At 39.2% G+C, this 72,089-nt stretch overlaps 1 protein-coding gene across 3 annotated transcripts; it reads left to right on the plus strand.

The window, feature by feature from the left end:
• Positions 1–3,943: 3,943 nt before the first annotated feature.
• Positions 3,944–47,158, plus strand: LOC126484046 (single-strand selective monofunctional uracil DNA glycosylase). 3 transcript variants are annotated; one of them, XR_007587803.1, is made up of 5 exons: positions 3,944–4,549; positions 4,686–4,949; positions 37,879–38,031; positions 44,609–44,706; positions 46,591–47,158. XR_007587803.1 is itself a non-coding variant. In XM_050107390.1 (4 exons), the coding sequence occupies exons 1-4, from the start codon at positions 4,223–4,225 to the stop codon at positions 46,702–46,704; spliced, it is 858 nt and encodes a 285-aa protein (XP_049963347.1). In that variant the 5' UTR covers positions 3,944–4,222; the 3' UTR covers positions 46,705–47,158. The 3 variants fall into 3 exon arrangements, 2 of the variants coding, with proteins under 2 accessions (XP_049963347.1, XP_049963359.1); XM_050107390.1 differs by lacking the exon at positions 44,609–44,706; XM_050107402.1 differs by lacking the exons at positions 37,879–38,031; positions 44,609–44,706.
• The last annotated feature ends 24,931 nt before the right edge of the window (positions 47,159–72,089 follow it).

Consider the following 72,089-nt stretch of genomic DNA (forward strand, 5'->3'; position numbering starts at 1 on the left):
TAGATTAGATTAGATTTACTTTCATTCCAACTGATCCGTAGTGAGGAGGTCCTCCAGGATGTAGAACATGTCAGAAAAACAACAACACATGACAAATATTTACAACTAAAACAAGTAAGCTAATGTACCATTCCACAAGTCCGAAGTGGAATGATTGTAATTTTTAATGAACGCTATGAAAGAGTCATTTTACAAATACTAATGCACAAAATAAAAAAGTTTTTTTATTTATTTATAAGGTAATAAACGTGTAATACAACTACTATAATACTTATTTACAATGAACACATTACTGCACTGAAATGGTTCAGAAGTTAGATTATACTTACACACACACACACACACACACACATATATATATATATATATATATATATATATATATATATATATATATATATATATTTACTATGAACACATTACTGCACTGAAATTGTGCAGAAGTTATAATATCACACACACAAATCAGTTAGCTCTACTGAGAAATTCATCAATGGAGGGAAGGAGGTAGCCACCAATAAATCCTTTAGGCTTCTCTTAAAATGAATTTCATTGGTTGTTAAGCTTTTTATGGCTGCTGGCAAGTTATTGAAAATGTGTGTTCCTGAATAATGCACACCTCTTTGTACAAGACTAAGTGACTTTAAATCCTTGTGAAGAATATTCTTATTTCTAGTATTGATTCCATGAATTTAGCTGTTGGTTTGAAAAAGTGATATATTTTTAATGACAAATTTCATTAAGGAATAAATATATTGGGAAGCAGTAGTTAGTATCCCTAGTTCCCTAAACAGGCTTCTGCAGGATGTTATCGAGTTCACACCACATACAACTCTTACTGCACGTTTTTGTGGATGGAAAACTTTAGCTTGGCTTGATGAATTACCCCAAAAAATAATCCCATATGACATTATAGAATGAAAGTAAGCATAGTATGCCAGCATTTTCATTTTTATATCCCCTATGTCTGACACAATTTGCATTACTAATAGAGATTTGTTAAGATGCTTCAGCAGTTCTGTGGTGTACTCCTCCCAGTTGAGTTTATTATCAAGCTGTAATCCCAAGAATTTAGCACTGTCCTCTTCTTCTATCTGTGTATCATCATATGTTAGGCATATACTCGTGGGACACCCCTTACAAGTTCTGAACTGCATGTAGTGTGTTTTTTTTTTTTTTTAAGTTCAATGACAGAGAATTGCCTAGGAACCAGTGATTAATGTCCACAAATATTTTATTAGCTGATCTTACTAAGACTAGACTTGATTTGCTATTTATTGCAATGTTTTTATCATTGGCAAACAAAACGAACTTGTCATCTGGTAATGTTACTGATGAAAGGTCATTGATATACACAAGAAAAATGGAACCTTGTGGGACCCCACATGTAATTAGTTCCCAGTTGGATGATGCCTGATAGCTTGATACATGTCTATTTCCTAATAACACCCTTTGTTTCCTGCCAGAGATATAAGATTTAAACCATTTTGTAGCATTTCCTGTAACACCGTAATATTCTAGTTTACTTAAAAGGATGTTGTGATTTACACAGTAAAATGCCTTTGGCAGATCACAAAATATACCAGATGCTTGCAATTTTTTGTCTAATGAATTAAGTACATTTTCACATTAAGTGTAGATAGCCTTCTCAGTATCAGAACCCTTTAGAAATCCAAAGTGTGACTTTTACAGTATGTTATTTGAAATAAGATGGTTAAAAAGCCGATTGTACATTACTTTTTCTAAAATTTTTGAGAATGCTATTTCTTTATCTCCCTTCTTAAACAGTGGCTTATATTCAGCATATTTCAACCATTCAGGAAATATTCCACAGATAAATGACTAGCTACACTGATAGCTTAATATGTTACTTAGCTCAGAATCACATTTTTAATTAACTTTGTTGATATTTCATCATACACACTAGTATTTCTGTTGGGGTAGTGAGGGTCAAATTCATATTATGGAAGTTACTTGAAATGTCTAGTCTGAGGTATTCCATAGCAGCATCTACCGAACCTGACAACCCCATCTTTTCAGTAACAATTATAAAATGTTTGTTAAAAAGTTGTGTAACACTATACACATCTGTCACCAATGTATCATTTACTCTTAATGCTATTTGTTCCTCTTCATGTCTGGTTCTACCGTCTCCTCCTTCACTATATCCTATATTGTCTTTATTTTGTTATCTGATATGACTATCTTTTCCTTGTAATATATTTGCCTTGATGTCTGTATTACAGTCTTTAATATTTTGCAGTCTTTCTTGTAATGTGCTGTAGCATCAACATTGGAACTGTTTCAGATTGACAGATACAGTTTTCTTTTTGTTTTATAAGATACCCCTATTCCTTAAGTAATCCATGACTACTTTGTAGACTTTGCTGTAACCTTGGTAAGTTTTGGGGGAAAACAGCGTTCGAATATGGTAAGCACTTTATTAGCAAAAGTGTTATATTTTTCATTCATGCCATGAGCACTGTAAACATCAGTCCAGTGAATGTCTCTGAGGAGTGTCCTAAAATAATCAATTTTTGGCTTATTGATTATGCTCTTGAGCTCAGATTTAACAGATTTAATATCCTGTTCAGTATTAACATTTAACAGAAGGAACTGCATGTCATGGTGTGAGAGGCCATTGACTATTGGTTTTGTAATATAATTTTGTTCATTGAACTTCTCTATAAAGATATTATCAATGGCTGTTTGTGAGCAATTGGCTACCCTAGTGGGGAACTTCCTCATAATCCAGACTGTATATAATTTAAATGAATTTCTAGGGCAATAAGATTTGCATAAGATCTTTTTTATTATAAATGTTTTAATTTGTATGACAGTGTGTGTAATAATGTATAACTTGTATATGTATTGTCTGCAGTACTGTTGTTTTTCTTGAAACCTTGAATTTAATATTGTTTATCTTGTATTTATATTGTTTACAATACTGTTTTTCTTCTTTTTGCCTGTATACTATTGTATTCATCCGAGTTGTTCTACGTTAAGTACAGATTTGTATAGAATGTAATTTAAGAGGACTAAATAAAAATCACATCAAATAAAATAAAATAAAATACTTTACAAGAATATTTAAAAGATTTTTCCAGATGTTCCAAATATTTTTACTGTTTCTTAATTGTTTTTTGTTAAGAGATGTTATAGAATCAGTCGTGTAAGCAAGATTTGTTGAGTGTATTAAGCATTCTTTTAGAGCTCTCACTTGTCTTTAGTCTGTCAGTATCGGTAGATGAAGTATTTGGGAATCTTAGTGCGCTCTGAAAGAGACTCCTGTAGCTGCTGGATAAGTGAAAAATAGTATCATGCTCTCGACAGACTTTTAATTCGCATTAATACAATAATAACAAGGAGATTACCAATTTTCATAATATTACTTAGCAGTAATTTTAAAGTGGAGAAAGACTAATGGACTAATAAGATCTACAAAACAGTCAACGCTGTATGATAAGCAACTTCCATAAGATTTAGTGATCTGTGACTTTAACGTAGTTCCTAAATTACATTATAAACTATCTTAAAAATAAAAACTAATGTTGATTGGCGGTATTTCTCAAACACACGTTCTCTCACAATAAGTACTGCCCATTCACAATATGTATTGCATCACTGATTCAGGGCATTTTTCCTGACAAATTAAAGTATGTTTTGCTAAAGCTTTTTGGAACATATGAAGAGATGTGAACAATGACTGACGTGTTTCATTGTTGACACCCTTTTCTAAATCCTTTGAGAAAGTAATATCCGATCTGTGTAATAACAAAAATAATATTGAATGCAAATCATATTTTATAATTTCAAAAAGGCGACGAGTAATGTTATTTATATATTCACTAACCAATTTCAAACACTTTACCGGTAGTAAAAGTCGGTAATCTTTATGGTTGTAGGAAATGATAACCAAAGATTACTTACTGTCAGCAATATCTTTATATTTCCCCGAATTGCGCTGTCAATTGCAGTGTTTGTTTTGGAGGTGGTGCAGATGGTTTCACGGAAGTGGATTCAATGTTAAACAGTAGTGACGGTGCTTTCGTGGTTTTAAGAGAAAGTTTGAGGACGTACATGTTTCCGCGGTACTCTCGTGAGCTAAACATTGAACGGTTGGCTGAATAAGTCTAACAAGAATTGTGCTTTATACAGATTCCTATACTCTGTTAATTCGCAAAAGATTTTCTGCCGCTCGCTGCCTCTACGTATCCTTGACATGCACGACTGCGGCAGGTCAAGAGCGGAGACCGAAAATTTGTTTTTACCAGTAATTCACGAAAAACTCGAGTTTCAACAAACGGCGAAGAATAATGAACTTATCCATTCATACAGCACAGTGCCAGAGAAGATACTGAGTATACACCAGGAATTAGCTAATAGGCTATCAGAATTACCATTCTCGGCACCAATCGAATACATTTATAATCCTCTGGACTACGCTTTTGATGTCCATGCTCAATTTGTAAATAAATTCTGCCACTCAGAAAAGCAAATTTTATTTCTTGGTATGAATCCTGGACCATGGGGTATGTCGCAAACTGGGGTGAGTCGTTCGACCCACCCCCTTTCCCCATCCTCCTCTTAATGGGAGAGATGACACTTTTCAAGTACTGAAGACGTTCTATTTATAAAGTGTTACATTGAACATTAAGATTAGTTCATTTCGTTTAACTTTTCAGGTACCATTTGGTGAAGTGACGATAGTGAGAGACTGGTTAGGTATTAGTGGGGAAGTTAGATGCCCGTCTAAACAATGCCCTAAAAGACCTGTGCTGGGTTTCAGCTGTAAGAGAAGAGAACTTAGTGGTTGGAAGTTCTGGAACTTCTTCAAAAGCATATGTTTGAATCCACTCAGGTTCTTCAGACATGCTTTTGTTTATAATTACTGTCCATTGGCATTTATGACAGCAACAGGAAAGAATGTAACGCCAGCAGAAATGAAGGTTTGTTCTACCATTTCTATCTTCAACAAAGCAAGTGTTTATCTAAAAATTAAATTATTTCATAGATAATTGAAACTGACAAATGTTTAATGTTTGTAATAGAGTGAGACCTCGTAGATTAGTAGAGCTCTTTGAAAAGTACATGTTTTTTCCATTTACAAGCAGATGCAGACAGCCATTCTGCAAGGTAGTAGATAAGCTAATCTAAAGTAGATTAAATTCCTACCTGTTTTGTATATAAAGCTGTCATCAATCCAAAGAATGGTTTAAGTGCTACAGTGTTTTACTCAGCTTGGTCCTATTACAAATGGCATTCCCCTGCTTTCTTTCATACCGACTGAGGTGGCACACTGCTTACTGCAGCGGACTCACATTTTGGAGGATGACAGTTCAAATCCACCTCTGGCCATTAAGCTTTAGGTTTTCCGTGATTTCCCTAAATCCTCCAGGTAAATTTTGGAATGGTTCTTTCAAAGGGCACAGCTGATTTCCTTCACCATCCTTAACACAATCCGATCTTGTGCTCAGTCTCTAATGGCCCTGATGTTGGTGGAACATTAAAAATCAATCTTCCTTTGCTTTCTTTCAGTCTTTGAATTTCCTGGGAAGTACTGGAGTCCCTGTAACACGGTGTCAGAATGGTCCCTTTCTGGCATTTAGTAAGGGCTGTATGAGGAAACATCAGGGGAAATAGCAAATATTTGGGGGGGGGGGGGGGGGGGGGACTGTTTTTCCAGTGGCCTGCAAAGATTTTCTTCTTCCTTTTCTGTCCACACAAAAAACAAACCCATGTTACATAGCAGTTACTAAAGCCAAAGTACTCTCGTGTTTAGCAACATTAAGCATGTAACTTGGCTGAATCACAATCGCTTCTATGAATGCAGAATAATTCTATGACGAATAAAATGTCTCTACTCCAGATATCAGCAGAAGGCAAAGGCTCACTCTTAGAGGTGCATGTACTTGAAAATTATCAGAATTGTCAAAAGATACTTAGCAGATTAGAACAGTGTTCATATTATAATCAAATCACATTAGCATTATGTTAAACATTTAGGAGTACTGCCATTGCTACAAATGAAACTTTGAAGTTCTCTACTTCTACTTTTATTCTGCTATATCCTATAATATCAAATTCCAGGACAGCTTTGTGTGTTTCCAAAATGTATTCTGAACTAAATAATGAGCCATCACAAAGATCTATTGTGTCAATTCATGAAAGTGACATAAGATGCATTTCAGGGGTAGGATTCTAATACTGTCTACATAACAAATCTACCTGCAGATTTGTAGTTAACAGCATTTCCCTGTTCAAAAGAAGTTGCGGCCTTAGCTCATTGAACACAGGGCAGTAATGTAATAAAATGTGCGTGTGGCTAGGGCCTCCAGTTGGGTCGACCAGTCACCTCGTGCAAGTCTTTTAGAACCTGATACCAATAGCTTAAAAAAGGTGCATTTCATTTTTGAGGTTGTAATTGCGACAAGGTTTCTTGATAAATCTTTGTAATTTGTACAAGAGTTTCACACATCAGTTTCGACCATTTGCTATTATATAGTACTCAGTGTTTGAGATTTGATGTACAGTTCATACTAAAATTCCATGACACTATGTTACGACTACATGTACATGTGGTTGGCACTGTTTTTGTTCAGTGAAGACTAGGTACTGGTTCACTGTGGTGCCAGTGGTCCCACAGAGCTAATAAGGGGGTCATTCCATGTCAATTCAACCAATCTGAGAAAATGTTCTAGCTGTTGGTCTCAGATTTGGCTGAAATGCAGCACACCAATGCTACCAAGTGTGGAACATTCATGTACACAATTCCCCTGCCAATTAGTTCCAGAATTATGGCTTGTGAAAGAAGGTGGTGTGACCCGGAAATGGCAACCTGCATCTGGCAATCTATCTTCAGACCCACTTCAGCTCTTAGTAACTTTGGAACTATTCCGCACAGTCCAGTGAAATTTTTACAACCCAGTAACATCCACTTAGAAAACACACTCTATGAATCAGAACACCAACAACATATTTCTGAGGGAAAATAAAAAATTCCAAAAAAATGTAATACGTTAAAAGGTACATATTATAGGTGCCCTCTATGCCAAATATAATTCACTCAAAAAGGGTATAATTTTTTTGTGGTACGCTTAATGTGACCTAAACCCACACAGAGCTCATCTTGCCCATATCAGTCACAAAAACTGAGTTACATGCACACAAAAATACAAAAATTTGAAAAATTTCCTGAAAAACATGGATTTTCTAAGTGTGGTAGCGCAAAAGGGACAAGTGATATCCAAACCAAATTTCAAACACTGCATAAGTGACCATAATATAATATAATATATGGCAAAATTTCAACTTGTTATTGCAAGGCATTTGTGTACAATAAAAGTTGACAGAGATGTATTTGGTTACGTTTCTTTTAACACGATTTAGCAAGTAATAGTGATGATGCAGACAGCTTGTTTCAGATAAAGCTGCAGCAATTGTTGGGAACCATTAGGCAACAGAAAGTTAAACAATGGTAGTTTTCAGGGACAGAATGAGTCATTGTTAGGAAGGAACAACAAAGGAAACAAGCAACAATTACAGGTTAGTCATGTTTTTAAGATTCTAGTTCAGACTGGTCAGTACTGTTGTGGAAGTCAGTATGGAGGCAGAAGAGTGTACTATTGGTGCTTTTGTTCAAACAAGTTGCAGTATTGGTAGAGCTCAAGTGTCTGAATGTCATAAAACAACATATGGAACCAAATGTGGCATTCGCTTTGTACTATATGATCTGGATGAATCGGACCAAGATTTGTTGCTATGGAGATCTGGGATACACCCTGCGGGCACAAGAAGTACAGTTCCAGGAAACTTTAGTGTTTGTTATCATCATATGAAAGTGTTTCTGGATAAATATTCTTTCCTACTAAGAAGTTGATTTGATCCATTTTGGAATCATAAGGAGACAGTGAAGTGTAACCTCAGAGAAATTGATATAAAATCAGTATTGAAAGTGAATCAGTTCATGGGACTTAACATGAAACCAGGACAAAAGTTATGTTCCAAGTGTGTTATACTGCTAAAAAATGAAGAATATTCTGATAATTTACATGATAGTGACGAAGAGTATCAGTCACCTACAACCACAGCAGATGAGCAATTAAATACTTCAGTGACTGCTCATGGTTTGTCTCCCATGAAGACACAAAGTTGGGAAATGAGACAGGCCCAGCTATGGTAGAAGAAAACTACAAGAAGCTCAAATGGAATTAAAACACAAAATAGCTGACACACTAATGGTGGAAGAGGAAGAACTATCTGCTCCAAAGGAACAGAAATCATGCCAGGAATGCTCTGATTTGCACAAAATTGTGCATGATTTGAAAGAAAAATGTGCCATATCCACACGCCAGAAAAAAGTAGCTATTCTTACCCTTGCACTTTCCAGCTGGTCTATTGACTACACTGCAAATGAATTCAATGTTTCTACATATATGGTAAAGCAAGCTAGGAAAATAAAAGCAACCCAAGGAGTGCTTCCACAACTTCAGCAGACTCAGGGTAAGCAATTGAGTTCAGAAATAAAAGTGGTAGTGTCAGAGTTTTATGAAAATAATGGCTACAGCCGAATAATGCCTGAAAAAAAAGACTATGTAAGCTAAAATGACTGTTGCTATGAAACATATCAGAACTATATGTAGAATTGAAGAAAAAGTATCCGAATACCAAAGTAGGTTTATCATCTTTTTTCAATCTTCGGCCAAAATGGGTTGTGCCTGTAAGTGCAAGGGGCACCCACAATGTTTGTGTATGTGAGACCCATCAAAATGCTAAGCTGATGTTTGCTGCTATAAAGGATTCTGGTCAGGATTACAAAGGTGCAATGAAGCTGCTAGTGTGTGACATCAGTTCCTACCAGTGCATGATACACAGGTGTGAAAAGTGTCCTGGTAAGGCAAATCTTGCGAAACACATGAATAACAAACTGTATGGTGAACTCCTTATGGATGATGATGAACTTGTTTCTTATAAACAATGGACACACATGGGTCACACAAATCTTGAAACAAAGCAAAGTACAGTGGAAGATTTTGTTGAAATGTGTTGTCAAAAAACTGACAAATTGACCACACACAGCTTCACAGCAACAGCACTGTCGGCTTATCTCCAGTTTTGTAGGGATAATTTGAAACAAGATAAAATTATAGTAATAATAGACTTTTCTGAAAATTATGCATTTATAGTTCAAGATGACATCCAAGGATATCATTGGGACAACAGTCGAGCAACTCTCCAGCCATTTGCGATTTAATATAGAGGTGCATCAGGTGATGTCTGTCATGAACCTGTGAGTTTTTAGTGACTATTTAATTCATGATGCCATTGCAGTTCATGCTCACATTCACACTGTCATGGCATATGTGAAAAACAAGCTGCCTCACATACATTTTGCGAAATACTTCAGTGATGGGGCAGCTAGTCAGCACAAAAACTGTAAAAATCTCAAAAATTTATGCATGCATTACCATGATTTTCAGATTCACGCAGAATGGAATTTTTTACAAGTCATGGAAAAATGTATGTGGTGGTATTGGTGCTACCATGAAGCGCATGACATCACGAGCTAGTCTGCAGCACCCTGCAGAAGGTCACATTCTAACACCTCTTCAATTATTTACCTGGGTACAGAAAAATATCTCTGGCATACAATCATTCTATGTTTCAAAAGATGAGGTGAAATCAGTTGAAGAGTTGCTAAAAAGCAGACTAGAACACGTTAAAACTGTTGCAGGCACAAGGAGTCATCATCACTTCTCTCCAGTGGACTCTGACAATGTGCAGATGAGCAGACTGTCCAGTTATAACTATAGGTTCATGCACAACATCTGTCTTCACAGTGTGTCTGATTCAGGATTCAGAAGCAAAAGCAGCAACATACAACCAGGTTGCTATGTTATTGCTATTTTATTTTATGATGACAAATGGTACTTAGGATGTGTTGCAGAGTGCTGTGAAGCAGAAGGTGGTGTATTTGTGAACTTCATGGGACCAGCAAGATCATTTCATTGGCCGCGTTTGGCAGACAGGTGTTGGATTCCTTTTGAACATATTCTTATGACAGTTCCAGTTCCTACCACAGTGTCAGCAAGACAGTACAATTTGCCACTCAATGTACAGAGTGCAGTAGCTTAAGTGTGGTAGAACTTCTGTTCAAAGGGCAATCGACTGGTTTTTAGCAGTTAAGGTGCAGTAAACATTAATGATAGGTTGTGTTAATCTGTCTATATGTTGTTGCTTAGTGATTAAACAGTTGTGGGAGAGGATAAGAAGAGGCAGAACAATATGTTTTTACAAAATTGTGTTGTGGAACAATGGCCACATCACCAAATACATCTGTCAACTTCAATTGTACACAAATGTCTTGCAATAACATGCTGAACTTTTGAGATATATATCATTATGGTTACTTATACAGTGTGTGAAATTTGGCTTGGATACCACTTGTCCCTTTTGTGCTACCACACTTCAAAAATCCATGTTTTTCAGGTAATTTTTCAATTTTTTGTATTTTTGTGAGCATGTAAGTCAGTTTTTGTGACTGATGTGGGCATGATGAGTTCTGTGTGTGTTTAGGCCACATTAAGCTTACCACAAAAAATTTATACCCTTTTTGAGTGAATTATATTTGGCATAGAGGGCACCTACAATATGTACCTTTCAACATATTACATTTTTTAAACAACAATTTGGATTTTTTTCTTTTCAGAAATATGTTGGTGTTTTGATTCATGGAGTGTGTTCTCTAACTGGATATTACTGGGTTGTAAAAATTTCACTGGACTGTGTGGAATAGTTCCAAAGTTATTAAGATCTGACGTTGGGTCTGAAGATAGATTGCCAGATGCGGGTTGCAATTTTCGCATCATGCCACCTTCTTTCACAGGTCATAATTCTGGAACTAATTGGCAGGGGAAACTAATACTTTGTACACGAGTGTGTTCCACACACGGTAGAATTAATGTACTGGATTTCAGTCAAATCTGAGACTATGAGCTGGAGCCCCTGGTTGAACTGACATGGAATGACCAAAGGGACAGTCAACTGAAAACAAGACAGACAAAATAAAGGTGAATAAACTGTTTGTTGTTTCAAAATTAATTGCCGTAACTGGTAATAGATGTATCCTACTGTGACAGTCAATGCCTTTGTGGAAAAATGTTTGCATTTGCCAATGTAATCATGATTGTATCCAGGTGTGCACCTCTTTATCTGAAGCAAATCAACGGTCACAAATATCTCTGTTCTGGGCGCCATAAAATATGGAAACCGCTTGGGAAGAGGCAGGACTGTATGGAGGATGTGCAATGGCTTGCCAGCAAAACTTCTGCACCATTCTCAAAACAGTCTTGACAACATGCAGGCCCACCCCCTGAGGCTGTGTAAGGGCTTGCCAGTGAACCATCTGCAGCATGGACAGGCCCCATGTTGCCAAGGCTGTTCAGAGTTCACTGCAGAGGTTTCGCTGAGAAGACCTTACTCATCCTCCTTACAGTCCTGATCTCTCCCCATGAAGTTTCCATATTTTTGGAGACCAGAAGAAAGACATTCATGGCTGTTGAATTGCTTAGGATGAAGACATGCACTCCTGGATATAATTATGGTTGCGTAGGCAACAGCAAACATTTTTCCATGACAGCGTTCACTCTCTTGTCTCAAAATGGAATAAGTGTATTAACAGTTACGGTGATTACTTTTGAAGTATGATTCAGTTTACTTAATTTTTCCCATCTGTCTCATTTTCATTTGACGGCCCCTTATAGAAAAGGAGGGAAATGGTATATGTCGGCAGTACTGCTTACATTATGATTATGTTCATTCCTCAATTTTTATAACATTCAAGAATCTGGGAGAGAGTATAATCATTTCTTCTTGGGCTTCTAATCATGAATACAAGCTTCAAATAGAAACTCTTTCAATCCTTGTATAACAGAATTCGTAACTCAGTCTCCAATGTGACGGAAACAGTGTCAAAAGACTGCAAGCCCTTGCCACACCTCAGTTTACTAGACTCACTCCGATTTATGGGATTCTGCAAAACTGAACATGTATTTCTCTTAGTTCTTGTGGAACATCATAGGATTTACTTTTAAAAAAGGCTATATAGACAGTGTGAACCACTGGTGAAGAGTAATGCAACTGGTTCAGAGAGAGTTTTGCAACACTCACAAATTCAAATGTAATTGCAGTTCAAAATAGGAATCAATAAGTTTTTAGAATTGTATCAGAGATAAGCAAATTTGAATGTGGACAAGTAGTTGGTGCTCATGTGGTGGGTGCTTCCGTAACCAAGGTAGCCAACGTGTTTGCTGTTTCAACAGGCACCGTATTGAAGATTTTTACCATGTACAGGGAAAGCAGAAAAATATCCATTAAGTCACAAAGCAGATCAAAATTATGTACTGAATGTTCATGATGATGGTCACTGAAGAGGATTGTGATGAAAAATAAGAGGACAGCAGCTCCAAAAGTCACTGCAGAAATGACTGTCACACGCACAAAACACACTGCGCAGGGAATGATGGGTAAGCTGGAATTCAAAAATCCGTCATCAGTTATGCAAAGGGCCTTAACAGAAAAACATGGTGCCAAAGTCCTAAAACATAACTGTGCAGATGTTCCTATGTGTGTATGATTAAGAGTGAATGTGTTATTACTTATTACAATAAAAACTGATGACTTATCTTCGCCTACCCCCTTGTTGTAATTAAAAAATAATAAATCATGTGAAACAGTGATTCAAAGTTTAGCTGTTCCACTACCTTAGATTTCCTCATGGTACTTTGTAAAGTTCTACCCACAATACTCCCCCCAGGGGGCTCACGGTTATTTCGTGAGTACGTGGGTGGCGAGCACGGGGCCCCGAGCTATTGCAGCCTTCTGTCTTTCCAGGGCTGCATTTCCACTCCTTTCCTCTCCTAGCTCCTTCCCCTTCGCCTCACCTCTCCCTCTCTTGGTTTCCTTGTTTATGTTGGCCCCACTATCCTCCTGGTTCTGTTGGTTTTGCAATTTGGTTTTGTTGCATAATCATATCATTCTTTTGTCATTCCCTGGTCCCCTTCTGGGGTTTGACCTCGATTACTAAATTTCTTTTCTGTAGTGTGAGCCATTTAGGGAAGAGCACCTTACCTAGTGTCTCCGACGTGTGCCATCCTAGTTCATTCCACCGTTTCTTTCACGTCGTTGTCTGATGCTAGGGTGCATAGCCAGCACAGTAGCCAGCCAGAGTGGTGGGGTCACTATGTACTCTTTTGGTTTGAGACCCCAGAACACACAGGGATCACACTTCTGATACCTGACCTGTGGCCACCTCATGTAAGCCTAGGAGTGGCTGCTTGTCGTCCTGGTGTATCGGAATTCCCAGCAATGGCCGCCATGCCTGACGTTCCTTTCTGTGGCTGGGTGGCACCCATGGGGAGAGCCCCTGATCGGAGTGGGTGGTATCAGGGTGGATGTTATGCAAATGAAATGCATACGGGTCCAGAACTCTGGCCATTCTTCTGCAGCCGTCTCTATGCGTGGAACTGATGCTTTTAGTGCTGCTTCTCCTGCCCCTTCGGCCTGCCCTTCCATGGCTACCCCCTGGGAGGAGGGTCAGGCTCATCGGCTAGGGGCGAAACCTTTCCCCTACTATTTGGTTTGCACCAGGACTGATGGGGATACTTTCACCAGTACCAAACCTTTATTTTTTGTGGAACACATTGAAGAAAAGTTTGGCGAAGTGCACTCTCTGAGCAAGATGCGGTCGGGTTCATTGTTGATCAAAACTGCTTCAGCTGCCCAGTCTGCAGCCCTTCGTGCCTGTAACCATCTTGGCAAAATTCCTGTGTCCATTACCCCCCCGCCCCAAGCAGTCTCTAAATATGGTTCAAGGTGTAATTTTTCACAGGGACCTCATCCTTCAAACTGATGAGGAACTTCGGTACAATCTTGGATGGCGGGGTGTTCACTTTGTTCGGCATGTTCAGAAGGGTCTGAAGGACAATCACATTGATACTGGTGCCTTTATCCTGGCCTTTGAAGGGGATACGCTCACTGAGAAAGTAAAGATTATGGTTTATCGATGTGATGTGAAGCCGTACATCCCACCACCTATGCGGTGTTTTAAGTGCTTGGGTTTTGGACACGTCTTCCTGCTGTTCGCAGGCCCCTCTCTGTGGTGACTGTGGACGTCCACTCCATGAGGGGAGTTCCTGTGTTCTCCCTCCTGTGTGTGTTAATTGTCATGGCAATCAATCTCCACATTCACCAGATTGCCCAGTTTATAAGGAAGAAAGGAGGTACAGGAGTATAAGTCCCTTGATCGTTTAACCTACACTGAGGCTCGTAAGAAATATGCACATCTTCACCCTGTGTCCGTGATGTCTAGTTATGCTTTAGTTACATCTTCACCCCTTCCTCCCTCTTCCTGATCCCAGTCCTGAACCCCTCTCCTCCCCCCCCCCCCCCTCCCCTGCAGCTCCCACACCCTCTCCTCCGGGCGCCGCTCCCCCTCCCCAGCTGGAGAAGTGTCCCACTTCTTCAGCGTCTGCCAGTCAAGGTCTGCTGCCAAACGACGAGCGCGTGAACCACGGTCTGTGGGCCCCCAGGTCGCCCGATCTCTTTCTGTTCCCGATCTTGCTGCAGCTGGCTCCTTTATGCCACACAGCTCTCCTTGATCTCAAACAGAAAAGAAGAAGAAACATAAGTCCCGGGACAAGGAGCCTCTGGTGTCACCAGAGGTCCCATCCCCGCCTTCGCAACCTGATCCTGACATATTGTTCAGGGATGTTGCCCCCTACTTGTCGGTGACGGGTGGTGACCCGGCGGCATGACTGGCTTTAGCTTGTTCAACCCCCATTTGAATCATCATTCTGTGGTTATCCTATGGAATTGTAATGGATATTACCGTCACCTTCTGGAGTTGAAACCCCTTGTTTCGTCTTACTTTGCAGCTTGTGTGTTTCTACAAGAATCTCATTTTACTGATGATCACTCACCAAACCTCTGTGGGTTCCGTGTTTTCTGTCGAAATCGGGTCACCCCCCTGCGGGCCTCTGGTGGCGTTTGTAGATAGGTCCATACGGACGTTGCTAACATGTGGATTCCTCTTCAAACTACATTGGAAGCGGCTGCTGTTAGGGTCCACCTGGACTCTGAGGTCATGATTTGCAAACTTTATCTCCCTCCTCCCCCCCATGAACCATGGACCTTGCGATTGGTGGGGAGGCTTGCGTGCCTCAGCGATACAGATGGCCGTACCGTAGGTGCAACCACAATGGAGGGGTATCTGTTGAGAGGCCAGCCAAACATGTGGTTCCTGAAGAGGGGCAGCAGCCTTTTCAGTAGTTGCAGGGGCAACAGTCTGGATGATTGACTGATCTGGCCTTGTAACATTAACCAAAACGGCCTTGCTGTGCTGGTACTGCGAACGGCTGAAAGCAAGGGGAAACTAAAGCCGTAATTTTTCCCGAGGACATGCAGCTTTACTGTATGGTTAAATGATGATGGCGTCCTCTTGGGTAAAATATTCCGGAGGTAAAATAGTCCCCCATTCGGATCTCCGGGCGGGGACTACTCAAGAGGACGTCGTTATCAGGAGAAAGAAAACTGGCATTCTACGGATCGGAGCGTGGAATGTCAGATCCCTTAATCGGGCAGGCAGGTTAGAAAATTTAAAAAGGGAAATGGATAGGTTAAAGTTAGATATAGTGGGAATTAGTGAAGTTCGGTGGCAGGAGGAGCAAGACTTTTGGTCAGGTGATTACAGGGTTATAAACACAAAATCAAATAGGGGTAATGCAGGAGTAGGTTTAATAATGAATAAAAAAATAGGAGTGCGGGTTAGCTACTACAAACAGCATAGTGAACGCATTATTGTGGCCAAGATAGACACAAAGCCCATGCCTACTACAGTGGTACAAGTTTATATGCCAACTAGCTCTGCAGATGATGAAGAAATTGATGAAATGTATGACGAGATAAAAGAAATTATTCAGGTAGTGAAGGGAGACGAAAATTTAATAGTCATGGGTGACTGGAATTCGTCAGTAGGAAAAGGGAGAGAAGGAAACATAGTAGGTGAATATGGATTGGGGGGGAAGAAATGAAAGAGGAAGCCGCCTTGTAGAATTTTGCACAGAGCATAACTTAATCATAGCTAACACTTGGTTCGAGAATCATGAAAGAAAGTTGTATACCTGGAAGAATCCTGGAGATACTAAAAGGTATCAGATAGATTACATAATGGTAAGACAGAGATTTAGGAACCAGGTTTTAAATTGTAAGACATTTCCAGGGGCAGATGTGGATTCTGACCACAATCTATTGGTTTTGAGCTGCAGATTGAAACTGAAGAAACTGCAAAAAGGCGGGAATTTAAGGAGATGGGACCTGGATAAACTGAAAGAACCAGAGGTGGTACTGAGTTTCAGGGAGAGCATAAGGGAACAATTGACAGGAATGGGGGAAAGAAATACAGTAGAAGAAGAATGGGTAGCTCTGAGGGATGAAGTAGTGAAGGCAGCAGAGGATCAAGTAGGTAAAAAGACGAGGGCTAATAGAAATCATTGGGTAACAGAAGAAATATTGAATTTAATTGATGAAAGGAGAAAATGCAGTAAATGAATCAGGCAAAAAGGAATACAAACGTCTCAAAAATGAGATCGACAAGAAGTGCAAAATGGCTAAGCAGGGATGGCTAGAGGACAAATGTAAGGATGTAGAGGCTTGTCTCACTAGGGGTAAGATAGATACTGCCTACAGGAAAATTAAAGAGACCTTTGGAGAGAAGAGACGCACTCGTATGAATATCAAGAGCTCAGATGGCAACCCAGTTCTAAGCAAAGAAGGGAAGGCAGAAAGGTGGAAGGAGTATATAGAGGGTTTATACAAGGGCGATGTACTTGAGGACAATATTATGGAAATGGAAGAGGATGTAGATGAAGATGAAATGGGAGATATGATACTGCGTGAGGAGTTTGACAGAGCACTGAAAGACCTGAGTCGAAACAAGGCCCCCGGAGTAGACAATATTCCATTAGAACTACTGACAGACTCGGGAGAGCCAGTCCTGGCAAAACTCTACCATCTGGTGAGCAAGATATATGAGACAGGCGAAATACCCTCAGACTTCAAGAAGAATATAATAATTCCAATCCCAAAGAAATTAGGTGTTGACAGATGTGAAAATTACCGAACTATCAGTGTAATAAGTCACAGCTGCAAAATACTAACGCGAATTCTTTACAGACGAATGAAAAAACTGGTGGAAGCGGACCTCGGGGAAGATCAGTTTGGATTCCGTAGAAATGTTGGAACACGTGAGGCAATACTAACCTTACGACTTATCTTAGAAGAAAGATTAAGAAAAGGCAAACCTACGTTTCTAGCATTTGTAGACTTAGAGAAAGCTTTTGACAACATTAACTGGAATACTCTCTTTCAAATTCTGAAGGTGGCAGGGGTAAACTACAGGGACCGAAAGGCTATTTACAATTTGTACAGAAACCAGATGGCAGTTATAAGAGTCGAGGGACATGAAAGGGAAGCAGTGGTTGGGAAAGGAGTGAGACAGGGTTGTAGCCTCTCCCTGATGTTATTCAATCTGTATATTGAGCAAGCAGTAAAGGAAACAAAAGAAAAATTCGGAGTAGGTATTAAAATCCATGGAGAAGAAATAAAAACTTTGAGGTTCGCCGATGACATTGTAATTCTGTCAGAGACAGCAAAGGACTTGGAAGAGCAGTTGAACGGAATGGACAGTGTCTTGAAAGGAGGATATAAGATGAACATCAACAAAAGCAAAACGAGGATAATGGAATGTAGTCAAATGAAATCGGGTGATGCTGAGGGGATTAGATTAGGAAATGAGACACTTAAAGTAGTAAAGGAGTTTTGTTATTTAGGGAGTAAAATAACTGATGATGGTCGAAGTAGAGAGGATATGAAATGTACACTGGCAATGGCAAGGAAATCGTTTCTGAAGAAGAGAAATTTGTTAACATCGAGTATAGATTTAAGTGTCAGGAAGTCGTTTCTGAAAGTATTTGTATGGAGTGTAGCCATGTATGGAAGTGAAACATGGACGATAACCAGTTTGGACAAGAAAAGAATAGAAGCTTTCGAAATGTGGTGCTACAGAAGAATGCTGAAGATAAGGTGGGTAGATCACGTAACTAATGAGGAGGTATTGAATAGGATTGGGGAGAAGAGAAGTTTGTGGCACAACTTGACTAGAAGAAGGGATCGGTTGGTAGGACATGTTTTGAGGCATCAAGGGATCACAAATTTAGCATTGGAGGGCAGCGTGGAGGGCAAAAATCGTAGAGGGAGACCAAGAGATCAATACACTAAGCAGATTCAGAAGGATGTAGGTTGCAGTAGGTACTGGGAGATGAAGAAGCTTGCACAGGATAGAGTAGCATGGAGAGCTGCATCAAACCAGTCTCAGGACTGAAGACGACAACAACAACAACAACAACAACAACAACAACATCTCCCTCCTGACAGGACTCTTACACTTGTTGCCTTAACTGCCCTTCTTCAGCTACTTCCTCCTCCCTTCCTCCTTCTCGGGGATTTTAATGCTCATCATCCCTTGTGGGGCAGTGCATTTCCATCTAGACAAGGTCTTCTCGTAGACCAGTTTCTTGCAGACCACGACTTGTGCCTTATTAATGATGGCTCCTCTACTCATTTCAGTGCCGGTCATGGTACCTTTTCTGCCATTGATCTTTCTGTTTCCTCTTCCTCCCTCCTCCCTTCATTACACTGGTCGCCACATGACAACCTTTGTGACAGTGACCATTTCCCATTGATTCTCGTGCTCCCTTCCCACTCCCCGATGGACAGGTTACCATGTTGGTTTTTCCAATGCGTCGATATACACTGCACAGGCCGTGTTTTCTCCCTCTTTGTTGGGTTGTATTGATGACATCCTAAGTGACGTGTCTGACGCAATTGTCCGCATTGCTAGCCTTGCTGCACCGTGCTCATCTGGACCATTTCACCGCCAGCCATTGCCATTGCCATCCGTGATTGTCATCGAGCTTTGCAACACCTTAAGAGGCACCCACCCGTTGCCAACCTTATTACCTTTAAACGCCTTCACACTAAAGCCCGTTGCTTAATCAAACAGAGCAAATGGATGTGTTGGGAAAGTTTTGTTTCTTCCCTTGGTTCTACTGTCCCTATGTCAAGGGTATGGGCTACACTTTGTTCTCTCCAAGGTTGCCATCGGCAGTCTACCCTCCCGGGCCTTCATTTCCTGGATGGCCTTTGCACGGAGCCATTGATTCTCGCGGAACATCTTGCGACCCATTTTGCAACAGCATCAGCCTCCTGTCCAGCTACTTTCCTTCACCAGAAACAGCAGGCTGAAGCTTCCGGGTGTTTTACCCTTTGCCGGTCAGAATCTTACAAAGTACCATCTACTGAATGAGAATTTCTTTCCACACTTTCTTCTTCTCATGATACAGCCCCTGGCCCAGACTCCATTCATAACCAACTGCTTCAACATCTCGGTGTTCCACAACGGCAACATCTCTGGGTGTTTAACAATATTTGGCTCTAGGGTGACTTCCCTTCTCAGTGGAAGGATAGCATCGTGGGTCCTGTCCTTAAGCCTGGTAAGAACCCCCTGTTTGTCAAAAGCTATCGGCCAATTAGTCTTACAAATATTGTTTGCAGGTTACTTGAACAGATGGTAGCCCGTCGGCTCAATTGGGTCCTCGAATCTCGGGATATATTGTCCCCTTACCAGTGTGTCTTCAGAGAGGGACGCTCTCTGATCGATCATTTACTTCGCTTGGCATGCACAGTTCAGCTGGCTTTTTCCCAGCACCACCATTTGGTTGCAGTATTTTTTGAGCTTCGCAAGGCCTACGATACGGCTTGGCGCCATCACACCTTTCTTACAGTTAATGAGTGGGGTCTTTGGGTCTCACTCCAGATTTTTATCCGCCAGTTCCTGTTCCACCGGTCATTCAGGGTTCAGGTTGGTGCTGTTTTTAGTTCTCCACGGACCCAGGAGAATGGCATCCCAATAGTTCCTCCTCAATGGCCTCAGCAGAGCGGCAGCTCCAGGGAGCTATACGGCCTGCTTCTGCATGTACCCTCTCACAGGGGTTTCAATTCTCTCCTTTAAAATCGCGGGTGGTACACTTCTGTCTCTGTACTATGATCCACCCCGATCTGGAGCTCTATCTCGATGGACAATGGTTACCTGTGGTCCCACAGTTTCGTTTCCTGGGTCTTCTTTTTGACAACAAGCTCACTTGGCTGTCTCATACCAGACTTCTGAAGGTAAGATGTTTCCGTAATCTCAATGTCCTTCGCTTCCTTGCCCAAACCTCTTGGGGTGCGGACTGCTCCATCCTTCTCTGCCTTTATCCGGGTTTAGTGCTGTCTCACTTAGACTATGGTTGTCAAGTTTATGGTTCGGCTGCTCCTTCTACACTGCACCTCCTGGATCTGGTCCACCATCGTGGTGCCTTCCCTACTAGCCCTGTTGATAGTCTCCTGGTTGAAGCTGGGATCCCCCCCTCGCTGTTCGGCGGTCCCAGCTTCTGGTTTCTTACGCAATTGCTGTCCGTTCCTCCCTCACTCATCCTTCCTATTCTATTCTGTTCACAGACCATGGACGTAACCCACCTGATTCCTGCCCTTGGGCGAGTTTACCGGCTGGACTCCGCCTTGCGTCTCTTTGCCGTGATTTTCAGCTTCCTTCTTTGTCCTGTCACCCACGCTCCCTCCCCAATACCCCACCTTGGTTAGTTCCTCGGCCCCAAATTCGGATGGATCTCCGCCGAGGTCCAAAAGATTCCATTCCGCCAATGGTGTTCCGTTGTTCCTTCCGCCGAATTTTATGGGAGTTTCGGGATGCTGTTGTTTTTTACACCGATGACTCTAAATCTGCCAATCATGTGGGATATGCCTTCATGTCCTCTGTTGGCACAGAAAATCATCTCCTGCCACCTACATGTGGGGTGTTTACTGCAGAATTGATGGCAATTTACCACGCCCTTACCTTTATTAAACAGTCCCAACACAACCGCATTTTGTTATGTACAGACTCAATGAGTGGCCTTCTGGCTATTGACTGGTGTTTTTCTCACCATCCCTTGGTCTTGGCCATCCATGACCATCTCGCTGATCTTCCCCGTGCTGCTTGTTCTGTTGACTTCCTTTGGGTCCCTGGCCATGTGGGTATCCTAGGTAATGAGCTTGCTGATCATTTGGCTGGGGGAGCAGTCACTCACCCCCCTTCTCTGTAACCCCTCCTTCAGCAGATTTACAGCTTCACATCAAATCCCACTTCGCACAATCATGGGCCAACTCTTGGGAGGCTACCTCCCTGTCTAATAAAGTTCATGCGGTTAAGGTGACACCAGTCCCCTAGTGTTCTTCCTTCCGCCTCTCCCGAAAGGCCTCAACCACCCTATGTCGTCTCCGCATCAGCCATACCAGGCTGACCCATGGTTTTCTTTTGCGCCACTCCCACTTTGTGGTTGTGGAGCCTTCCAGGCAGTAGCCCACATTTTGGTGGAATGCCCCCTTCTTTCGGCTCTGCATACTAAGTACAGACTTCCCCGCACTTTACCTTTAATGTTAGCTGACGATTCTCGGATGGTCGAACTGGTTCTCTGTTTCCTCCATGAAAGTGGTTTTTATTCTCAGTTTTAAGGTTTTTAATCTCACTCTGGTGTTGGGGCAGGGCAGTGAGGTTTGAGGTGTCTCCCACTGTACGCTGTGTTTGGAGGTTCCCGACTCCCCTCCCTGTCCGAGATCCTCTTTTCTTTCTCTTTTACTCTGTTTTTACCACTTTTTAGAATTGGTTAGTCTCTCTTTCCCATATGCACATCTACATTCTAGCAGTTGAACGCATTTACATAGCAAGTGGTCTTGCCTCTACTGCTCCAGAGGTGGGATATGTCCTGACTCTAGCATAGTCTTGAGGTTGCTCTCTTGCTGACTTCCCTCATTCTGTTTTTACCATTGATGACACGACTGCACTTTTACGATTTTTAACCTTTTCCCTTTTATCGTACTGACTTTTCTGAGATGTCAAATTTTCTGATTGGGCCACATTTGAAACAAGAGACTGATGACCTTGCTGTTTGGTACCTTCAACACCAATCAACCAACCAACCAACTCATAATACTGTCAAGGATTATGTGACCATTTTGGGTGATTGGATACATCCCATGGTACAATGTTGGTTCCCAGTGATGATGCTGTGTTCCAAGATGTCAGGGCCACTGTTCACACAGCTTGCAGTGTCCAGCACTGGTTTTGTGAGCACAGGGATGACTTGTGGCATCTCCGCTGACTACCACAGTCACGAGATCTCTATATTATTGAGCCTTTGTGGTCTACTTTGGAGAGAGGGCTACACAATAGTTATCCACCTGCATCGTCTTCACCTGATCTTACCACTGTTTTGCAGAAAGAATGGTGTACGATTCCCTCGAAAACCATACAGGACCTGTATTTCTCCATTCCGAGGCAACTGGGTGCCGTTTTGAATGCCAGTGGTTTTCCTACCCTGTGTTGGGCATGGTAGTGTGTTCTGTTTGTGTTGTTTCCATACTTTTGTCCACTTGAAGCTTTTCTGTGGTTTTGCTAAATCACTTTAGGCAAATGCTGGAATTGTTCCTTCATCAAAGCCAATGCCAACCACCTGTCCTATGCTCATAAAAGTATACTTATGTTTTCTGTGTGTATGCATATTTTTGTGCTATTTATTTTCATTGTATTGTAATGACAAATCTTAAATCATTATAAAATGGTGCCCGGATGAATAAATAGAAAAATATTTTTGCTTAGAAAGGCATATAATTGGTTAATTGGTTATCTGAAACAGTTTTTATATTCAGAATGGTTCAGAGGGCCTTTCTGGGAATTAAAAAATACGAAATGGAACCCTTTTATTTGGATCAACCACATCTCAAAATACTACTACTGCCCTCAGAAAGATGTGTGATGGGAAGAACTGTGCAATACTTTCAAATTTAGGAGAAGTATTTCGATGTGCAGAGATCTTGTGGATGTGAGAACATAAGAAGGATAATTATTGTGGTGCACAGTACCTTAATACAGGTAAACAGAAACCTGGAATGAAATGATATCTTTCATTCTTACCATTGACAGTCGAACTGTGGTATATCAGTTTCATAATATGAGCCTATATCCTGAATTCCATAGGCTGCTACAATTTTCAAAAGTTCAGATGCATAATAATTGTATGCGGATACAAAGCAATCTATGAAAAATGTGAATCAGCAGCACAACCTGGGAATATCATGCACCATCTAGAGCAGATTGCTCATGCAACCATCCAGTGTAAAATAACTCACTCCTGTTTGCAGAGGAAAAAATAATCGTGAACCAAAGTATATTTAATGCTGAAACAACAAACACATTTAAAGCAATATGATTCCCAGTGTTTGTTACGCATTTGTCTCTATCTTCAAGTATACTACCACAGGTGCTTCACATGTAAGATAAGAAATGGGAAGATCCACTGCAGTATTGTCAGGAAAAGGGGTTTGTGAAGAACAGTGACTAGGAGGAGGGCCATGATAATAGCACATGTGTTAAGACATCAGAAAAGTACTTCCATGGTACTACAGCGAGCTCTAGGAAAGGCTGTGGAATTGATTACAATATATCCAACAAATAAGGGTGTTTAATGTTAGTGCACCTCTGAGGTCGATACTGGAAAGAAAGTACTGTAAAAAATGATGCAAAGTCTTCAGTGAGAAATTTTGGAGACCACACCCTATGACACCAAAGGCAATACTAAGTAAGAAAGAATCTGATGCAGAGACTCCAATAAATGGCAGCAGTGAGTCTGCAAGTGTTAACATACCTTCCTCAAACATCTACACTGTAAAGACTGAATCATAAAAACAAACCTCACTGCTAACACAATTCTCATATTTCAATGGAAAATAATCAATTCTGGATGTGTGTAGAATTACTCATGCTCCTTGCAATTTAAATACCATTACATTTTATAGATACTGAAACACCTGTGCAAAGGTGGGATGGCTGCATTTGACAATGAGTGAGTTGGTGCAGTGGTAATCCACTGAAGTCATATTCAGTACGATGTTGGAACAATTCCCATCTGACCATCCCAATTCGTGGTTTTCCATGTGACATTGTAAGAGTAATGTTATTAATGAGGGAAAGTTGTTGATTTCATATGCCTGCGCAATATTGCAAGGGCACTGATGACCATGCTGTAGAGCAACAAATACCATCATATAACAATGGAAACTCCAGGTAGGAATAACAATAATGTAGGAAAAGATAGATTTGTATTTACCATAGAGATAACACACAGGTACAATTAAGACGCTTACACATAAGCTTTCGGCCTCACCCTTCGTCAGACAAAGAGAAACCCACACTATTCATTCACAAAAGCAAGCACACGACTACCGACTCTGTGGCATTCTTGCCTGAGCTACCATAGTTGGCGGTCGTGCGTGTGAGGCGTGCTTGCTTTTGTTAGTGAAAACTGTGCATTTCTCTTTTTCCAGCAAAGGTTGAAGCCGAAAGCTTTATGGAAGTGTCATTTAATTGTACCTGTCTGCAACTTTGTTATTTTTGTGGTAAGTAGCCATCTATCTTTTCCCACATTGTTGAAATAATATCATCTGTTGGTGTGATGGCTACATGGAGAAGTGTTAGAATGCATATCTGAAGACTGAAGTTTTAAACCTTTCTAGGCTGTTAGACTGTTTCCCCCTACCTCCTCCATCACTGGTAATTTTTCATGTATGTGGAATAGTCAGTTTACATTGTGGTTTGGGCTGGACTGCATGGTAAACTTTAAATTCCTGTGAAGTGGGGTTGGATTAGATGGTTCACAAATCAGAGGTAGGCAAGAGAGGGCAATCCCCAACAGAACCGTATTTACATATTTATAATAAAACAATCTTTATTGCCTGTTTAAAATGCAAATGTAGATAAAATAAGGGGAATATACTGTCTGTCTGTTTAGTTGATCCTGTACTTAAACTAGTTCCAGCAGCAAAGCAATTTCAATACGTTCTGTAGTAAGAAACTAGGACAGTATTCCTGTAAGCGGCATATGTTCTTATGGAAAAGCAAAAGGATAGATTAAAGGCAGAGAAAATGCAGTTGCTCTATTGAAGCATGTCATTTGCTTGTAACCATCAATGTAAACTTGCATGTAATCCAAGTATTGGCAAAGGATGTTATAAAAGGATAATTTTAAAATATTCTCTGTAGTTCTCTAGTTTTGACTTCTCAAGAGTCCACTCCTGGTCAAGGAAAGGAATTTGCTTGACAGTTTCACCTTATGTGACTCCCAAATTGGACTGTTAAGAGTTAATGATTTACAAAGCCATTCACATGAGTGTAATGTGCATACATAAATATTTTTTTTTCCATTAAAAAAAAACAGTCTATTAAAGAGGTGCATATACTTTGATGGTATGTCTTTCTTCCTTCTAATAGGATTTTTGGCTTGGCCTGTTGAGTTATCAATGTATTGAAGTTGGACAGCAGTATAGGATCCATGTATATATTATGAGTTTTCTTTCCTTTGGGGGTGAAAAAGCTAATGATAAATCAGAGTACTCCTCTCAGGCATGCTTGATGTAAGGGATATGAAATGCTTTAAGGATGGTAAACAATAGACTGCTGTCTGAGTTTCTGTAAATGCAATCAGAACATAGTTATTTCTTGTGCCAGTACTTTTTAAGGGAAAAACGGAGTCCGATACTTCCTTGCGAGTCATAGTTTGTTCTATCTTCAGGTTTCAGTTGTTCTGCGTACTTAGAGGATTAGGGTGTCATGAGCTTTGCAGCATGCAATTAGTCTGTGTGTATGTTCATTTTGAGCTATTTATTGTCATTGTTTTATAGTGAGAAACCCTGTATCATTATGGGATGATCCCTGGATGAATAAATAAATCAAAATTCATGAAGCACAGATGGAATATAAGAGATCTGTTAAAAAAATTCTGAAACTTTGTCCAAATAATTTTTGTATCCTTACCTTCTACTTACTGTGTGTGGTATCCTTCGAAATACTCTCCTCCACAATTGATACACTGCTCCCAATGCCATTCCACTTCTGTAAGCAGTCTTGGTATGCCTCTTGCTGGATTACGCAAAGTGCTGCATACGAACTTCCTTTTGTCTTATCTTCTGTTTTAAATCTTCATCCTTTCAGCATCTTTTAAACTTTGGAAATAAAAGATAAAAGTCCACAGGGAGCCAGGCCTGGAGAGTACAGAGAATGTGCAATAGTCACACACCAACAGGGATGAATGTGTTGGTGTGTTATCGTGATGCAAGAGCCATGAATTGTCTCTCCACATTTCAGGGTATTTCCCTCTCACATTTTCTTGCAGGTATTGCAACACACCCCGATAGTACCATCGATTAACAGTTCATCTCTGTGGCTCAAATTCATCATGAACTAATCCTTCAAAGTCAAAGAAAACTATTAACATGGCTTTGATATTTGACCTGACCTGAAAAGCTTTTTTTGTTCTTGGAGAACCTTTCCTTACCAAATGTGAAGATTGAACCTTGGTCTCGACATCATAACTGTAGACCCACATCTTATCGTCAATTATGATTTTCTTAAGGAACATCTCATTCTCAGTTGTGCGATCCAAAAGCTGTAAACAGATTGTGAGGCGCAGGTCTTTCTGGTCCTGACTCATGGGCAGTGGGATGAGCTTGGCGGCAACACAATGCATTCCAAGACACTGTGTCAGGTATTCAGGACATGATCCAGCTGAAATGTTACATTCTTCTGCAAAGCACAATTTTGTTGACTTGCTGACATTAGCATCATTGGTAGATGTTGATAGGTATCTTGAATGAGGGTCATCTTTAACTTCGTTTCAGCCATTTTCAAACCACATGAACCATTCATAACATCAAGTATGGCTTATGCGCTCATCACTTTTAACAGACCCTCTTTCTTCTGTAACTAACTTCAAAATTGTGGGACTGATGACCTCACTGTTTGGTCCCATAACCCCTCTCAGTTAATCAATCAGATGTTTCTGTTACATTGACCTTTCAACCACCCAAAAATCCAAGCTTGAGATGAAGACACAACAGGCCAAAATGATCTGCACTGAAGCCATTGGACCATGCGACCTTGATCCTGTCTGATGAATCTGGTGATGACCATTTCATCGCTGGTATGGCGTCAACGTTTACCTGAGGAAACAACGAGGCCCTCCCCACTCACCCCCCCCCCTCCCTCCCCACTGCTGCAGTCTCCCCAACAAGGTGGCATGACAAGGGGTAAGACAGAGGTAAACTTCACCTTTAAAATGGCTTCCATACTTGTAGGGGCTCAGGACACATGTGGAAGAACTATGTCTGCTGGCCCAGGGCAAACCACTGTGAGTGTGTCTTCAGGAGTTTAATTTCAAACCATCTGAAGCACCTGAGCTAAGTAACCTTGTCCTCCACAAAAAGGAAGACCTTAGCCGAGAGAGAGCTAAAGGAATAGTGGCTATCTTTGTCAACACTGCCTATCAATCCTCGCCTCTCTCCCTCGTGACCAGCCTGCAAGCAATCGCAGTGTTCAAGCTCGTGCATCGTCGGTTGGTTGTATGTACCTCACGTGATATGCTCAAGGAAGTGGCTCTCCATGACCTCTTCACTCAGCTCCCTCACCTCTTCATCCTCTGTGTGATTTTAATGCACACACTGGGCTTTGGGGTTCTGCAACTCCTTGTCCCAGGGGTAGAGCAGTTGAGAGGCTTTCTCTTGTCCTCATGCTCGTATTTGCTAAATACAGGACATAGCACACACTTGTGCACTTCAACAGGGCTGTTCTCTGTTATTGATCCCTCACTTCGCTCTCCAGTCCTTCCCCACACTGCTCAATGGGAAGTGGTCGATGACTTGTACAGCAGTTATCACTTCCCGATCTGGATTCACCTTCCAGATGGAGCAGTGCCAGACAGAAAACGGTTACAATGGGGTGCTCAGGAAAATGGAGTGGATACTTTACAGGTGCATTGGGAATTTTGAACTCCATAACAGTGCCCAGGAATGTGTGGATCATGTTACCCTAATGATCCACCACTCTACTGGATCATCCATTCCACAGTTTTCTGGACAACTGAAAATGCCACCTGTCCCATGATGGAGTGATGACTGCTGCTCTGTAATAAGGACCAGGCAGGTGGTGTGCGTACGTTCAAGTGCCAGCCAACTGCAGAGAACCTCGCAGTTTTTCGGGTGGCTAGGGCTGATGTCACCAGATTATTCGAGAGCAAGAAGAGATCATGGCAAAAGTTTATGACTACTATTAACTGTTCCACAAGGAGTACCATTGTATGAGAGAACACCAAGAGGATTTTTGGGAGAGGAGGGAAGTGCCCAGTGGCTGTTGTACTGGGAAATGGCATTCTCCAAACTAGCCCATGAGTCATTGCCCAGACTATGGCAACCTATTTTGACACTGTTTACTGCCACCACCAGTCAAGTTCCAGCTTTCCAATGCCTCAGAGCAGCTGTGGAGAGTGGCAGTTGGTACTTCCATTTCGCCACTGATAAAAGTACAACCACCCCTTTCCCATGTGGGAGTTGGATTCTACACTGTCTGCAGCTTGTGACACGTTCCCTGGTCATGATAGGCCATTATAGTATGCTAAGGCACCTCACAGGGTAAAGCACAGAAATCCTCCTCGCCCTTTGTAACTTCATTAGGGCAACAGGTCACTTTCCACACTCATAGTGAGAGGCAATTTTAATTCCTCTTTTAAAACCTGGAAAAGACCACACATGCCCTAGTGGTTATTGTAGTGTTGCCCTCACTATCTGCTGCCTCATCTAAATCAGAACCCATGCCACTCCATAGTCACTTTCAGTGTGGGTTCAGAATGTATCACGCCACCTTTGATGACCAGGCCTTCCTGAAGGCAGCTATACAACTGACTTTCCTGTGCCACCATCACCTTCTGGCTATATTTTTTGACATAGAGAAGACCTACGACACTACGTGGAGGCAGCTTATCGTCAGGCAGCATCACGATTGGGGTCTTCGCGGATGGGAGGCATGTTTATAGCGATAAGAAGTGCAGTAGTATCTAAGGAAATTGATGGAGACCCGAAATGTGAAATAATTTGGGTGAAGGTCACGGTTAAAGCAGGCTCAGACATGGTAATTGGATGTCTCTATAGGCCCCCTGGCTCAGCAGCTGTTGTGGCTGAGCACCTGAAGGATAATTTGGAAAATATTTAGAGTAGATTTCTCCACCATGTTATAGTTCTGGGTGGAGATTTTAATTTGCCGGATATAGACTGGGAGACTCAAACGTTCATAACGGGTGGCAGGGACAAAGAATCCAGAGAAATTTTTTTAAGTGCTTTATCTGAAAACTACCTTGAGCAGTTAAACAGAGAACCGACTCGTGGTGATAACATATTAGACCTTCTGGTGACAAACAGACCCGAACTATTAGAAACAGTTAATGCAGAACAGGGAATCAGCGATCATAAAGCAGTTACTGCATCGATGATTTCAGCCATAAATAGAAATATTAAAAAAGGTAAGAAGATTTTTTTGTTTAGCAAAAGTGACAAACGTCAGATTTCAGAATACCTGACTGCTCAACACAAAAGTTTTCTCTCAAGTACAGATAGTGTTGAGGATCAGTGGACAAAGTTCAAAACCATAGTACAATACGCGTTAGATGAGTATGTGCCAAGCAAGATCGTAAGAGATGGAAAAGAGCCACCGTGGTACAACAACTGAGTTAGAAAACTGCTGCGGAAGCAAAGGGAACTTCACAGCAAACATAAGCATAGCCAAAACCTTGCAGACAAACAAAAATTACGCGAAGTGAAATGTAGTATGAGGAGGGGGGCTATGCGAGAGGCATTCAATGAATTCAAAAGTAAAGCTCTATGTACTGACTTGGCAGAAAATCCTAAGAAATTTTGATCTTATGTCAAAGCAGTAGGGGGATCAAAACAAAATGTCCAGTCACTCTGTGACCAAAATGTTACTGAAACAGAGGATCACAGACTAAAGGCCGAAATACTAAATGTCTTTTTCCAAAGCTGTTTCACAGAGGAAGACTGTACTGTAGTTCCTTCTCTAGATTGTCGCACAGATGACAAAATGGTAGATATCGAAATAGACGACAGAGGGATAGAGAAACAATTAAAATCACTCAAAAGAGGAAAGGCCGCTGGACCTGGTGGGATACCAGTTCGATTTTACAGAGTACGCGAAGGAACTTGCCCCCCTTCTTGCAGCGGTGTATTGTAGGTCTCTAGAAGAGCATAGCGCTCCAAAGGATTGGAAAAGGGCACAGATCATCCTCGTTTTCAAGAAGGGACATCGAACAGATGTGCAGAACTATATCTCTAACGTCTATCAGTTGTAGAATTTTGGAACATGTATTATGTTAGAGTATAATGACTTTTCTGGAGACTAGAAATCTACTCTGAGAATCAGCATGGGTTTCGGAAATGACGATCGTGTGAAACCCAGCTCGTGCTATTCGTCCACGAGACTCAGAGGGCCATAGACACGGGTTCCCAGGTAGATGCCGTGTTTCTCGACTTCCGCAAGGCGTTCGATACAGTTCCCCACAGTCGTTTAATGAACAAAGAAATAGCATATGGACTATCAGACCAATTGTGTGATTGGATTGAAGAGTTCCTAGATAACATAATGCAGCATGTCATTCTCAACGGAGAGAAGTCTTCCGAAGTAAGAGTGATTTCAGGTGTACCGCAGGGGAGTGTCGTAGGACCGTTGCTATTCACAATATACGTAAATGACCTTGTGGATGACATCAGAAGATCACTGAGGCTTTTTGCGGATGATGCTGTGGTATATCGAGAGGTTGTAACAATGGAAAATTGTATTGAAATGCAGGATGATCTGCAGCAAATTGATGCATGGTGCAGGGAATGGCAATTGAATCTCAATGTAGACAAGTGTAATGTGCTGCGAATTCATAGAAAGAAAGATCCCTTATCATTTAGCTACAATATAGCAGGTCAGCAACTGGAAGCAGTTAATTCCATATTATCTGGGAGTACACATTAGGAGTGATTTAAAATGGAATGATCATATAAAGTTGATCGTCGGTAAAGCAGATGCCAGACTGAGAGTCATTGGAAGAATCCTAAGGAAATGCAATCCGAAAGCAAAGGAAGTAGGTTACAGTATGCTTATTCACCCAGTGCTTGAATACTGCTCAGCAGTGTGGGATCCATACCAGATAGGGTTGATAGAAGAGACAGAGAAGATCCAATGGAGAGCAGCGCGCTTCATTACAGGATCATTTAGTAATCGCGAAAGCGTTACGGAGATGATAGATAAATTCCAGTGGAAGACTCTGCAGGAGAGACACTCAGTAGCTTGGTACGGGCTTTTGTTGAAGTTTTGAGAACATACCTCACTGAGGAGTCAAGCAGTATATTGCTCCCTCCTACTTATTTCTCGCGAAGAGACCATGAGGATAAAATCAGAGAGATTATCTCGCGACGAGACCATGAAGATAAAATCAGAGAGATTAGAGCCCACACAGAAGCATACTGACAATCCTTCTTTCCACAAACAATACAAGACCGGAATAGAAGAGAGAACCGATAGAGGTACTCAAGGTACCCTCTACCACACACCGTCAGGTGGCTTGCAGAGTATGGATGTAGATGTAGATGTCTTCACATTTTAATTGAGTCCTTCATCTCGCCTTGCTACTTTCAATACCAAGTTGGTAATGTCTCTGATTGCCTTGAGCAGAGATGTTTTAAATGTGTTAATGCCACAGCCATTAATAGTATTGTGTTAATAGTGAAATGTCCTGACCAGTATTCCTTGTTTGTGGATGACTTCTGTCTTTTGTCCCTCTTCAAGCCTTACAGTGGCAACAAACCAGTTGCAGGTAACTATTTGACAGTTAGGTGAATAGGCAGAGAAGAGCGGTTTTGTTTCCAACTGAGAAGTCTCTGTGTGTGTGTGTGTGTGTGTGTGTGTGTGTGTGTGTGTGTGTGTGTGTGTGTTCTTTTTTAATCATTCCAGTTCTGTTTCATACTTTCCTTAGTTGAGAATGAGGGTCACTGTGCATAATTTTAAAGCTTTGCATTTGACTTTAAATTACATGGTTGCCACACCTTAAGGATCTTAATTGATGATCCCTCAAACCACTGAGTATTGTAAAATGTCTTAGCCACAATTCAGGGGGACAGGCCAGACTTGTCTGCTCCAGTTTTACTGAGCCTTCGTGCAAACTCAGCTTGATTATGGATGCATGGTTTATGGGTCTGCAAGACCCTCTTATTTAAAGATGATGGACGTGGGGCACCAGAAAGTGATTCAGCTGGCCACTGAGGCATTCCAAGCGAGCCCCATACTGATCCTCTGGGCCGAGACTGCTGAGCCACTGCTTCACATCAAGTGATGGATGCTCATGGCATGGCAGGAGTATGAAATGCTGTCCACGTCTACATGCCTGCGTACCACACTGTTGCTCGGCCTCCAGTTGAAAGACTTTTTCATAATCGGCTATTAGCCATAAGGCCCTATGGAATTCATATGAAGAACTGTCTTTTAGAGGTGAGTTGTGCTAGTTGTAATGTTTCACATCAAGGTTTGAGCAGATTTGCACCTCAGTCCTCCAGACTTATTATAGATTTGAAAAATTTTAAGAAAGATTGCAATCCAGGTTTTACGTTTCAGTCTCCATTTTTTACCATTTTAGATAGGCATTGCGGTTTTGCAATAGTGTACATTGATGGCTCCAGGTGTGGAGTTGGCACAGCTGATATCTAACCAATGGTACTTCCTCCAACAGCAGGGGAAGCAAGTGTCATTTTGCTGGGTGGCAGGTCATGACGGGATTTGGGGAAATGAACAAGCTTATCAGGGTGCGAACAAAGCCTGCAGCGGACATGGTGTGATACATTGCACTATTCCCCTGCAAGGTGTCATTTGTGTGTTACATCAGAGGTCCATGAAGTTGTGGTAGGAGGAATGGTTGTCAGTGACAAACAATGAGCTTCAGTTGATGGAGTCAAATATCCGGCTGTGACATTCCTCCTTCCAGTCCTCAGGTGGGATGAAATGGTCCTCACAAACCTCCAAATTGGGCACCGTCCCCTTACACATGGCTTCTTACTCTGGAAAGAGGATCTCCCATTCTGTGATGCCTCTGGTGTGCAAATCACTGTATGTCATATTTTAACTGAGTGCATTTTATATCATGATGCGAAGGCAGAAGCGAATTTCAGTGGAGATTTGCCATCTATTTTAGCTGATAACAAGGTGAATGGGGTCAAAGTTTTAAGGTTTTGTGATATGGATGGACTGTGGCCTAAGCTTTTAGTGTGTTGCAGACTAGTAGGCTCATTCTCTTTCTTTCTGTAATTTGCCAGCCACAGAATAGTCATCTGCTATATTGTTTTAAACTCCTCCTACCATTTTCTCCTTTTTTGTCACAGTTTTAGTCTTTACATGATAACTTCTTCTCATGTTTCATTGTGGGGGGTCCACATGGTTTGTCACAATTGTGTTGCTTTTAATTCCCATTTCTGTTTTATACTCCTGTTTAGTGTATTGTGCTACCATTTGTCTCTTACTATTTTCATCCAGGTGCTAAAGACCTTGCTGTTGTGCATCCCAGTCCATCCACAATAAAATGTATGACACCATGTTGTACTGCCTGACAGGGGCAGCTAAGGATGTCCTCCTACCAGATGAGGCAGAAGACACTTTTGGAAATATGTGATCCTAACACCCTCCTGAAACCACTGAAGTATGGTTACATAGTGTTGGGTGCTCTAACATCATAGAAAAGACCTTAGATTGAATGATTGATCACACACTTTCCTGGGATGTTGAACCCAGACAATTTTTTAATTGCTTCCAATGTGGACTTAGATGCTGTTATTGCATCATTGATAACACAGCTCTGCTACCAAATGCAGGCACCACCTAATAAGTACAAGCTTTGATCTCAAGCAAGCCTTTTATATGACATGGAAGAATAATATTCTCAAATAGGTCGATCATTGGGACTCCCAGGGGCGTGTCCCCTCTGTTCACTGTCTGTCATAATGCTGCTTTATTTAAAGATTTGCAGAAGTTATGTTCAGACAGGTTCGAGCAGAAGAATTAAGTTCATCAGGACAACATTCTGAGTGTTATCACATTTATTATAGAGATTAACAACATAATGTCTGTGGTTAGTGCAGTACACTTTGGGTCAATTTCGTTCTTTTTCCAACCTTACAGGCAACATGACAACTGCAGATCACCCTCAAGAGAATGAAGGAGATTGTGTGCATCAGTTCCATGTTACCCTCTGCCAGGCACTTGTGAATAGCAGAGTAATCACGTAGATGTAGATGTTTTCACTGGCAGAAATAGTCTTATGTTTTCTCAATTCAGTTATTTTTCACAGCCCATCAACACTAGTCATGATTCAGCGAGATTTCAGGGTCTTGTTATTGCTAAATTGTTCTCTAGGCTGCCTCACATAAGGAATCCAAAACTACAAGCCCCCCAAGGCGCTTGACATCCTTTAGCCTCCAAGGCACTTGGCATCCTTTAACCACAGGTCTTTGGGATCACTCATGACCCAAACAGTAATGTTTGCTAAGCATGTAAGTACAGTAAAACCCCGCTTTTGCACTTTTCAAGGGACTGGAAAAAATGGTGTAAACTGTAGGAAAATGCAGAATGTGCGAAACGACTGTTTTAAGAATAAGATTTTCACTCTGCAGCGGATTGTGCGCTGATATGAAATTTCCTGGCAGATTAAAACTGTGTGCCGGACCGAGACTCGAATTCGGGACCTTTGCCTTTCGCGGGCAAGTTCTCTACCAACTGAGCGACCCAAGCACGACTCACGCCCCATCCTCACAGCTTTACTTCTGCCAGTACCTTGCCTCCTACCTTCCAAACTTTACAGAAGCTTTCCTGCGAACCTTGCAGAACTAGCACTCCTGAAAGAAAGTCTCGGTCTAGCACACAGTTTTAATCAACGACTTTTTTAAGTTTTTACTGGTTGTGTATGGGGCCCCCTTTCCACTTTCGTAATTTTGTATGATATATATATAAATAATAGGCAACAAAATACTCATCAGGGAATGTTTATTTTTAATAAAGGTTATCTAAATTTAGTGCTATGTTTAGCAAGTGACATGACATTCACCGACACTTTAAAACAACAAATCGCATTAAAAACAGTGCAAACCTCGTGGCCGCCATGTTGATTTACATGTTTGAAAACCTAAAATGATGCAGTTGGCAGTTTTGGTATTTATACTTGATGCCTGTGAAAAGTGCATGTCAAATGTGTACTGCATTTAAAATCTCTCTAAACTGCATCATTTTTAGTGTAACTTTCCTGTGAAAGTGATGTCAGCATCTGTATACAGTACCAGCCATTTGTCTGCTGTTATGATGTGACTTACCAAACGAAAGCGCTGGCACGTCGATAGACACACAAACAAACAAACACAAACATACACACAAAATTCAAGCTTTCGCAACAAACTGTTGCCTCATCAGGAAAGAGGGAAGGAGAGGGAAAGACGAAAGGAAGTGGGTTTTAAGAGAGAGGGTAAGGAGTCATTCCAATCCCAGGAGCGGAAAGACTTACCTTAGGGGGAAAAAAGGATGGGTATACACTCGCGCGCGCGCGCGCGCGCACACACACACACATATCCATCCACACATACACAGACACAAGCCTCCCTTAAAACCCACTTCCTTTCGTCATTCCCTCTTTCCTGATGAGGCAACAGTTTGTTGCGAAAGCTTGAATTTTGTGTGTATGTTTGTGTTTGTTTGTGTGTCTATCGACGTGCCAGCGCTTTCGTTTGGTAAGTCACATCATCTTTGTTTTTTTTATATATATATATATATATATATATATATATATATATATATAAAATAGGTGGAAACATTCCATGTGGGAAAAATATATCTAAAAACAAAGATGATGAGACTTACCAAACAAAAGCACTGGCAGGTCGATAGACACACAAACATACACACAAAATTCTAGCTTTCGCAACCAACGGTTGCTTTGTCAGGAAAGAGGGAAGGAGAGGGAAAGACGAAAGGATGTGGGTTTTAAGGGAGAGGGTAAGGAGTCATTTCAATCCCGGGAGCGGAAAGACTTACCTTATGGGGAAAAAACGACGGGTATACATTCGCTCACACACACACGCACACACACACACGCGCGCGCGCGCGCGCGCGCGCGCGCGCGCGCGCGCGCGCGCGAGTGTATACCCATCATTTTTTCCCCATAAGGTAAGTCTTTGCGCTCCCGGGATTGAAATGCCTCCTTACCCTCTCCCTTAAAACCCACATCCTTTCGTCTTTCCCTCTCCTTCCCTCTTTCCTGACGAAGCAACCGTTGGTTGCGAAAGCTAGAATTTTGTGTGTATGTTTGTGTTTGTTTGTGTGTCTATCGACCTGCCAGCGCTTTTGTTTGGTAAGTCTCATCATCTTTGTTTTTAGATATAGAGGGAACATTCCACGTGGGAAAAATATATCTTATAGTTATATAGTTATAGTTAGTATAGGCAGAAGTCTGGCGGGTTCTTTCAAACTAGCTGTTTTTCTCTTAATATACATATTTAAAATTATTATATAAGTAATTTCCATAATTATCAGTTTGGGTAAATTAGCACTAGTTGCAATTTATTAGTAATTTACTTTACATAATTAACTGGTAGTGGTTGCTTGTCCCTACTAAGGTACAACTTGACTCGATCCACATCCCTGAAGGCATCTCCTCCATGATGTGACTTGCAGAACATTTTGGGATTTTCTTCAAAGATGTACAGCCTCAGTGTCAAAACATGTTTGCATAATTGTTTTTGGTATACTGTTGTGTAGTTGTTTGCATTAAGATTCTTCCTTTCCTTAGTACACATTTCTTTGTATGTCATTGGTGGGGAAACTGCTGCCAGTATTGAAAATTAGGGAAAAACAAGTTTTGAGGTTACTTCCACTGCATGGACAGATGAAAGTAAGGCTATGTAATTATATCTAATTAACATTCAGTCAAGAAACCAAATAAATTCTGCTGGGCTTACTCTGTAAGCTGCTTGTGTTTGGTATCTATCTGTCAGCTGATGGAGATGTTGGTTTCAATATAAATATGTTAGGTATTGTCTATACCACCACTGATCTAAGAACAGCAATCTAGTAGAGGAGGAAATGACACTCTGCTGAAATCCAAGCGTATGGGAATTTGTAGCAACATAGGTTGCTTGTACAGTATCTGCAGTGGCAAAATGTTAAGGTCCTCTGCAAGCTGTAACCTCAAATTTGAGGAACTGAATCATATGTATTGCATGTGGTATCATGAAACACAAACATCAGTATACAAAAAAATTTTAAGTGCACCCAGTTTTACAATAAGGGAGCAGCCCATGATTTACAAGGCATTTACTCTCTATTTTCAGTGGTGACTTCAAGACTGCAAAACAGTTATTGAATGTTTATTTCTTTGTAGCTGCTCCTCTAGGGTTTTGAAAGGAGCACCTTATGTGTTGATCAGGATCACTGTACCTCCCAAGTATTGTAATTATTTTAATTCTTCGTTGTATATTTTACAGCAGTTTTTATGCACCTACTGTTTTAATCACCTTGCTGTTTTATTAATAACATTCACTATAAGCTATTATTGGTTTGTTCTTATATATCTTAATTACCTGGGAATGTAAACATTAATGTGTGGACACTAAGGACCATGCTGAGTGCTGTCATGCGAGAACAGACCGGAATTGTAAGTGCTTCGGAATTGTATACTCGTATTATAGCCACAGTGAAAAATGGATACAGAGTCGTTATTGTTACTCTGCACTCTTTAAGAATATGTTCTAATTTATTTTCAGAGTAGTGATCGCAAGATGATAGATTCCCTTTGTGAGAGAGCATTCTGCAAAGTACTGGATCTGTTACATGTGGATACAATAATTGCAGTTGGGAAGTATGCTGAGAAGCGTGCTGCTTCTGTGACAAAAGCAAATGGATTGAACCACATAAAGGTGCATTACTAGCTAAGTAATGTATAGATAAATTAGGAAACCAAATCAGTTTAAGAATTCATTTTATCTTGATCTTGTAGCAAATTAAAACACTACAAAAACAGTTAGATGTATAAGAAAATATTAACTTTTCACTGCTGACACTATCTATCAACAATTTAAAGTATAATATGGATGTCACGCATCCCCCACAATCTTTTGAGCTAAATGTTTTGCATTAACACCATTTCATGAATTGGAACTAACCAGGGAAGAAAATGGGACATGAGGGAGATCTGAACATGGATCTCCCCCTTTGCAGTCAAACATCGTAACCACATAATCACAACACCATGGCAATTGAAAATGGCCGATGTTCCACATCTTGATGTTGGACTCTTCAATGTTTCTATTTTTCTTCTTTTTCCGTAGTTCAGTACACCTTCTTCCTATTTTCACATCTGATCTGTGTTTAGTTTTTGACTGGTTGCCTATTAGGCCATCTTGCCACTAAATCTGAAGGAGGTGCGATGGGGAGTTTCCCTTGTAAGTAATCTGGCAATACATGTTGTAAAAGGAAATTTAAGACTGTTTCCATTCAGTGGTGAATTCACCTGTCACTAATGTTTATCCTGCAGAATTCTTGTGGTGTGCCGAACTCTTGAGTTATTTGTGTAATAAACTTTGTCTCCTTACTACCATCATTTCTAGATGTGGCATTCAGACAGTGGCATACTGGCATTGCTGAAAGGTTATGGTTTAATAACAGTTATTTGCTTGACTGAAGGAGTGGGAATCAACAAGATACAGTATAACCCCACTTTTACGTTCTCAGTATTAACGTTTTCCCACCGTTGACAACATTTTTTATTGCTCTTGTCAAGTTTCTTATGTCCACAATGTTAATTCACACCCAATTTTGTGTCACCATATTTATAATTTTACCATGATTTATGCTTTATGAAAAAATGGTCATGGAAAAAACGACATTGGCATGATATTGGCCATCAAGTAGTGTTTACAAACATTACGTGGTTAAGTTGCTTGACACCAAGTTGCTCTACTTACCGGATTTAAACTGATAAATGTGTAAAGTTGGAACAATTCATGCTGTATCTCTTTTAGTATTTGTTCGTTAGATTTTCCTTCGGTCTAGGATGTATTTATGCCTCATCTCCATATCTACATTTCTGTTGCTTCTAATTTTTTACTTTTCTTGTTTTTTCCCAAAATCCACCCTTCATAGCGTAGCTTAAAATGCTCTAATTATAGGTCCTGAATAATTTATTTCTTGCCTCTACATGAAAGTGAATGTTTGTTAATAAATTGCTCTTATTTCTCGTTTAAGAATCTAATTGAGGCGGCCCCATGGATTCTTGACTGGGTTTAAATTTGAGGAGTTTGGTTACCAGGGGAGTACAGCAAACACATCCTAGTGCTCTTTGAACCATGCACATACACTGCCAACTGTGTGACATATTGCAGTGTCCTGCTGGTAGTTGCTATCATGCCAAGGAAAAACAATCTGCATAAAGAGGTGAACACAGCCCCCAAGGATAGCTGCATACATGTGTTGAGCCATTGTGCCTTCCAGAAGTAAGAGATCATCCAGGGAATCCTATTAAAATATTTCCCAGACCATAATACTTCCTCCTCCAACCTGGACCCTTCTGATGATTGTTGCAGGTTGTTTGCTTTTAGAAGTTTCATGCTTAACATGCATAATTCATCTGAAAAGGCCATCTATCACCACTCAGTGGATATCCATCTGTGGTATTAGTGTGCAAATTCCAGCCTTTGTCGCCGATGAACAGCAGTCGGCATGGGTGCATGAACCAGGCCCTTACTGCAGAGGCCCATACACAGTATTTTTTGCTGAACAGTCAGTGAGGAGACACTGTTTGACAATGCCTTGGTTCATCTGGGTGGTCAGTTGCTCAGTGGTTGCCCTTCTGTTCACTCATACGTATCTCTGCAGCTGTCTTTCACCTATCTCGTATATGGCCCATGGTGTGCCATAGTTGCCTCGGCACCAGTTTTGGATAGTGCCATTTTGCTGTGCCCAGTATATTTTAACCACAGCAGCACACGAATGATTTACAAACTTAGCCATTCCAGAAATGCTTCCACCTTTGGCCAGGAATCAAATGATCCTGCCCTTTTGGATACCGGAGCAGTCACTCCATTTCTGCATTGCGACAATGACTGCACTGTTTTTTGCATCCCAGGATGTGCTTTATATACCCTCCACTGCTAATGCTGCCACCTGTGAGTGGTTGTTACACATTGACACTGAAGATAGGCAGTGGTCATAGTAATGTGAGTGGACAGTGTATTTCGTATGTTAATGTTTGTTCATCCTGATTTGTGCAATTTATCCATCATGATTATTCTAGTCTTGTTTGTGTTTATTTTCAGATTTTAGTCGTCCAAGGCACATGACGAAATTTTGAACATGTAGTTAAAGTCCTTTTCAGAATTTGCTAAGACTGGAAATTAAACACAATGTATTTTTTTACTAATAATTGTGATCATTTATGTGCCATTATTCATCATTTGTATTGCTGTTTTTATAAATGAATTTGGAGAGAGAAGACAACCTTGTTGGATACCTCGTTTTATGCTAGCCTCTCATTCAATGCTGTTGTTATCTGTGCTCTAATTTTTATATAGAATGAGAATCAATCTTTTATCACTCCAGTCTATTCCAGTTTTATTCATTTTTCCTAACAGTTTCTTCCAGTATATTGTGCGGCACTTGTTTTCCTCTTCGTCTTAATTCTTCTTTCTAAAATCATTTCGATGCCATCCCTGGTTCATTTTCCTTTCCAAATTCGTTGTTTCCTAAATATTGGTTAATCTTTCAGTGTTTCTTAACAATATTGAGAATAATTTTTGAAGCGTGGTGTAGAAATGCTAAGGTTCTACAATTTAGGCAGTCATTGGCTTTTTAAATTAATTCCATTGGTAGTATCCCATCTTTGACAGCACATGCCCACAAATCTGTACAGTTGTTCTGCTGCCTTATCTCCAGCGTTATTTAACAACTCGGCAGGTCTGTTATCTGTTTGTCACTTTGTTGCTGTTCAAGTTGTTTAAAGCATTGTTGAATTTTGCCCTGATTGTTGTCCTATGAATTCATTTTCCACTTCTTCCATTGTGCTTATTTAATCTAATCATCTCTGAAATCTTATCCATCATATACGTTGGGACATCAAAAGGTAAGTTACACATGCCTTACCATGATGAGAGCATTAGGCAACAAGAGTGGAATATTGTCAGAAAAAGAGTACATATTTCAGGTTTCCTGCAGACAGTTTTCCTGTAGTACAGATAACAGCTGCATTGCAATGTGGGAGTGAAATGGCGTGGCAACTGGAGACACAACCCAAAGCTAAAGTATGTGGGACAGTACAAATCTTGTGAGCAAAATGCCTAAATGAAGCCTAAATTCTACATCTCCATCTACATATGTACTCCACAAGTCACCACATGGTGCATGGCAGAGGGTACCTTGTACCACGACTTGTAATTTCTTTTCCTGTTTCACTCACAAATATAGGGGGAAAAACAGTGGTCTATATGCCTCTATACAATCCATAATTTTTATTATCTTATCTTTGTGGTCCTTATGCAGAATGTACATTGGCAATGATAGAATTGTTCCGCAGTCAACTTCAAATGCTGGTTCTCTAAATGTTCTCTATAGCGTTTTGTGAAAAGAATGTCACCTTCCCTCCAGGATTCTCATTTTAGTTCCCAAAGCATCTCTGCAATACATGCATTCTAATGTTCTGATGACTTAAAGTGTGAGTGTGGGTGTGGGTTATACTGATTTATTTCCCCAATCACATTCCACTTCTTTACGAGATGACTTACTTGGAATTTTGCAGCCCCTCTTCTTTACAGGAAGTCGGCTGCTGGAAAATCTCTTGACTTCTTCTCCATCAAATAGAGCTAGGTACAGGAACTTTTAAGCCTCTTTCTACTTATAAAATGAGTCATAATTCACACTTTCAACATACATGTGCAACTTTCTGTAAGTACCTTGTACCGGAAAACATTAGAAACAAAATGATTTACCAGATTATTTTATTAACTTTTAAAAACTGTTGCTTTTAATTGTATTATTATATACTGCATAAACTGCGTAGAACTAATATTTACTGCTACACATTGTACTACTTTGCATTGTATATCCTTTATCTTGTATCAAATTGACAAAACTAAGTCCAAAGTGTTGGGAGTTGTGTGACGTTCCAGCTGAATTCTTTCACAGCTAATCTGCAAGTTTCTTGTGGCTGCCTTGTTTTTTAAATACTACGCGTATGTCTGTTTTTTGACTGGTTGTTGTTTCAACTGATTTTTCTTTTAACAGTCAGGAAGAGAATCAAGGCTTTCCACAGCTTCCACTCACTGCTTTCAAAATTGCTTCACTGATCTATTACAGCACATCATCCACATACATGAAATTTTAAGTTTCTTCAAAATCTGACACTTAAGGTGAATACACTTTGGAGATTTAATTATGTGTCTTCCTCAACTGCTCCTCTGTCCATTGCACTGTATGAGTAATCTTAAATTGTTAAGGTGATTCTTAACAATTTACATGAAATTAAAGTCCTTTGTGAACTTGCAGACCTTCCTGCAAAAAAGATGGTGATATGTGGTATCATAAAAGGGTAGTTTGTTAATTATTGCATGTTCTGTATATTGTAATAGCACTTCTCATTATGATGGGAAAAAGTCAGTAATGAATCAGTCTTCATCAGGCTTCCTCATCAGCCTCATTAGTGGTCTCTCTCCAGCATTTTGTAAAGAAGGTGAAACACAGAGATTAGCCTGTAGTTCTTCAGATCATTTGTGTCTTTGCCTGGGTTTGCGCAAGTGTGACCTTAATTTTCTTTGACAGGTTAAGCATTCTTCAGAACTGGCACAGTTGTTCAACTGTAGAAATCAATTCACAGCAACAGGGCTGAAATTCGAATGTACTACATTCTTAGATAATTGAGGTCAGCTGGTTTGCTCGCCTTGAACTTACTCAAAGAAATCTCCATTTCTACAGTGAAATAGTGACACAAGTAATTCTTTCTTTAGATACTTTAAACAACAAATGCCGACCAGCTTCCTTTGCCATATGGCATCATTTGTGTGCATATGAGGTTACACTGCTGCTCTTCTAGTTATTGTCAGCTTTCTATACATTGGAGCTGCTACTTCTCTTTCAAGCAGCTCTTCAGTTAGCTTTACAAGGCTGATTGAGGGCACCCCATACCGGATTTCCCACTGAGGAAACAGACCTGGCAGTGCCAGGAATTGAGTACGGGTTCTTTACATGGCTGTCAGACGTGACTGCTCAGTACAGAGGCCAGAGGCAGACATCTTGGGTACATTGCCTGAAAAAATGTGCTCTTCTGTCATGATGGCCACAGTTGGCTTTCCACTTGACAGGAATTGGAACAGCTTGTTTGCCTTTGTGACTTTTTGTTCACATAGTATGTGCATTTGTTGTATTTGCTTAAGGAATAAATTAAACCACAGGAAACTTTGTTGCAGACTAGTAGGCTGAGCTGCATTAGCACAGATAAACAGGTTTTTTTTACACAAGCAGTCTCCAGGAGCTAAGCCATATCACCTGTCACTTGAGGTGTGGTGGGTGAGGAAGGAACCAGGTATCAATTCTACAGTAAAATCAGTTACATATTTGTAATAAGCTTTTCTGGATAAACAGTTATAGTAAATTATGAGGACTGACAGAAAGACATAATTCAAGATTAATAAACGTAAACATGGTCCGTAGTAGGCTGTAATGCGATGTCTATTTAATAGTGTGATTAGCTAATTTTTACTAATCGTCATTGTCAAACACATTTCTAACATGTGTATTCCATGTCATTTTCAAATGACTCTTAATTACACGTAAACATCAGCCATATTCCATCATTTTACAAAAGGATCCACACTAAGTTGCACCTTTTAAGATCGAATTCTGAACTTTGCTCTTTGTACAACAACATGGAGTTACCTTTCATAAAATGATGGAATATGGCTACTTTTTACTTGTAATTAACAGTGATTTGAAAATGACATGAAATACAGATGTTACAAATGTTCTTGACAATGATGCTTAGTCAAAATTAGATAGTCGCATGATTAAAGAAACATCGCATTACAGCCTATTATGGAGCATGTTTACATTTGTTAAGCATCTGGAAGCTGTTGATTCCCCAAAATTTTAATTCAAAATTGTTACAGTACATTAAAAATGCAGTAGCTTGCTGATTTATACAACAGCTGACTATCGAATTTTTGTTTGGAAGCCAAATACTTCCAGAAGTATATGAGACTGCAGTTGCCTATCTGCAGATTATTAGAGCATATTTTGAGTTAAGTCAGCACTCAGATCGAGTTCAGGACATATTCCCGTGCCATACCTCAAGATTTTGCTACAACTGATTTATTGATAATATGTATAGCAGCACAGGAAACATACAGTGTTCTTTGTGCTTTTCCTTAATTCATTAGTGAGTGATACTCCCTGCAAAAGGGCAAGCCATCTGTTTCTGTCATGATTTACAATTAACACATCCATATGCAGGAGTGAAGAGAGAAGGTGATAAGCAGGAAGGAGGCTGTCGAATGCTGGCTCAGAGGTGACATGTGATATCAACATGGAGCACCCTGTCTGTCATACAGGTACTGTGGTGCCAGAAGCATAACACCTACTACTTCTTAGCATAGGAAATGGAAGAAAGATTATTTTGTGCAACATGGAGTTTTTAGCACTCTTCCAGTGAGGTTGCTGTTTCGGTGATACAAGTGATTTCTGCAGCATATGGGAATGGATAACCAAGAGCGCTAACTTATTGAAGCCTTCATATTCTTAATGAACTACTGCAACTACTGTTCTTGTTAAACACAGTAGAAAACTTAACCCAATTTGCCTTCTTAAAATTGTATCAGTTTGAAAGGTCCCATCAGTGGTTTTACTGTCAGTTAGAACATACACACAACAGGTCAATGCCATTGTTCATTACTGGATGAATACTGATTTTGTGCACTGTTTCGCTTTACAGTCACTCACAAACAGCAGATGTAGGTTATAAGGATATTGCTATCCTTTAATGGCATTGCAAGCTAGAATTTTACTGGCATGGGTAAGTTCATGAGTTTCGGTTTAAGTTGTTTTTGAAAGCCCTTGACCTCACACAATGAATAACTAAAATAACCAAAAGCAACTGACTCTAATTCCACACAGAGTGTAGATAAGCAAGAAATTGCTTGTCCTGTCACATTCCATTGGTAGTACATCTTTATGGATATTTCTATTTAATTGCAAAATATGCCATCTTTTATCTGTCTGTTCCCTAGTAAGCACACTTTTTCTTATCTTCATTTGGTAGTAGTTTCATTTTTGAGATATAATATATGCCATGGAGAAAAGAACAGCAATTGATCACAAAATCTGTCATTTTATTACAGCAGATGCTGTTATAAAAACAATGTATTTCACGATCGATTGCTGTTCATTTCTCCATTGTCTATTTTAAGTGATTGCTACATACAACAGGCTCACATGGATTTCAATCTGATGTAATATGTGTTATTAGGTTGTGAATTTCATAGTGACTGTTTTGGTTGTGTTTCATGTTTTTCATAAGAAAAACCTAACTGTTTGCTGCCGTCCTAGAAACATAAAGGCCTCTTGTGAGCATTTTGTTGTCTAACAAGCTATTATACCCTTCTGTCCCGCAAAAATGGAAATCCACTGCAGAGGAAACACGAATTGGGCTATTGAATGGAAGGTCAAAGTCATTAGTCACCTATGATTGTGTACCTAAATTTGGCACAGTAGTGAAATTGATTTAAATTGGTAACTTAGATACATCTAAAAGAAAAGTTCACATGTATCAGCTTCTCGTACAACAGGAGTATACATAAAGAACATTTTGCATCCCCAACACCTTCAATTTCTTAAAGGAAATATCTCCAGCCATAATCTAGTACTACAGAACACTTTCCTTAGTGGAATTATTCTAATGTTCTCTTATAGAGAAAACTAGGACACTGTTGGCCTGAAATAATGTTATCGGCATTAATTAAATGACAACCTGTTAGTTATGAAATCGCAAGTAATGTTTGTGTCTAAATTTTTCTCTCATCTTAGTCCAGTCAAAAAAAAAACTGCTACTTAATTAATATTTGGATCTCAGTTGGACAAAATTTATCATAATACCATAAATGGAACTTACTAGTTAGCATGCATTCATACACTTTCATTAAATATTGATGTTGCATTTTAACCTCATTACCATCATCTGTCATTTACATACTTATTTTTAATGAGTGTCTCATACAGAATTGAAACTACAGTACATTTGCCTTTGCATTTGTGTTTTACTTTTAGTTTTGGAGGGTGGGGCATGCTATTAGTGTAGTTAAATATGAAACAATTACTGCCAGGTGATGTGTACTATTATACACTACACCAATATTTACTGCAAATTAACACATGCTGTATTTAACCATCCACACAAACTGAATGATGGTTTCCTTCATGATCATCTATTTGTGTTCCAGATTGTTACTATTCTACATCCCAGCCCACGGAATTTCAATTCAAAAAACTGGGAAGAAGAAACTAAAGCACTATTACAGAAAAATGATTTAATGAAATTTTTTTGTGATGCTTGAAATATATTATACAGAACAACATTGTTAATGACATTCCAGTTGAGAGCAAATGTTCTATAATGCAAATACTGAATATTCCAAGACTGTGCATCATTGCTCAATTGGTATAGGGTGTGCCATGAAAGTGAGCCCCTTATGTCAATGATAATGTTTCAGTAGTGTAGCTGACAGCAATTGCTGTTTGTCACTCATAGATAAACCACTTGAAAAGGCAGTTTACAGACATGGAGCTCAGTGTGGTACAATTGTGAGTATATTTTACAGAGTTAAATATACCACAACACTTGTATTAGAATAATCAGTATTTCAGTTTTTGTGAAGCATAATCTTGTACCATTGTAACATGTAGTAAGAATGTTGGTGACACTGTTTGAAGAACAGAAAATTACTTGGAGCAAAAACTAGCAAGTAAGACATAATGTAGTGCACAGGAAGCAATAAAAGATTCAGACCATTCTATTAAATTATTATCCTCAGCTATGTTGATCAAGACTTTTGGTCAGGTGAATACAGGGTTATAAATACAAAGTCAAATAAGGGTAATGCAGGAGTAGGTTTAATAATGAATAAAAAATAGGAATGCGGGTAAGCTACTACAAACAGCATAGCGAACGCATTATTGTGGCCAAGATAGATACGAAGTCCACGCCTACTACAGTAGTACAAGTTTATATGCCAACTAGCTCTGCAGATGATGAAGAAATTGATGAAATGTATGATGAGATAAAAGAAATTATTTAGGTAGTGAAGGGAGACGAAAATTTAATAGTCATGGGTGACTGGAATTCAAACATAGGAAAAGGGAGAGAAGGAAACATAGTAGATGAATATGGATTGGGGCTAAGAAATGAAAGAGGAAGCCGTCTGGTAGAATTTTGCACAGAGCATAACTTAATCATAGCTAACACTTGGTTTAAAAATCATGAAAGAAGGTTGTATACATGGAAGAACGCTGGAGATACTCAAAGGTATCAGATAGATTATATAATGGTAAGACAGAGATTTAGGAACCGGGTTTCAAATTGTAAGATATTTCCAGGGGAAGATGTGGACTCTGACCACAATCTATTGGTTATGAACTGTAGATAAAAACTGAAGAAACTGCAAAAAGGTGGGAATTTAAGGAGATGGGACCTGGATAAACTGACTAAACCAGAGGTTGTACAGAGTTCCAGGGAGAGCATAAGGGAACAATAGACAGGAATGAGGGAAAGAAATACAGAAGAAGAAGGATGGGTAGCTTTGAGGGATGAAGTAGTGAAGGCAGCAGAGGAACAAGTATTGTATTGTATTGTATTTTTATTGATCCAGGCAATCATAGTATTGTACAGCTGTACATATGATATTGGATAGGTCAAGAGAGCTATTTACAGTAATTTTTACAAATTGATGTTTACATTATTTTGTAGCAAGGAAATTATCTTTCTTCAACAAAACAGTTAATACAAATCAAAGAGATGTAAGGTTTTACATACGATATTGGATAGGGCAAGGGAACATATTTGCAGGTAATATTTAATAAATTGTTTTTACATTATTTTGCAATGAGGAAGTTAGCTATTTTTAACAAAACAGTAAATGCAAATGTTTTATGGTAAAATACAAACAGCCAATACAAATGTAATAGTAAAGTAGTCCAGTGTATTTCATAGACATGCACAGTATATAATTTTCAGACCTAATTGAACATTTATCATATTTTTTACATTTTTAACCCCTTTCAAAAAAATGATCAACTGCATAAAAGCAATGGTCCAAGAGATATTTTTTTAACTTATGTGTGAAGGCTCTTGGGTTCTTTGTTGCTTTGATTTCATTGGGTAAATTATTATACATTTTTATCCCAACATTTAAAACACTTTTTTGGTAGCAGGTAGTTCTGGACTGAATCATATGTAGGTCAGATTGCTGCCTTGTTGCATAGTTATGAATATCTCCATTGAATTTTAGTGTGCAGTCATTGTTTAACAGGTATGACTTGACAAATGAGACGATATTATAAATGTAAGCAGAGGGCAGTGTCATAATGCCATTTGTTTTGAAATGTTGTCTGCATGATTCATTATGTCTTAGATTACATATTATGCGTATTGCCATTTTTTGCATTTTGAAAATATATCTACCTCCAGGTGAGTTCCCCCAAAATATGATTCCATACTGTAATGTAGAATGGAAGTAAGCATAATATACATGTATGAGAACAGATTTTGTGACTGATTTTTTGAGTATCCTTAAAATGTAACACACAGTTGAGAGTTTTTTGAGATATAATTTGTGTGTATCTCCCACTTAAGATTTTCTGCAAGCCATATGCCAAGAAACTTGACAGAGTCCACACACATAAGCTCTTGGTTATTTAGAATCACATCAGGCATTTCTTGTTTTTGGGATGAGAGTCTGAAGTTGATGTAGGTTGTTTTCTGTATGTTTATAATCAGTTTGTTCTCGTTGAACCATTTGCTGAGTGACGACATAAGTGGTTTAATTTTTTGGTTGTGGTCCTCTGTATCAGTACCCGTTATTAGAATACTTGTGTCATCGGCAAATAGTGTGGTATGTCCTGTAGCAAGCTTTGTGCTTATATCATCAATGTATAGCAGAAACAGTATGGGTCCCAGGATTGAGCCTTGTGGCACACCATATCTAATAGGCATTGTGTCAGAGGAGTGGACAGTAGATTGATGGGTGGTTGTATTCTTTTTTTCAAAATTAATTTCAACTTTTTGAAATCTATTTGACAGGTAAGATTCTAACCATTTGTTTGCAATTCCTCTTATACCTTTATTTGCTAACTTCTTAAGGAGTATGGTATGGTCAATTACATCAAACGCTTTGGATAAATCTAAAAAGATACCAGTAGTGATTTCCTTATTATCCAGTGCTTTTAAGGTTTCGTTGAGATATTCATAAATAGCTGTGGTAGTTGTCTTTTGCTTTCTAAAACCATGCTGGTGTTTTGTCAATAAGGATAGTTTATTAGTAAAGTCTTCCAATCTGGTGTAAAATAATTTTTCAAATATTTTTGAGAATGAGCTGAGTTGTGCTATGGGCCGGTAATTGGCTACATCATTTTTAGAGCCCTTTTTGTGAAGTGGGGTAATTTTAGATGTCTTTAGTAGGTCAGGGAAAACTCCGTTTGTAAAGGATGCATTTATTATGTGGGTTAGGGGTTCTACAATGGATTCTCCACATTTCTTAACAATTAAATCAGGAATATTGTCACTACCACTGGAGTACTTATTCTTTAGTCCTTTTATAACTGTAAGTACTTCAGGATTGGAGACTTTGTGAAGAAACATTGATGCCTGTACCGGTGCGGTTTCTATTAGTGTTTGGTGTTGAGCATTTGGTCTGTGGCAGTTTTTCTTTATCAGGTTTTCTGCTATTTTGCTAAAATAGTCATTAAAACCATTTACTATTTTTTGGGGATCTGATGTGACTTCATCATTTAGGTTTAGTTTTAATGTTTTGTTTATAACATGCTGCTTACTGTTTGTTTCATTTTTTACAACCGTCCACAAGCCTTTCATTTTATTGTTAGATTCCTTTATAAATTTATCATTGTATAATTTTTTTGCTTGTTGGATAACTTTCCTATAGATTGCAAAATAGGTCTTACAATATGACCCAAACTGATCATCGACGTCATGGTGTTTCATGTGATTTTTTAAGTCACGCTTTTTTTGGCTGGAAATCCTTATCCCTTTTGTTACCCATGAGTTTGTGTGTTTGTTTCCGATTTTCCTGGATTTCAGTGGAAATGCAGTATTGAAGTGTTGGAGAAATGTTTCATGGAAGGAATTAAATATGTAGTTTACATCATTTTCTTTATAGACCTCTGCCCAGTTTTCAGCCCTTAACAGATAGTTAAAAAGCCGTATACTATCATCATTAAATTGCCTTTGCATTTTAGTTATTGTGGGATATTGTCCTATGTAATTTAAATTCGCTGTTAGTATTTGGGCTTCATGGTCACTGTAACCTGTGCTGATGACTTCGATTGAGTGGTGCAGTTTGTCTGTGTTTATGAAAATCTGATCTAGAGCTGTTCTTGAATTTTTTGTGATCCTGGTTGGTGTGTTTACAGTTGGGGATAGGTTGAATGAATTTGTAATATTCAACAATTCGTCTTTGTTTTTTCCAGGTGTGAGGAAGTCAATATTAAAGTCTCCACTTATTAATAGATTTTTGTTTAGTGAGTGAATTTTTGTGAGTAGTGCTTCGAGGGAGTTTTTGAAGGTTTGGATGTTTCCATCAGGGGCTCTATATATATTCAGTATCAATAGGTTATAGTCTGTTAAGATAATTAAGGAGAATTCAAAGTCTGTTTCTATTTGCATATTATTGTACTTTGTGAGGCTTTTGTATCTTAAATATTTTTTGACATAGATTGCTGTACCACCTCCCTTACTTTTGTTCCGACAGGAATAACCAGCTAGAGTAAATTCGCCAAGTGGGGTTTTTTTAATTTTGTCTTCTGTTAACCAGTGTTCAGTAATACAGAGAACATCTAAGTGTGGCTTTGTTTTTAGGAAGAGATCTATTTCTAGTAACTTATTAAACATTGACTGCACATTATGGTGTAATATTTTAAAGGATAATAGTGACTGTTTTCCAATGGAATGATTTTTGACACCACTCACCGGGTTTTCTTGTAGTTTTGGTTCATGAAAATTTTGCTCTGCACCTGTTTTCCTTTGGTTTGCTGCTAGCAGGGAGCTACTAGTGTTCTTGCCCATAAAAAATCCTGGCTGTGGACTGGAGGTCTGCGTTTTCGTGTTGAAGAAGTAGGTAAAAAGACGAGGGCTAGTAGAAATCCCTGGGTAACAGAAGATATATTGAATTTAATTGATGAAAGGAGAAAATTTAAAAATGCAGTAAATGAAGCAGGCAAAAAGGAATACAAACGTCTCAAAAATGAGATCGACAGGAAGTGCAAAATGGCTAAGCAGGGATGGCTAGAGGACAAATGTAAGGATGTAGAGGCTTATCTCACTAGGGGTAAGATAGATACTGCCTACAGGAAAATTAAAGAGACCTTTGGAGAAAAGAGAACCACTTGTATGAATATCAAGAGCTCAGATGGAAACCCAGTTCTAAGCGAAGAAGGGAAAGCAGAAATGTGGAAGGAGTATATAGAGGGTCTATACAAGGCCGATGTACTTGAGGACAATATTATGGAAATGGAAGAGGATGTAGATGAAGATGAAATGGGAGATACATTACTGCGTGAAGAGTTTGACAGAGCACTGAAAGACCTGAGTCGAAACAAGGCCCCCGGAGTAGACAACATTCCATTAGAACTACTGACAGACTCGGGAGAGCCAGTCCTGGCAAAACTCTACCATCTGGTGAGCAAGATGTATGAGACAGGCGAAATACCCTTGACTTCAAGAAGAATATAATAATTCCAATCCCAAAGAAATTAGGTGTTGACAGATGTGAAAATTACCGAACTATCAGTTTAATAAGTCACAGCTGCAAAATACTAACGCGAATTCTTTACAGACGAATGGAAAAATTGATAGAAGCCGACCTCGGGGATGATCAGTTTGGATTCCGTAGAAATGTTGGAACACATGAGGCAATACTGACACTACGACTTATCTTAGAAGAAAGATTAAAGAAAGGCAAACCTACGTTTCTAGCATTTGTAGACTTAGAGAAAGTTTTTGACAATGTTGATTAGACTACTCTCTTTCAAAATCTGAAGGTGGCAGGGGTAAAATACAGGGAGCGAAAGGCTATTTACTATTTGTACAGAAACCAGATGGCAGTTATAAGAGTCGAGGGGTATGAAAGGGAAGCAGTGGTTGGGAAGGGAGTGAGACAGGGCTGGAGTGAGACAGGGTTGTAGCCTATCCCCGATGTTATTCAATCTGTATATTGAGCAAGCAGTAAAGGAAACAAAAGAAAAGTTCGGAGTAGGTATTAAAATCCATGGAGAAGAAATAAAAACTTTGAGGTTCGCCGATGACATTGTAATTCTGTCAGAAATGGCAAAAGACTTTGAAGAGCAGTTGAATGGAACGGACAGTGTCTTGAAAGGAGGGTATAAGATGAACATCAACAAAAGCAAAACGAGGATAATGGAACGTAGTCGAATTAAGTCGGGTGATGCTGAGGGAATTAGATTAGGAAATGAGACACTTAAAATAGTAAAGGAGTTTTGCTATTTGAGAAGCAAAATAACTGATGATGGTCGAAGTAGAGAGGATATAAAATGTAGACTGGCAATGGCAAGGAAAGCATTTCTGAAGAAGAAAAATTTGTTAACATCGAGTATTGATTTAAGTGTCAGGAAGTCGTTTCTGAAAGTATTTGTATGGAGTGTAGCCATGTATGGAAGTGAAATGTGGACGATAAATAGTTTAGACAAGAAGAGAATAGAAGCTTTCAAAATGTGGTGCTACAGAAGAATGCTGAAGTTTAGATGGGTAGATCACATAACTAATGAGGAGGTATTGAATAGAATTGGGGAGAAGAGGAGCTTGTGGCATAACTTGACTAGAAGAAGGGATCGGTTGGTAGGACATGTTCTGAGACATCAAGGGATCACCAATTTAGTATTGGAGGGCAGCGTGGAGGGTAAAAATCATAGAGGGAGACCAAGAGATGAATACACTAAGCAGATTCAGAAGGATGTAGGCTGCAGTAGGTACTGGGAGATGAAGAAGCTTGCACAGGATAGAGAAGCATGGAGAGCTGCATCAAACCAGTCTCAGGACTGAAGACCACAACAACACAACATGTTGATTACCAGGCATACTACACATTGGATCTTGTGGTTTAATTTAAGGTTACTACCATAGAGTGTGCAGCAGTAAATTGGATCGGACAGTGAATTTACATGCAGAATTAATGGCTAAAATGAAAGGCAACATAGCATTTATATATGTACAGTGAATGAATGATGACATTCACTTTTAGCAGTGGTCATTTGCTGCATGACTGTGTCTTTTCCAATGGAAGGAAAATTTCTGTGACCTGAATGAAAGTTCATTGTACAGCCAGTGGCAGTGTAGTTTGCAGCAGTCGCTTTTGGAGATGAGTAATGATGAAGCAATAAATCAAAATATACCCACATAAAACACATTCATCACACTTTAACTCATTCTTACAGGATGGTGATCCATAAACAATATGCCAGTTTCACTGGAAGCCATGCATGATACTGCACCATACCAAGATATTGCAGTAGTTTGTGGCTTACAATGCTTTGTGGCCTCCCAGTTTAACAGATTTGGCAACATGTGATTTGTTCCTCTGCAGGTATCTTTAACCAAATGTGCACATAAATTGCCCCCACATTGTTGTTGTACTAGGGACCATCATTTATATTTTAATTATCAAAACACCTGGCAGTGTGCAGGTATTTATTTATAACTATGCATCCATACGGTGTCTGGTTTGTGTTTAATGTTTATGACATATCTCATGAACTATGTTCTATACAATGATAAATAATTTTCTGGGTACATTTAGCAGCATATGTGGATACTGCCTGCAAAATGTGTTGTGAATGGAGTTTGTGGAAACAAAGTAATAAATTTAAATGTCATGCATCTCACTGTTTATGATGTCCTGTCTCCTGAACTATGAGTCATACAATGATATATTATTGTACATACATCTTGCGGCATATGTGAATACAGTCTGTGAAATGTTTTGCAAATAGAGTTAGTAGAAATGAAGTAACAGAATTAAATGTCATGCATGATGTGGCAGTATTTCACACATCTCATTGTTTATGATGTCATATCTCCTGAGCTGTGTGTTGTACAATTATATAATTTTGCAGTTACATAAAGTATAATACATTCATACTTTCTGCAAAATGTGTTGTGAATACAGTTTGTAGTAAACAAGTAATAAATTATGTCATGTCTCATGCGGTACTTTTACTGCATGAATTACAGAAAAGTAGTAAGTGATAATTTTTTTTCCCCTTTCTTCATTTTGTAAGGGTTGTCAGCAAGAACAAATTCTGTGAAGGTTTGAAATTGTGTGTAAAGTTTGTTGCAAGCCACTTGATGTTCTAGTTCTCAAATACTGGATGAATAAAGCCTGCGAATGGCTCCGTTTCTTTCTCAATCCCACCCCACCCCACCCCACCCCTTTGATGGGTAAGTGATTCTTACCCCCACAGCGATTGTTGTCAGACAGTAAGCTATTTGAGTTTCATTGAAATCGGTCCATTGGCTTAGGAGGAGATATGAAACACACACACACACTCTGCTTGATTTGTGTTAAAAAAAATACTTTGACCTTCCAGGGAGTATTTTTGAAATTTAGACTTCTTAACATGTTATTTTAACACTTTTCTGAGCATTCTAAAAGTGTGAATACAAAATTTGTTGTACATTACTTCAACTGTAGCAAAATCTCTATTTTACCACATCTCTGCGTTCAGATTTTTTTTCATCAGAGGTACCAGTACAGTGTCCTACCATCATAAATCAAGCACTGAAAAACACACACACACACACACACACACGTATATTTGTTATGTGTAAGGATGTCTGGATTAGAAAAACAACATTAACAAAACATAAAAAAGCAATGCTATCGGCTGGTTGAGATTTGATAGAGGACCATTTCCACCAAATGTTGAGACATTTTGTGTTGAAGTGGTGGTCATTTGAAGAAAATCATTTTTGAAATTTAAAGAAAGACGTGGTAGATAAATGTTTTTTCAATGGTAATGTGTAGTAAGGTGAAATAAATCTTATTTGCCTTTAAAAATTGATTAACAAATGTAATTACTTTTTAAGGTTCTTCTTCTTCTTCTTCTTCTTCTTCTTCTGTAGTGGTCAATCCAAGGATTGGTTTGCAACAGCTACAATGGCAGCTTGTCTCCATTCTGTGCATCTTTCAGCTTTTCTCTTCATTTCTTTATAGGTGTTACATCCCACATCTTTCACGATTTGATCCATGTACCTCAGTCGTGGTCTTCCTCTTGGCCTTTTTCACTCGACATATCCCTCTATGTTTGAGTTCAGGAGTCCTTTATGTCTTAATAGATGGCCTGTAAATTGCATTCTTCTTTTAACAATGAAACTCCAGAAGCTTCTCTTCTCACCTGCTCTTTCCAGAACCACTTCGTTTGTGACCTTGTCGGTGCATTTTATTTTGAGCACGCGTCTATAGCACCACATTTCAGAATAATTTAGCTTCTGGTCTTCCTCTGTCCCAAGGGTCCATGTTTCACACCCATAGCATGCCACACTCCACACACATGATTTCAAAAATCTTTTCCTGATTTCAAGGCTGATGCTCTTAGATGTTAAGATGTTTTTCTTCTTGTTAAAAGCAGCCATTGCTTGAGCAATTCTACTTCTCACCTCTGCCTTGCTCCTTCCTGGTAATATTACTGCCCTGATAAGTAAATTCATCAACTTGTTCAAGCAGTTAATTGCCTACATGAACTTGGACTTTGACTTGATCTTTTTTGTCGCATGCCATTACTTTTGTTTTTGCTTTATTAATTCTCATATTTTATTCTTCCGCCATAACTTTATACATTCTATTCAGTAGGACTACAAAGTATCTAGGGAAGAAGGTGGTAGTCCACACAGGGCTTATTTCTAACTCATCTAGCATTTCCTTCTATATAGAGGATGCCCCCAAACTGTAAGAGCAAATTTCTGCAGACATTACAGGACACAAAAATGACAATTTTGAAAATAAGAACCAGTGATCAGAAATTAATACGAGCGATTCAAGTGAGGCACAGGTTGTAAATGGCTTATGATTTGTTTTGTAGCAGAGAACTTCCTGTCACATCATAGTTGCTGGTGCTATGTTGAAATGCAATACAAAATTATCTATGGCATGCTCATCATAAAGTTTACCACTGTTTCCAGTTCATGACTGACTGGCAGAGATGGAGTGTTACTCATTACATGAACATGCAGATAGTCATTTAATGTATACTGCAGTGAGTTACAGGCAAGAAGTATAAACATGGTTGGAACAGATTCTATCCACAACAATAAAACTTACGAGAAACTTGGCCATTCAAGCCACAGAGAGCTGATCAGGGTTCTCAACAAATGATTGTTTGCACATTAGACTTTGAGGAGATAGTTTTGGGTTGAGTTGAGTAGAGTAAGTAATCATGAAATGTCCGCTTTCAGAAATACAGCGTGGGAAGGTACTATTAGAGCAACAATCACACATTTATCATAAACAACCCATATGGGCAATGAGGACAGATAATTTGGACCAGAGTTCAGTTGTGTCAGTGGACTATTCAGTGCAGTACTGTAGTGCTGGACTTCCTACATATATGAAGCCTTCTCAACCATAATAGTGCTTCCAATTGCCACAGTAGCCATATCTGGAGCAAAGAAAGTCTATATGCCATTCTAAGTGCATGTAATAATTTTCTGTGCTGAAATTGTAAAAGATCGACTAACAGCACCTTGGGTGTGGCTATCCCTTAAGTGGCGCACATTATGTGGTGCTCATTTGAGATGTGCTGCCACAGTTGTTGGAGGCAGAACCTCCTTTTGCCTACATGATGATGTGCTTCAACATGAGAATACAATATCCCAAACTGATATTAATGCCTATGACCCAAATTGATATTAATGCATGTGAGCATCTAATCACCACATAGGTTCATCATAGCTAGCACAATTACTTAATTTTTTCCCATGTATTTTTCCCAAGTCATTGGTGTATGAATCCTCAGTATAAAGAAGAGAGGAAATTGTTGGTATGATCCTAGCTGCCTACCTGATCATGAAATTTAAGCAACAGGCACATTTAAGAGAGTACAGAAAATGTTATTCACCACTGTAACGCATGCGTTAAAACTGGTGGTAGTAACTTTGAACAGTTGCTATGAGCTTAAACTGTAGCTGTAAAATGTGAGTTGTTAGCTTGTGAACATGAGCTATGGTTTATAGCTGGCTGCAGCCATTGTGATCACAGTAGCCAGCAACAGTCCTGTTTCCACATCTTGGACAACGTTCCCCAGTTAAGTTTACCCTTGTATTCCTTCCTGACCTTTCAGCTATTATCCTGAAGAGTTCCTTTGCCCAAATAAAGAACTCCACAGGCCATCATAACCATCCTTTATATTTGCCACGACCTCTCGGTAAGATTGGCCACAGCTGCAGCAGTATAACACAAGCAAAAATACTAACTGAAGTATTTTGAAACTAATTAAAAACTGCTTATGTGATGACATCAGACTGCAAGACTGAAATGCAGGTGGAGCGAAGTTACTCTATTAAAGTTACTAATCGCACAGAATGAAATAAAGTCCTAGTGTCTTTTAGATGAAATTATTCCATGAAAGCAAGAGCACAAGATACTAGGCAAGCACTTAGCACCACCATATGCACACAGGCTGACAATAGAGTGAGTTTTCTTCCAAACAGAAGAAAATATTTTCTGATGCAGGGGAATAGTTGTTGAAAATGGAAATGCCGTGTGGATAAGGCCTCCCATTCGCCTGGTGCAAGTCTTTCGAGGTGATACAACTTCTGCCACTTATGTGTCAATGGGTACGAAATGATGATAAGGGCAACACAACACCCAGTCCCTGACCAGAGAAAATCTCCGACCCAGCTGGGAATTGAACCCGGGCCATTAGGTATGACTTTCCGTTGTACTGACCACTCAGCTACCAGGGGCAGATGGAATAGTTGTTGATTAGTTTGAAGTAGATCAGAAATAAATCCTTGTCGTACTGGCTTTACCACATCAGGAGATGTAGCACAGTGATTAACACTACCTGTATTCTGGAACAGTGATCCAAATACTTGTCTGACCATTGTTGTTTAGGTTATATAAGGTTTCCCAAGTCACTTTAAGGAAATATCAATATGTTGTATTTAATAAGATTGGGACTTATTCCTTCTGCCATGCTTGCCTGAATGAGTCACTGCTGCATCCATATCTTCTCTTTACTGTTAGAGCCTAGTTATCGTGAAGATGATTTGATGAGGCAAAATGAAAATTATGTTAGACTTGTAAAGCATTTTCAGTGAATAAAAAATTATTGCTTTGTGCAGAAATTTTGGTTTCTTTTGCACTACGAATAAATATAATTGAATTTGTAATAGAAATAAATTGGAGCAGTTCACATGTTGCAATGAACCTGTCATCACGATACATCTGGTTTCCAAGTTGGCTACATTCACTGCTGTAGATGATAGAATTTCATCAGATTTTTTCATCCAGAAACAGTTTAAGTGTATGCACTTTGATATTATCAGCAGCTTTGGGCATTAAACAAATCTACACTTCTGTCCAAAGGATGTGTGAGTAAAAAAGATGAGGTGACTTACCGAACGAAAGCGCTGGCAGGTCGATAGACACACAAACATACACACAAAATTCAAGCTTTTGCAACAAACTGTTGCCTCATCAAGAAAGAGGGAAGGAGAGGGGAAGACGAAAGGAAGTGGGTTTTAAGGGAGAGGGTAAGGAGTCATTCCAATCCCGGGAGCGGAAAGACTTACCTTAGGGGGAAAAAAGGACAGGTATACACTCGCACACACGCACATATCCATCCACACATACAGACACAAGCAAAACTAAATTGAAATCGCAGAGATGTGCTTTAATGTGCAGAAAAGTTGTTTACTGTCTGAATGGGTAATCATTGCACGCTTTGTAAGTTGATAGTTTTAAGGTAAATTGAAATCGCAGAGATGTGCTTTAATGTGCAGGAAAGTTGTTTACTGTCTGAATGGGTAATCATTGCACGCTTCGTATATGTCTGCTTGTGTCTGTATGTGTGGATGGATATGTGTGTGTGTGCGCGAGTGTATACCTGTCCTTTTTTTCCCCCTAAGGTAAGTCTTTCCGCTCCCGGGATTGGAATGACTCCTTACCCTCTCCCTTAAAACCCACTTCCTTTCGTCTTCCCCTCTCCTTCCCTCTTTCCTGATGAGGCAACAGTTTGTTGCGAAAGCTTGAATTTTGTGTGTATGTTTGTGTTTGTTTGTGTGTCTATCGACCTGCCAGCGCTTTCGTTCGGTAAGTCACCTCATCTTTGTTTTTATATATAATTTTTCCCACGTGGAATGTTTCCTTCTATTATATAAAATTATTTACTTTTGTTTATGAATTGTCTAAAGGGAAATCAACAACTGTACTTGTTAACAACCCTGTGTATAACTTCTCAATGCAGGTTAAGACAGTGTACTATGAAGCAGAACTCTAGTTCATCTCCCTTGCTACTGTTCTCAGTTTCATTACTGAACAGTGTGTCCACCTATCTCTTAATAGTTCCACATTTGCAGTGGTGTCATAAAAGTAATAACTGATTATTGAATCAAAGCTTTGAAGATGAAGTTGATCTATAAAACATGCAATTAAATTGAATTGATTTATTTGCCTGTAAACAGCTGTTGTGTTTTACAAGGAATCGTCAGTGCATACATAATTATAAAAATGGCCATACAAATGATTATACAAATAGTTAAAACACATAAATATTATTAACTTTGTTACACATGTTACCTAGATGACAAATTAGGTTGTATACCATAGGTTACGATTTTGTTACAATCATATTCATATAAAAGATCATATTTTTTCTCATTATACATAAATTAATTTGTGTTATAAAATGCTTTTTATTTCAACCATGTCTCTACCACTATTTTAAATTTATTTTCATGTAATGCCCTTGAGTCGTGCAGTATATTGATGACAAATATTCTGCCAGCATGTAAAAAATTATTTTGGACCTTGTGATATTACAGTGCCATTGTTATTAAAAAAAGAAAAAAATAGCAATGTTTCTACGGAACATGCATGTCCAAAGAACAGGCACTGTAGCACCTACAACTGATATGGAATACATTAAATGTATTTGCTGTTGTGAATACAAACAACCATCTGCTGCATAAGGAAATGGTTACAATGAAAGTTTGTACCGGACCAGAACTTGAACCCGAATTTCCCACTTTATGCAAGCAGTCGCCTTAACTACTTTAGCTATCTGTGTACGAGTCATGGCCAGACCCAAACTTCCAAATGTTGTTATTTCTGCATTACAGCCTGTACTCATAAACACATTATGTAATGCCTGTACAGGGGAGGAAATGTAAACTGAAAGTCGCTGCCTGATACCAGCAGATAAATACAATATTGCAGTGCCTGTGTTGCTAAGGAGAATGATGTAATGTTCCTTCCTGTGTGGGAATTACATGATGTGTGTAAGAGTACAGGATGTGACATAGGGACAACAACATACAGAAATTTGGTCTGGCAGTGGGCTATGCCACGTTAGCCAAAATGGTTAAGGTGATAGCTCATGTAAAGTGGGAAATCCAATTTCGACTCCTGGTGTAGCACAAATTTTAATTGTCATCATTTCCTTATACAGCTGATGGTTGTTCACATTCACAACTGTGAATACATTTCATGTATTTAGGACTTTACTTAAATGAGTCTGAGGAATGTCCAGTAAGTTCCTGTTTCTGGTTTGATATGAGTGCACATCTGATCTACCTTCATACATGTGGTCATTCTGTTTGACATGCATAAATGCTTGGAGTATGTGCATACTGGAGACTGTAAGTATTTTATGGTCAATAAAGAACTGTCTGCAAGAAGTTGCTCAAACCAAACATGCATCTAATGGCTTTCTTCTGCCAGAGGAAAACCTCTTTTCCTCCAGCAGAGTTTTCCAAAAGAAGTAATCCATAATGCAAGTGTGTGTGAAAAAAGCCTGCCTTAAGCATAAGCTCTTTATTCAAACACTCTTTCAGTTTCCTAAGGAGATATAAAACTTACTGCAGAGCTTCTCTGTGTGGACATTCCAGCATAACTTACTATCAAGGTATACACCTAACAATTTTACAGAATGCTAGAGATCATTTTGTCATTTATTAATATCTCTAACAGAAAAGATGGTGTGTTCAGTTTTATTTTCATTTAATGTCAACCTATTTTCAAGGCATACATCAAGGGTTTTAAAATGGTTCAAATGGCTCTGAGCACTATGGAACTTAACACCTGAGGTCATCAGTCCCCTAGAACTACTTAAACCTAACTAACCTAAGGACATCACACACATCCATGCCCGAGGCAGGATTCGAACCTCGACCATAGCAGTCGCGCGGTTCTAGACTGAAGCGCCTGAACCGCTCGGCCACTGCGGCCGGCCAAGAGTTTTAGATGGCAATAAGTTGGGCAGGTCATTCACATAGACAATAAATAAGAAAGGTACCAGCACACATACTTGTGGGACCCTATATGTGAGGCGGAAAGCGAAAAGGGTCTTCTTGTCGGAAGAGTAAAATTTTCAGTACAAGCAAAAACATTCAATAATTTGTAAAATATCAATTTTTTAATTATTATAGTAGTTTACTTCATTCTGTACATGCTCGTATTGATTTGAAACTTGTTTGAATGCAACAAGAGTCAATTATATCATTAAAAGCAATTGATGTCAGTCTTCGGAAAAGGGGCATCTTGTCGTTATGGGGAAATAACATAGGTTCGACAAGAGGTCCCTTTTCTAAATATCACAGCTATACATGCAGTACTTCACAAAATAGCCTCTCTTAAATTTTAGAAGCATTTTAAGAAGCTCAGAGTAATTTCGTATAAAAGAAAACTGAATTGTGATTTCAGTAATGCCAAACAATACACGTGGTCCTATTTTTGCGAATGCCTACAGACGTTGCCAATGTATAGTTGGTAGCCCTTAAAGAACAGCTAACAGCTGACGTTACAAATTCGTGTTTACAGCTTGCTCAGTTTAAAGTACGCAATGTGTGAAAATAGAATTGTAAAAGCACTAAACGATATTTGTGTTGGTGGTGATTTATGTGAGGAAGATTATGAAGTATTTCAAGATTATTTTTCTGAAAGAATGCCAAGTAGTGACGAATCAGGTGATGAGGAACTGGAACCTCAAGGTGATGAGTCAGTTAACCTATCTGATATTTCTTTATTACAAGACATTCTGAAGTTTAATGAAGCCTTAGGTAACAATGATAATGTTATTGATAATGTTATTATTGAAATAGAACGAAATGTTAATAGTGTTCAAGTTGTAGATGAGAATGATGGTGCTGAAGACTTTGACCTGGTCATAACTGATGACTGCATAAATTTGACTCTTTTGATGCTGACAGAGACCATGCTCTCATTTCAGAGTTTTTAAAAACAGGTTGTGGGTGTAAAGAAGAATGTTGCAATTACTATTCAGTTGATGAATATTTGTAAATGCGTTGTGAATGTGCTGAGATTGATCATTATGAGAACAATGTCAACACATTAGATCAAGTAATTTTAGGCCAATTGCGGTGTGTAACTTCAGATTCTTCTTTGACAGCTCGTAAACATAAAGTACAAACTGAGAGGAAACAACCACAAAGTAAATACTTAGTAAAAGGTCGGCATGTTTGTAAAAACACTTACATGTTTTCCAACAATATTAAAATTAAAAGACTAAAGTGCCTAACAAAAAAGTATAATGATACAGGATTGATTGTCAAAGCTCATGGTAATGCAAGAAAACTTCCTAAGAATGTGACTTCTTTTTCTGATTCAGAGTTTGTTGTAAGGTTTTTACACAATTACGCAGAACAACATGCCATAATTTTACCAGGCAGAAGTAGCTCTCAGTATAATGCAAATTTCAAACTGCTACCTTCAAGTGATAATAAAGCCAAAATTTTTGAAACTTACATGGCTCCTTTACAAATGATATGCCCATAAAACCAATATCAAGCAGAGTGATTTGTAATATTTGAAAGGGGATATGCCCAGAAATAGTTGTCATGAAGCCCAAATCAGGTCTTTGTGCATTTTGCCAAAGGAATTTCACTTCAGGAACTGCAGTGGATTCAGTGCCTGAAGAAACTAAAATGGAAACTATTGAAAAAATGAGGCCCCATCTACAACTTGTTGCAAAAGAAAGAGTTTTATAAGGGAACTATCAAAAAGACTAAGGAAAATTTTGAAGATGGTGATAGAAGTTGTGTGCACTACAGTTTTGACATGGCCCAGCAGGTTCACATACCCAGTAACCCGTTGCAGCCTGGACCTATTTATTTCTTGGTACTATTCAGAATAGGGATATTTGGGGTTATGTGTGAAAGTGTGAACAAACAAGTAAACTATCCACTCCCAGAAAGCGCAGGAACAACAAAGGGATCTAACGTTGTTGTCAGTCTTTTCCACAACTACTTGGAAAACTACAGTCATGGAGAAGACACAATGTTCATTCATGCTGACAATTGTGTAGGTCAGAACAAGAACAATATCCTGTTAGAATATCTTGCTTGGATAATCAGTAATAACAAAAATAAGAGAATTGTTTTGTCATTCATTCCAGTAGGTCACACGAAATTTGCATGTGACTGGGCATTTGGACTTTTAAAGAAAAGATTTAGGATCACCTATATCTCTTCCATACAAGAATTTGCCGACTGCATTGAGAAATCTACACCTACAACACATGTTAACTCAGCTGTTGCTGTTGGAAATGAAATAGGTGAAGTTGCTGTGAATACATATGACTGGCTAAATTTCTTGAAGGATAGTAATGCTAACAAAGTATGTAACATAACTAAATACAACCACTTTGAGTTCAAGATTAGCTACAAAGGTAGAGTACATTGCAAACTGGACATTGATGGAAATGAATTTGTGTACCGCATCTTCCCCAATGACAATGGCCCCACTGGGTTTCCTGCTGCAGTAATTCCTCCAGGGATGACAAGACAACGAAAAGAGTACCTTTTTAAAAACATCAGGACCTATTGCAAAGAGAACTACAAAGACATTCTGTGTCCCGAAGTAGGTCAGAACGTGAACCAGAAACTCAAGTCGGCAACAGTGAAGATCCTGACGAAGAACATGACCAAACAAATATTCCAGAACCAAAGAAGAGGCAAAAATGCTCATGTTAAAGTGCCTTTAACCCCATTCAGACTTTTTTAAACGAACAGAAAATCAAGTTCTTTGGCAACTACAAAATATGGGATCTCGGTAATCTATTTTGGAGGATTTGTGAATTCCAATTTCTTGCAGTTCTAGTCCCATTAATATGCTCCAGAATAAAAATTTGATCCAAAAGATGCCATAACATAGTGTAAAAATATAAATATTATGCCAAAAAAATAAGCACAGGGCTTGCTATATTTTTCTCAACAAAGGGCCAATTTATTTGGTTTTAAATGTATTTACATTCTGATGTGGTATAGGTCTGAGGGAGTAATCCACTTATTGTGAAGTGTTAATTTAAAAAACTCCAAACCACTTGACAAAGGACATTCTAAGTGTAATATATATGCAGAATTTGTTTCTTAAATATGTAAAGTTAAGCAATGATAATAAAGTGAAACTTTAAAAGCCCATATCTGAAAACACCTCTTTTATGTCATAAATATTCAACCTGCCATAACTTCCTCAAATTTAGTGTTAGAAATAAATTTTTTTACACATTGTTAAGAATTTAATGCTTAATGTAAAAACTACAAAAACTCAAATTCCTAAATTTTAAACAAGAGGTCCCTTTTGATTTCTGCCTCACATATTTTACCTTGAGGTGGTCAGATCTTTTATTCGAATTAACAACAACCATTTGGTTGATGTTTTCCAAACCTGATTTCAGTGGTGCTAGTTCTGTTTGTTATTCCATATCTTTTCAAGTTTTTTAATTAAACAATGGAAAATACAGGACAGACCAATAAAATTGCTGCTCACCATGTAGTAGAGATGTTGAGTAGCTTATAGGTGCAACAAAAAAACTGTGAAACAAGTAAGCTTTAGGCAAAAAAAGCCTTCATCGTAATTCAACAAATGTGTGTGTATGTTGTCTAATTCTGATGAAGGCCTTTTTCACTAAAAGCTTACTTGTTTGACAGTCTTTTTATTGTGCCTATTTGTGACACAGCATCTCTACTGTATGGTGAGTAGCAATCTATCCTTTTTGTAATATTGTCAAGTTTTTTAATTAAAATGCTTTATGACACAGTGTCAAATCCCTTAGTCAGATCTACTAGAGTGGGTATACACTGATGAGCTAAAAGATTATGACCACCTGCTTAGTAGCATGTTTGTCCATCTTTGGAATGAAATACATCACTAATCCAACAGTTTGTTGGTAGGTTTGTGAAGATATGTGACATTAAATGTCTACACACAGGTCATTTAATTTGCGTAAATAAAGGGCACTGAATTGTGTACGCAGTAATACCACCTGATAGCGACCCAGATGGGTTCCACAGGATTTACATCAGGCAATCTGGTCACTGAGTCATCAGTGTAAGTTCACTACAATGCTCCTCAAACCACTGTAGCACTGTTCTGGCTTCAACTCATGAACAATTATACTGCTGAAAGATGACATCGCTGTCGGGGAAGACATTAAGCTTGAGGGCATGCAGGTGGTTCAAAGCTGTCAGTGTGTCTTTTGATCACTACCATAGTTCCTTGCAAGTGCAAGAGACTGTCTCCCATTGCATAATACTGCTCCCACCATCCTGCATCCATGGTGAGCTCCACATTTTCAGCTGCCATTCATTTCGATGATGGCATTTGTGGAGACGACTATTGACCTAGTGTAGCAAAAATGTGATTCATCAAAAGAACTGACACATTTCCATTGATCAACAGTTGAATCCCGATCATCCTTTGTCAGTTACAATCATAATTGATGATGTCATTGAATCAAAATATGAACATGTATGGGTGGTCTGCTGCAGAACTCCATGTTCAACGATGTATGATGAAAGTTGTGCAGTGAAAGACTTGTGGGTGCACCAGCATTGTGCTCTTTCAGCAGAGATGCCACAGATCACCATCTATCCTACTTCATAGAGCAGAGAAGCCTCTGCACCCCACATTCCATGAAGAGTCGTGGATGTCCAACCATTTAGGGCCTAATGATAGTTTCACTGTCCTCTTACCTCTTTCTGTAGATGCTCACGACAGTAGCATGTGAACATTTGACCAGCTTCGCCATCTTTGAGATACTCATTCACAGGCTCTGCATAACAATAATAGTAATCTGCCCTTTGTCAAATAGATTTCCTATTTGCAGCCCGTATCTTCACTAGGGAGTTCCTCTGTCCATGTAGGCCCCACTTACATGCTTTCATTACCGCATCACGAGCCCACACCACCATAGGCAGCATCCAACATCACAGTGGGCAGTGGTCATAATGTGTTGGCTTATCAGTGTAGGTGTGTCTCTATCGTCAAAACCATGTGTTACTGATAATACAGCTTCTTGGCCAGCCTTAATTGTGGATAGCCCACTTCAGAATCCACATTGGAACTTGTACACTAAAAAAAAAAAAATCATTTAATTGGTATTTCATTAAAGTTTCAATAATTTTCAGTAATATTGGTACTACTGCAATATGTTCGTAATTTTGGAATGATTTCTGTCCCCTTTCTTGTATATGGGCAAGACAATTGTCAGTTTCAGGCACTCCAGCAATGTTTCTCCCTAAACATCCGGTTGATGAGGTAAAACAGTGGAATCCATATAGTATCTATTATTTTATTTAGGATAAAATTGGAGAAACCATGTATGCCTTCAGTTCTGGAGTTGCTCAATGATCTGACTGCGTCAAGTATATCCTTTAGATAAATAATTTTCCACCAAATTTTGGCAAGTCTACTGTCACTCTGTTTCCTGTGAATTGGAAAGTTCATCCTCATTGTCATCTAAATTATTTTCATCTGTCATAGCTAGCTTTCCATAGCTCATCTGCACTTTGAGGAAAAGATACATTTTCTGCAGTTAGCCCTGTTTCTGTTTTAACTATTTTCCAAGGTGCTTTACCTTTTTTATGGGACTGAGAAATATAGCTATCATTATTTTTCTTTTTTTCTTTCAAGAAATGATTTTATTCTGTAAAACTTTTTTAATTTGGCTTATCAGTGCCTTTACTAATTATTAGTGTGAGACTTATCATGGCTAATTTTTAACAGAATTCTTAACTTATTCAAGTCTGTTGTGTTTAGTGATGAGGGGATAATATTCATGATAGACAGTGATAATGGTTTGTAAGAAATAATCAAAGGCATAATTTAATTATTCATCCACCATGAGAATGATACACCATTCAGTGCTGAAAAATCTGTGTGTGAGATTTGTTACATTTGGTGGACTTAACTTTCCAACTGCCCTGATTGTATTGGCTGAGCATGATCTTTTTTGAGCTTCATTAACTTTAGGAATATTCTGCCATGGCCAGAAAGCATAATTTTAACAATATTTAAAACTATGTCAGCTTTGCAAACGTCTGAAATAACAATATGTAGACAGGCATTCTGCCTATTAGGCTTATAGTTAAGGCAAGAGAAATTATAAGACTTCAAGGCATCCAACATCCATCATCACATTAGTATTAATGTCACCAAATATTTAGATTTTATGGCTCACATCTAAGTAAGTACACTCACAGATTACCTATATGTTGGACAAAAATTTTGAGAGCATGGTACATAAATACTACAGCACTCTTGCTCGGTTCTTAAACCACAACCATGAAACTATGTCAGGTCCATATGCACATGGTATGGTATCTTGCAGAATGTGGTTGCCATAGGAAACTGCTTCCAAACATTCCATGTGAATTTTGTCTTAGCTCAATACTTCAATATATGTACTGCACAAGTGTTTGTTATTCTCTGTATGGCCATCCTTTTTTAATTTCATATTCATTTGGAATGAACACTGACATCCCATTATGTTTCTGTGTTGTATTTTATAGTAGCATAAAGTAGTCTTGTCCTATACTGTGTCAATGACAGTCGATTTTTGTGGTGCTGCAATGAATAAGGAATTATTTTCCATTAATTGTCCTGTAAATGACATGCAGTAATACCATTAACACATTCCACAATGTATTGACAACCCCTTTCTCAGTGGATGGCAACAATCAACAGCAGTAGATAATTATTACCTTTGTATATCCACAACAGTGTCCGCTAACTTCTGTTAGTTAGTAATAATAAGATCTCTTCTGTTGACAAACAGGGTTGCTGTTTCTGCTCAGAGCTCCAGAAAAAGACATTAAGAAAATACACACAAGAAAGAGAGAGTATGAAAAAGCTGTATAATCATCAGATCGAAAGTTTTCATCTGATTCAAATAATGGTAAGACTGGTTGAATAGCTATTGCTTTTCCCCTAAATTTTAGAATGCTACACAAGCTTTGTGGAAAACACACACTTCTACATCTACACCTTTACTCTGCAAACCACCGTGAGATGCATGGCAGAGGGTACTTCCCGTTGTACCAGTTATTAGGAGGTCTTTCTGTTCCATTCACATATGGTGCATGGGAAGAACAATTGTTTGAATGCCTCTGTGCATGCAGTATTTATTCTAATCTTATTCTCGCAACCCCTATGTGAGAGGTACATAGGGGGTTGTTGTATATCCCTAGAGTAGGTTGATGTATATCCCTAGAGTAATAACTTAAAGCCAGTTCTTGAAACTTTGTTAATAGACTTTCTCTGTCTTCAAGAGTCTCAGTTCAGTTCCTTCATTATCACTGTGACACTCTCCCACAGATTAAACAAACCTGTGACCATTTGTGCTGCCCTTCTCTGAATATGTTCAATATCCCCTGTTAGTCCCACCTGGTACATACCCCACATGGGTCGTATGAGTGCAATCTCTTTTGAAGACAAATTGTACCTTGAACACTTCAGCACAGAAAATTTTCAGTGAGACTTGAGGCAATGGAAAAGAAAATCACTATCAACACCCACCTTGTATGAATGTCACCAAATAAATCATAGTGTTCAGAAAAGGAATTATAATTGTTACTTGTGAAAGTTTCATAAATTTCTTCAGCAATAGGCATAAGCACATCATTGTTAGTACTCTTACTAGCTAAAGGAAATTTGACTGCAGATGTGTGTCACCATCATCTTACTAACAAAATTAAATTTATTACTCATTATGTTTGTCAAATCCTGATGACTGAAGGAAGAAGGGAAAAGTTTTCTGTCTTATATTGTAACACTTGTTAGAACAGACTCAAAAATATTTCACAAAAGGAAATAAAAAGAACAGTTTTGCCAGAGAAATCAAAATGTGGAAAGCCATTTGGAATTATCTTTACTGCAGCAGTAGCTGATAGGCAGCATTTACTGTCTATTTCAATAAATGAAGTCTGACCAGTCCACAACATCCTTATACTGCATGATAGTTAAAGAAATTTCCAAGGATATACAGAATTAGGAACATTGTCGGTAAAATTCAAGGCATCCTACAGTGAATTTTATTCCTGTCAAAAAATTTTTCATTGATGAAAGCCTGTTATTCAGAAATGGGCAATTATCTCTCAAACAGTTGATTTCTATCAAATGCATTAGGTTTTTATGTAGACAACTGGTACCCAATCTCAGGGATGTTTCTGTGGCTTCCCACTCTTTGTGGAAGTAGCTGCAACATGTGAAAACTACTGGAGAAACTGAATCAAGGAGAAATGCAATAAATGTCAATTAGTAATTGCTTGACAGTCATCCTGCATGATACAAGAAGCGTGTTTGTTGACCAGTACAACACTATATAAATTCAAAAGATAAAGCAACTGACAGGAAGATCAGGGGAAAATATCACAAAACTGATCAAAATGCAATCATGAGGCAGTTGACCTTTCTAACAGACCATTGAGCTCAATTGGATCAGTGACCAGGACTGTGAAATGGTACAAAAAGTTCATCTTATGCATTATAAACCAATGTGTGGTAATTTGTGACACACACTGCTATATCTGGACAAAACATATTGACAAATGTTTTTCATCTATCACTTGTATGAGAACTTGTAAAACTTATGTAACAGATCAGAGAAACACTGATAGGGAAAGAGGCTTTGATAATGAGAATCCTCTACTAGATACACTATGTGATCAAAAGTATCCGAACACCTCCAAAAACATACATGTTTCATATTAGGTGCATTGTGCTGCCTCCTACTGCCAGGTACTCTATATCAGCGACCTCAGTAGTCATTAGACATCGTGAGAGAGCAGAATGGGATGCTCCATAGAACTCACAGACTTCTAACGCGGTCAGGTGATTGGGTGTCACTTGTGTCATATGGCTGTACGCGAGATTTCCACGCTCCTAAACATCCCTAGGTCTTCTGTTTCCGATTTGATAGTGAAGTGGAAACATGAAGGGACAAGTACAGCACAAAAGTGTACAGGCTGACGTCTGTTGACCGACAGAGACCACCGACAGTTGAATAGGGTTGTAATGTGTAACAGGCAGACATCTATCCAGAGCATCACACAGGAATTCCAAACTGCATCAGGATCCACTGCAAGTACTATGACAGTTGGGCAGGAGGTGAGAAAACTTGGATTTCATGGCCAAGTGGCTGCTCATAAGTCACACATCTTACCAGTAAATGCTGAACGATGCCTCGCTTGGTGTAAGGAGTGTGGACAGTGGAGAAACGTTGTGTGGAGTGACAAATCATGATTAACAATGTGGCGATCGATGGCAAGGTGTGGGTATGGCGAATGCTCGGTGCACGTCATCTGCCAGCATGTGTAGTGCCAACAATACAATTCGGAGGCGGTGGTGTTATGATGTGGTCGTGTTTTTCATGGAGGGGCTTGCACCCCTTTTTGTTTTGCATGGCACTATCACAGCACAGGCCTACATTTGTGTTTTAAGCACCGTCTTGCTTCCCACTGTTGAACAGCAATTTGAGGATGGTGATTGCGTATTTCAATATGATCGAGCACCTGTTCATAATGCACGGCCTGTGGTGGAGTGGTTACATGACAATAACATCCCTGTAATGGACTGGCCTGCTCAAAGTCCTGACCTGAATCCTATAGAACATCTTTGGGATGCTTTGGAATGCCGATTTCATGCCAGGCCACTGACTGACATCAATACCTCTCCTCAGTGCAGCACTCTGAAGAATGGGCTGCCATTCCCCAAGAAACCTTCCAGCACCTGATTGAATGTATGCCTGCGAAAGTGGAAGCTGTCATCAAGGCTAAGGGTGGGAGAAACACCATACTGAATTCCAGCATTACCAATGGAGGGAGCCACGAACTTGTTAGCCATTTTCAACAGGGTGTCCAGATACTTTTGATCACATAGTGTATCAAGATGAATTTTCAATTTAATTTTTATGTAAGCACTCAGAAATATGTGTAATTGTGAATTGTTGCACTGACAAACTGATGTTGCATGTTTCAGGTCTGTGATGTGTGTTGTACATGAAAGGAAGGAAAACAAAAATAAAAAACACAGTTTGTATCATGTTGGTTAAGCATAATTTGTAAATCAACTTATATTTCTCATACAGAATTATTTATAAATGAATGCTAAGAATCCTGCCAACTTAATATTTTGGGTCTGAATCCTTGAGGCAATTCATTGTGCTTATGCACACAAAACAT

The sequence above is a fragment of the Schistocerca serialis genome, chromosome 1, assembly GCF_023864345.2.
Source record: "Schistocerca serialis cubense isolate TAMUIC-IGC-003099 chromosome 1, iqSchSeri2.2, whole genome shotgun sequence".
NCBI classification, from domain to species: domain Eukaryota; kingdom Metazoa; phylum Arthropoda; class Insecta; order Orthoptera; family Acrididae; genus Schistocerca; species Schistocerca serialis.

Excerpts from the sequence above, each read along its gene's own strand:
- LOC126484046 (XM_050107390.1), top strand. The coding sequence starts at position 4,223 with ATGCACGACTGCGGCAGGTCAAGAGCGGAGACCGAAAATTTGTTTTTA. Across the intron at positions 4,550-4,685 it reads GGGGTATGTCGCAAACTGGG|GTACCATTTGGTGAAGTGAC; the intron begins GTGAGTCGTTCG and ends TTAACTTTTCAG. Across the intron at positions 38,032-46,590 it reads ATGGATTGAACCACATAAAG|ATTGTTACTATTCTACATCC; the intron begins GTGCATTACTAG and ends TTTGTGTTCCAG.